Below are 72,089 nucleotides of genomic sequence, written 5' to 3' on the forward strand. Positions count from 1 at the left end.
CAGTCCAACTGACCTGATACAAAGCATTGCCACCAGAGGGTGCTGTCGTCCGTTCTGTGACGTAGCCCAAGATGGTTGCCTGGAGGGGAAAATGACTCAGCCTATGCTGGGCTGCTGGAGACACGAAGGAGTGTACTTATTTATTTTGGAATAATTTATTTAGGGATGGATTTTAGATAGTATATTTATCACACTAATACAAAACACATGCTCTGACATGCTTGGGGTCACACCACACCGCCTACAGACCTGTAAACTACTCGTAAATTACCGAAATCATGCTTTGCAGACATGCAAACAATTCCTAAATTACAAAAAATAATTTCAGTGCACAGCACACATACATGCAGACTGCTCCTAAATAATGCAGTACACTTATGTGCAGACACGAAAACAAGTCGTAAACTGTCCAAATAATGCAATGCACAGCCTACACACTTGCTCGCAAAATAATGCAACAGAATCGCAAACAACGTGCAGAGACCCCGCCCACCGCCCCCCTTCCCTCTGGAGTGCACAGGAGGCTACTGCACATGCTCCCAGAAGTCGGGATGCGCTGACAGCCCCCGAAAAGTGATGTAGCAACCCGCTGCCAGGCCACGCACAGGTGCCTGTTTGGGTCCCTCAAGCATGAGGCACTGGCATCCTTTTCATACTTGACACCTGAGAAATACCTCTCGAAAGACCTATTTCCAGAGCACAGATGCTCCAAGGGCACGTGTGCATCGATGCTGCCAGTGTGAGCCATCGCTCTCACGCTACTGCTGCCTACTGTGAGCAGGTGAATTTGGGTCTATTTTTTGGTTATGCAGTTACAGTGCTTTGAGTGTTATGTCACAGAACTCCAAGGCGCACTCACGCTGGTCCCATATGCGAGACGCCTCTGGGCAGCATGTGTGTTTACCACTGGTGATGCGATACCTATGGATTCTTCCTAACGATCCTAACGGAATATGCGAGCTGTGTCTAGCTACGAATGTGTACCCAGCGGGGCTGATGCATCATGTGAAATGTTTGTCCTGCTATCAATATAAGTCTCAGAATCGTTAAAGGTTCCCATCGCTAAAAATCTGTACATGCTCGTGAAAACACGGTTAATCATAAAAGCATTCTTGTTGTTTGGAAAGAGAGCATGCTCTAAGCACAGATGGGGGAAATCAGAACAATTATGCTAACAGAATTCGGAGCAGTCTCACAGAAGAGAAAAAAATGGCTGGAAATTTCGGTATCCTACAGCTACAGGTCTGGAGATGTCCTAAAGCCATAATGGCGGATGAGTGACTGCATCCCTGCCAGAGATGGATGGACTGTTTCAGCTTGTCTTTGAACACTTGCTGTCGCAGAACTTTCCATACATACCTTGCCTCCATCTTGTTCGAATTAGTTTGTAGACGCTCCTAAGTCCATGCGCAAAGGATGTCTCATGAATGAACAGAGCGTTATGATTGTATTCTGTACAGATAACCATACTGCACCAACAATTAAACCCTGCAAAGTTGCCTACAGCTCGTCAAATAATGAAAGACTCTTACTCAATTACACTGCTCTCCCACTGAGGACAGGAGCAAAGCAGATCTCCAGTATATCACTGCGTACTGTGTCGATGTAGTAAACATACAATTCGTATCCTGCACCACGCAAAATCATTTACTGTGAAGACAGACAGCACTGTATACACTCCTCGCAGCACTAGGTACTTCCCTGCCAGGTCGACGGTCATCCACGGCCGACGAGTGACCAGACCACTCTCAGCGGACCAGAGTCACGCTCAGAACTGTTCTACAAATTCGGGCTCGTTCCCCCTCAGCAAAACTGTGTTACTGTTTCTGGTTCGGACCTGCTTGCTTGCGTGCTTTTCTACACCCATATACAGACTCTGGGATTACAACGACAATTGTATTTTTGCACGGTTTGCCATAGTATACCATTTTCGCGGTACTTCTCTATATCACACACACAGCAGGAGCCTACTTATCACTCGTGCAACATAATTCCGAAGATATAGACTGGAAATATTTCTCTACAAACCCAAAACTTTGCCTAGGTGGGGAGTGCTGTAAACCACTGAGTAACTAGAAACTTGTCACACCTGCGAAGACCATTACGCTGAAACTCGAAAAAATAGAGAAAACTGATATTTCCACTCATGAATACCGTTGTCATTGATGCAGCAGATTCCAAATAATCCCTATAATTTACAAGATCAACTAAGGTGTTTCTCATGTCTAGAGAACCGGAAAATGTGTCTTCTTCATGCTAGATGCGCACACCACAACCGATCTTCTCTCAGCTAAATAAAGAGGCGAAATGTGCAGAAGCAGTCAACCGAATAATTTACATTGGCGGGAATAGCGGTCCAGTGCAAATACACGTCCATATTGAATATTCTCAAATTTCCATGTGATCACCAAAGCTGTCCAACATATACTAAGTATTAGTCCGCTATTCGTACATTCCAGAAGGTCTCTCCATTTGGATAGTTCCTACAGTTAACGGGAAACGTGAATCATCCCTGCACAGGTCGCCGTCGCTGCACACTGAGCACGCACAGGTAGAATCATCATCCTAAGAAATAGATCTCATGTACGTTTTATCCCTGGCGTTACAACTAAATGCCAAGATCGCGGTCGCAGTTCAATGACATTTGACAATGAGCGAAGTATCGGAAATACGCCCTGTTGACGGCTGTGGCTCTGGAAATAGAAATATCAGTATCATTCTTATGACTTGACATACTCTTCCCTCACAGTACTCCACGTTAAATCCATACCTTCCTTACAAATGGGCATAGTCATTTCCTTTGCACATGTTGGAACACAAACACGTGCTTTATAAACCTGATGCTCAAGGCGAACCTATCACGCACCCCCTACTACTATGTATAGTACTTCGTACATAACTGATCGCTGGCGATAAGAAATAATACTGACCAAAAATTAACTATGGGTTTTTCTTGCGAGTGCCACCACCGTGACTTATAAAGAGATGTTTAATCGTCTTACAAACCGCCAGATGTTAAAAAACCCGATTCCAACAACTACCATATGTTACTGTCACAAGCGGTCTTGTTTCTACAAGTGCTCACAAGTACCAATTTTGAAAGCTATCCTGGCTTTATAAATCTACATATGACATTACCTACGAATCACATGGTTTTGCCAGACAAATACTGAGACGGTGATCGTAGGAGTGTGTATTATCAGACCAGCAGTCCAGTTACGTGAAGCCCGTGATGCAACATCGTCATAAAATCGCTGGATTTTGAAAGTGATTCGGTTGAGGAAGGTGGTATGAAACCGCTATTTGCAACCCCCTACCGCAGTCGCCACTAGATATTTCTCCAGTATTTGTAACATATTCTGTCTCGATATCATGTCAGAGGTTGTGCGATGTATCCACTGAGCTATAGGCGATGACTGATTGACAAGGATCACAAACAGTAGTAGATGGTGTGCGGATTGAAGTCGTAAGAAATGTGCACTAGCTTTGCAGATCTCTAGTGCTACGCTATCTGCTAGAAATGATGTCTATTATTTGGAATCGGGTCATTACATTCACACACATACATGCATTGGATAATATGAAGTCCTCTAATGATTAGTCACTACAGAATCATACTTCTGACTCATATCCCGATATGAGCCACCTTTCTCGATCCTATTTGCTACAATATAATTCCATAGGTAGCCCCTATGCATCTTGCAACTACCCCTCAGACTCTGCACTACCGTCCGTGCAGCTCTGTGCATGTGATTGTTCCAATGTAAGTTGGAACTGAGAAGTCGGAGAAATCTATGTCTACCACCTTCTGCAACCCATGTAGAAACAGGCAGAGCTGAGTTACTGTGACAGAACTGTGTTTTGACCATTCGACAGAAACAAAGCCTGCTCCTGTAACACGAGGTAGTATAAAAGACAGTACTGTAATTGGGGGAAGTATGTGGATTTTGTTACTGCGTTGTGGTGCCTCTCCAAACTACAAGCAGGTACTACAGATTCACATCCCTCGGGGCACATTCACTTCTATCACCCCAACACTCTATTATCATTGTTCTATCCACCAGAGAAAAATTACGAACTATAAAAGCTCCACTAACTGCATCCGATAGAGAACTCGATAAGATTTTTACCGAACCTCCCTCCTCCCATACATCGAAAACAAATACCGCTTCCGTGCCGGCTTCGAGCACATGTGACGATCCTATTGAATATACAGGTATTGATCCACTGCACAGACCAGTTTAAAGTTTCATCACATATACTTTTGGAGGATGACCATATCCCACAGACTATACTGTAAGTCACAAGTGACGCTCCCTCTGACCCTGTGCCGTTGTTTGAAACATTGTTTTTGTTTTTCTGCTGTATCACGCTTTGTACACTGCCACACATTCTGTTGTTCCGCCACGACTTCGAGGGCTGTGTCAGGTTCTTAGCTGACATTGACACGTTCTGATCCTTTGCCTCTCACAGAAAACAGGATATCACATGGCGTAAATCATTCTGTTACTGTGCCTGCTATAACACACCGCACACATAGGGTTATTTTAAATAAAAGACAGTTGCAGCATAAGGAAACTGGAAGAGTTTGGCAGCGTTATGGAGGATTTCCAAACTGCACATTTCAACTCATCTGTCTCAGTCACGGTATAGCTGATGGCTCCACATTCCATTTCGACTGATTCCTCATATTGCAGTCATGTACGCGGTCACTGTTTCGGTACTATGCGCCCCTAGAAGGTGTTAAACCATACTGTTATTACCAATGTGACAAAAAGCGAAATATATTGTAGATTCGCTTGAATTGCACTCATAGCTTCAGCACCGAGAGGAAAGGGGCGTTAAAAATTTTGTCGACGTGTGCTTTCGCTTGCCAGACGTCGTAGTAGCTAGTCTCGCGTTGTACGTCAAGACTATGGTGGCAATCAAGAGTGATGTTCTCAGACTATAGTAAAAACTCCCTCCGAGAAGTGCCACAGTCTACAATGTTGCCAGATCGAGCATATTACTGGACACAGAATTCAGAGGGAAGCACGACTGTATTGTCCCCCTTACGTGAACGACTCGGCGGTCAAGTTTTTTTGTCTAAGACTGTATCTACAACACATATTGCAAACTGAAAACCCAGAAGAATTAAAAAAAAAACAAAATTAGTTTATGAGAGCAACGTTAACTATAGCGTTCGAAGTATTCATTGTATTGCCGCGCAGGATTAGCCGAGCGGCCTAAGGCGCTGCAGTCATGGACTGTGCGCCTGGTCCAAGCGGAGGTTCGTGTTCTCCCTCGGGCATGGGTGTGTGTGTTTGTCCTCAGGATAATTTAGGTTAAGTAGTGTGTAAGCTTAGGGACTCATAACCTTAGCAGTTAAGTCTCATAAGATTTGACACACACAATTTTGTATTCATTGTATTGTATACGTGTGTGTAAACACCTTCCATTGCCCACTCAAGGAAGACAAAGATACACAGTCTAGCTTCAATATTATAAATACGCCTCAGTTTGTGGATGAACTCAGGTTGATAATCATTTTGAATATTTAGCAGTACTGTACGCATTGGTGTTAAACTCCATTTCAACCAATGATTGCCACAGCCACAGGAACACTACCTGTGATACCTCTTAGACAAAATACTTACGCAGTGCTATTAGACGAAAAGATCAACCTGATACAAACTGTGGGAAGTTTGTTTTATAACCTTCGTACCTGGATAAAGAGCTTTTCCTATTTGAGATATTTGTGAACGTTGCTGCATAAGACGATTTAAGAAGACACTAAATTCGTTCAGCTGCGACAATGTTTAAAGAAATCGTCTTAACGGCAGTAAATCGTGATTTGTGAATCTTTTACCGGCCGTACTTTGCCGCATTTCGCTGGTTGGAAGGCAAAAACCGTGCTCACAAATTTCACAGAAAGAAAAGGGACAGTGCAAAGTTATGTTGTTTTGTTTAAATGATTAGAAAATCAGATAAAACGAACAATGAGGTTGTCAGTATAAGCACATTACTGTTGTCAGTATGATGTTGCACTGCCCATAGCCTGTAATGACAAAGGGCCCGTTTAGGTCAAGTATATACACAAGAGGAAAAAAAATGGTTCAAATGGGTCTGAGCACTATGGGACTCAACTGCTGTGGTCATCAGTCCCCTAGAACTTAGAACTACTTAAACCTAACTAACCTAAGGACATCACACACATCCATGCACGAGGCAGGATTCGAACCTGCGACCGTAGCAGCAGCGAGGCTCCGGACTGGAGCGCCTAGAACCGCACGGCCACCGCAGCCGGCTACAAGTGGAAAAGAGAGCACCACTAAATTCTACAATCCGTATGCATTGCATTGTTGTTGTTGTTGTCTTCAGTCCTGAGACTGGTTTGATGCAGCTCTCCATGCTACTCTATCCTGTGCAAGCTGCTTCATCTCCCAGTACCTACTGCAATCTACATCCTTCTGAATCTGCTTAGTGTACTTATCTCTCGGTCTCCCTCTACGATTTTTACCCTCCACGCTGCCCTCCAACGCTAAATTTGTGATCCCTTGATGCCTCAAAACATGTCCTACCAACCGATCCCTTCTTCTAGTCAAGTTGTGCCACAAACTTCTCTTCTCCCCAATCCTATTCAATACCTGCTCATTAGTTACGTGATCTATCCACCTTATCTTCAGTATTCTTCTGTAGCACCACATTTCGAAAGCTTCTATTCTCTTCTTGTCCAAACTAGTTATTGTCCATGTTTCACTTCCATACATGGCTACACTCCAAACAAATACTTTCAGAAACGACTTCCTGATACATAAATCTATATTCGATGTTAACAAATGTCTCTTCTTCAGAAACGCTTTCCTTGCCATTGCTAGTCTACATTTTATATCCTCTCTACTTCGACCATCATCAGTTATTTTACTTCCTAAATAGAAAAACTCCTTTACTACTTGAAGTGTCTCATTTCCTAATCTAATTCCCTCAGCATCACCCGATTTAATTTGACTACATTCCATTATCCTCGTTTTGCTTTTGTTGATGTTCATCTTATATCCTCCTTTCAAGACACTGTCCATTCCGTTCAACTGCTCTTCCAAGTCCTTTGCCGTCTCTGACAGAATTACAATGTCATCGGCGAACCTCAAAGTTTTTACTTCGTCTCCATGAATTTTAATACCTACTCCAAATTTTTCTTTTGTTTCCTTTACTGCTTGCTCAATATACAGATTGAATAACATCGGGGAGAGGCTACAACCCTGTCTCACTCCTTTCCCAACCACTGCTTCCCTTTCATGCCCCTCGACTTTTATGACTGCCATCTGGTTTCTGTACAAATTGTAAATAGCCTTTCGCTCCCTGTATTTTACCCCTGCCACCTTTAGAATTTGAAAAAGAGTATGCATTGCATACACACAGAAATTACTGTTACAGTGTACTTATGGAGCCCAATGAGTGAATTCCGCATTTTCCGGTTTGAAAGAGCACTGGCAAACAGTCTTCGCAACATTTAGTTTACTTAAACTGGCGTCACTCTGAGCTAGATTTTATGGTCAGCGACTAAGTATAAAGTCAATGAGTCGGATGAGAGTTTTGCAACTGTGAAATACTTTCCTACATTATAGATGCGAATATTCAATTTGAACTAATGTAGCGAAAATTTTGAACTTGAGTAACTTAGAATGAAAATCTTTATGTTTATTGCAAAGGAAAACAAATGATTTTCTAAAACAGTCTCTGTCATACACAACAGGTTACGTCGACCAAATCATATGGAGGAACTGACAGCGACGTATATCGGAAGGCAGTAAAATGCCTTGGCTTTTGGTTTGGCAGTATTCGACAGCCATTTCTGGGCGCAAGTAAATGAAGAAAGACAGCGCGTTTTTGTTATCAATTACTTCGGTTTAAATGTAATCTACGAGTAATTGCTGATATTTGATATAAACACGAAAAGAATTCTGTAGACAGGGAAAGAACCTGTTCTTAGGAAACTACTTCTATAATGATCAAAAGGCATTAAATGGTGTTCAAGCACATGTGTTCCAGCAGCGGTATGAAGAAAATGATAGTAATAATGACGGTAATAATCGAATTATCCGGTAACTTCACTCTTCACAGTGGATTTTCTCGAACTAAGAAATTAGTGAAAATTTCAAAATGGCTTCACATCGAGGCTATGATGCCTGGAAGAGTCTTTACATCCTGCTGACATGAGAACAGCATAATCTCCGCGTCAAAAGCTTGCTTCTACTTAACCATTTAATAGACTCGCATGTTTTCCACCGTGACTAATTTTGTAGGGAAAGCATATTATCCGTTACAGCACACTCCTGGGGCTGGGAAATGTGGCCACAATGGTCTGGTGCAACGAACTATCACAGGTGCAATGCGTGGGTTCAGGTATTTACTTTTTAGAGGCACAAACAGATTTACTTTACCTCTGGTAACCTCAAAAGAAAGACGTTATAATCCAGAATCGGCATTAAACATCACGTTCATTCATTACCAACTGGGCAGAGCCAGTTTGCTTTGGGAAATGGCATAGGCGGAAGTTGTTGTGAACAGAAATACTGTCGCCAGTAAACTTACTTAATTTAGAAAATTTTATTTTATTTGATGAACCGATAGCCATTTAAAGGAACAGAGCTCTATTTTTACTTGATTGAACGAGAAACGTTGAAAAATTTGCTGCTGGACTGTGATTCGAATTCGTATCTCCTCTTTCAAGGATCTGAATCTCTGGGCACAGTATAGTCCAACAATTTTGTTCCTTTTCCCAAGACTGCAATCTTCTCTAGGGCTCCTCTAAGAGTAAGTACGTGGGTCCGAATCTTAATCCGGTACAAAAATATTCATAATTTCATTTCAAGCCCTATCACGTGCACACCGGCCTGCTAGTCAAAACTAAAGTGCATTTTTGATGTCTGTTCATGTGTTGCCAATAATCGCAATAGGTCAAACACGCACACATCTTATTGTTGGTGAGTAAGCAATTGATACTTAAGCTATATTCGTGGATGATAAAGAAGGATGGTACGTGTGCGGTTCGATTGACGCTCAGGCACAAAAATTTGTATCCTTATTTTAGATTCAAACACCTAGCAGCTGGTAAGCAAAACTGATACGTAACATTTGATTTTACTTAATTAGCAATCCGATTACGTGTTAGGTTCGTATCTCCATCCAAGAACTTCACATCATGCGCTTCATCTTTAAATGCATGCACAGTTTGTTACTTCTGAATGGAGGTGTATGAGATATCTTTCATAGATAGTTAACAGGAACGGAAGTATCTTGATAGGTGTCCCGGTTTATTACAAAAATTGTCGTCTTTTATTTTCAAGTTCAGATTTGATTGCTGATATTGGCGAAAATTTCATGACTCATCATGACTAGTCAGCAATATGATTAGATTAGATACTTGTTGCATAGATCACGAATACTGCATTTTGTAATGATGTGGAACGTGTCATGTTAATGAAAGATTTCTTTACATACCAAGATTCAATTTCTTTACAAAAGTCCCTAAACCTAGTTACAGAAATGCGAATCAGACGCATTACGTTATTTTATAGTTATGGCCATAGTAGCTTGCTGTAGGATCACTTCGGTTCGTCTTCTTCCTGCTGGTTCTGTAACTGAGATTTGGCAACAAGGTAAGGTATGTTACGCGATCGACGAGTTACTTGGTGTGCACGGAATTAAGCCTCAAAGTTCACTTGATTTTTCATGTCATTTCCATTGAATAGTCTAAATTATTAACACTTGAGGTGTATCAAAAGATTGTAAATTTATGGCTTTCAGCCCAGGAAAGTCGTTGCACGTGGAAATCGCAACTACTCTCGTCCTTTAAATAGCAGCCACCATTGCATTCCTCAGAGGTAGCCAAGACGCACACCTCTTCGCTCTCTCTGTGGTAACGTGCTGAGCTGTGAAAAAGCGTCTGTTATGGTTCGAAGTTTGCGTCCCGCTGACTGTTACTTTTTTGTCCATTCTGTGAAAGAGCTACAGGCAGTCAGATCAAAAATCGATAAGGAAATCGGAAGAAAATACTTTCGGCTGACAGTGCAATGGTGAAAAACTTACGGTGCTGCACAACAGGTAACGCCTTTTTCCGCTTGAACCGTAAAATTACTACTGGTTCGCCAAGGGTTACTAATCTCAACCAAAACTCATGAGTCATGCACACGGGGTGGGGGGACATTCACAGTTAATAACATTAACATTTCTAAAATATATAAAAACAAATTTTACAAATTTTTGGCAGTTAACTTACGGCAAACACACATTCTCGCCAGGTAGGACTTGCGAACTTTTACAACATTCTCCTTTCCAGGCAAAAATTTCTACCCGTAATGAAATGGCAAACTTTTGCATGGCAAGAAAACACACTAATAACCAACTACCTGTATAACCAACTAATCTACTACAAAATCATGTTGAGTAAAAGCCTGCAAAGGTATTGAATTGGAAAAACACACAACAGTTTTTGCTGACTAGAAACAATATAAAAAATCCACTACAGCGTACGTAAGTTACAGCTTCCAGATGAGCAGGAATTCGTTATGCAATTGACTAGTTTTTACCACGATTCAAAAGGAATTTTTCTTCTTTCTTAGAGCATCTTTTACACGTGAGTCTACACTCCTGGAAATGGAAAAAAGAACACATTGACACCGGTGTGTCAGACCCACCATACTTGCTCCGGACACTGCGAGATGGCCGTACAAGCAATGATCACACGCACGGCACAGCGGACGCACCAGGAACCGCGGTGTTGGCCGTCGAATGGCGCTAGCTGCGCAGCGTTTGTGCACCGCCGCCGTCAGTGTCAGCCAGTTTGCCGTGCCATACGGAGCTCCATCGCAGTCTTTAACACTGGTAGCATGCCGCGACAGCGTGGACGTAAACCGTATGTGCAGTTGACGGACTTTGAGCGAGGGCGTATAGTGGGCATGCAGGAGGCCGGGTGGACGTACCGCCGAATTGCTCAACTCGTGGGGCGTGAGGTCTCCACAGTACATCGATGTTGTCGCAAGTGGTCGGCGGAAGGTGCACGTGCCCGTCGACGTGGGACCGGACCGCAGCGACGCTCGGATGCACGCCAAGACCGTAGGATCCTACGCAGTGCCGTAGGGGACCGCACCGCCACTTCCCAGCAAATTAGGGACACTGTTGCTCCTGGGGTATCGGCGAGGACCATTCGCAACCGTCTCCATGAAGCTGGGCTACGGTCCCGCACACCGTTAGGCCGTCTTCCGCTCACGCCCCAACATCGTGCAGCCCGCCTCCAGTGGTGTCGCGACAGGCGTGAATGGAGGGACGAATGGAGACGTGTCGTCTTCAGCGGTGAGAGTCGCTTCTGCCTTGGTGCCAATGATGGTCGTCTGCGTGTTTGGAGCCGTGCAGATGAGCGCCACAATCAGGACTGCATACGTCCCAGGCACACAGGGCCAACATCCGACATCATGGTGTGGGGAGCGATCTCCTACACTGGCCGTACACCTCTGGTGATCGTCGAGGGGACACTGAATAGTGCACGGTACATCCAAACCGTCATCGAACCCATCATTCTACCTTTCCTAGACCGGCAAGGGAACTTGCTGTTCCAACAGGACAATGCACGTCCGCGTGTATCCCGTGCCACCCAACGTGCTCTAGAAGGTGTAAGTCAACTACCCTGGCCAGCAAGATCTCCGGATGTGTCCCCCATTGAGCATGTTTGGGACTGGATGAAGCGTCGTCTCACGCGGTCTGCACGTCCAGCACGAACGCTGGTCCAACTGAGGCGCCAGGTGGAAATGGCATGGCAAGCCGTTCCACAGGACTACATCCAGCATCTCTACGATCGTCTCCATGGGAGAATAGCAGCCTGCATTGCTGCGAAAGGTGGATATACACTGTACTAGTGCCGACATTGTGCATGTCCTGTTGCCTGTGTCTATGTGCCTGTGGTTCTGTCAGTGTGATCATGTGATGTATCTGACCCCAGGAATGTGTCAATAAAGTTTTCCCTTCCTGGGACAATGAATTCACGGTGTTCTTATTTCAATTCCCAGGAGTGTAGTAATATAGTTATGGCAGGCTAGAGAATGGATCAGATATTAGTGCCTTTTATTCTAAACAGTACAGCCGTTGGTGCCTTAGACTTTCACAGACATGGCAGAAGCTAACAGTCGACTAAACCCGTAGGTAAGTTGGGAGGGGAAAGAAGCAATCCGAACCACAGATTTACTCTGGCTCCCCACTTTCGTCCTAAAAAGTGGACAAACGGACCGCCCTCTCTAATATTTTCGTAAGGTTTCTTTTAGTGTTGTTAAAACAATAGTAAACATGAGAGAGAAATTAGTCATCAACGATATATGCGAATTCTCTGATGTTATCTATAACAGTCAGACAATGCACATGCAGTTTATTGATTATATGCATGTAGAAAACTTGTTCTGGGTTAATGCTGTCAAACTAAGTATGAAGAATAATGAAATGCCAATACCACACAACAGCTAATGTAAAAAATATTTTTCTAACGTATATTGACACGATGTGCTCTCCCCTTACCTAATACAAACGTTTAGAGATTCATTTGCTGCCTGGACGTCTATTAAACCTGAAAGGAACAAAATGTCACAGAAGTTACCCCATTTTCCACATGCAACTGTTTTCGGTTGTGAAGTGAAGGGAATTATGTTCAAAGTTCTGCTGAAGTTTCAGCAGACAGCACAATTGCGTTTTAAGAAATGTAACAGTAAATGCACTCGAACTCTCGACATCTTATCTTGTTTTGCACTGCACGACGTTTTCAACAAACAGGTAGCACAACAGAGCAGCTCAAGAGGAGAGGAACAGTTCTCATTTAAATTTTTGCGTCCTACACTGTTGGCAGTTCTGTGTAGGTGGCAGTTACGTGATTTTATTTCGGTGATAACAAACTAGAGTGGAATGTATGCACTGGGTAGCCAAGGTAGCTAGTTGATGGCGATTGGGTCAACCAAGTAAATGAACGTACTGAACATGCTGCAAACCATTAGAGGTAGCCTGTGAGTCAGAATTCTCATCCAGAGTTACAGAGTAGAGGATTTTGGTAGTCTTTTGGATTGATGATAGGTTCATATACTTATGGTCTGGGTTCTATTCCAACTTATGCCACGATCTTTGATAGGGAGAGACAGATCCTATTCTCTCCTGGCAACGCCACGTGAAGAAGGTATAATGGCATTGTGGTCTGAAATTCACATTAAACATGATATTCCTTCTCTACCAAGTAGACGTTAGGTTGAACCACAATAAAGTCAGGAGAGGCGACATGTAGAAACTATCATCAGTAATCTTTCTTATACTAGTTGTTTATTTCTGCCTGTGACTGGGTTCGAATCCTAACCTGGCACTGAAGTTTTCATTATGTATTATCAAGATCTAGCATGATAACACCTGTCTGCTGGTGGATAATAATTTTAATTTTTAATGTATTTTCATTCGTTGTCAACACTAACGATATCTTACTTTTTGATTCCCAGTGAGAGACAGAACTATTTGCGAGATGTTCAGAGATGTTATTCCGAGCTGCTGGTGGAGAAAAATTCAGGAGCTGACGTCTCTTTGTGTGTAGTCAACAACGATACGTGTGAACTCTTCGTCATATTATTTCTAGTTCAAACAGGCTTACATGTCGCGACTGGTGTAACTAACCTATATTTAACGTTCGTTCGATAGGTGCCGGGTTGGAGTCCTGGGAAGGAAAAAATTAATGTTTGATCTCGTCATTTCAGTTGAAACATCTAGCTACAGCCGAAAAAATCCGATATGTCAGAGTTGATTGTGCTTCGATATCAATCCGATTAGGTTCTGGGTTCGAGTCCCTGTCGAACACAAAGCTTTACCTCACGGCATTTCAAGTAAGTTACTTGTGAAGAAGCAGCATTTGACATCTCTCGGAGTACGTTAACAGGGACAATAGATGCTGGGTAGGAATTCCCGTCCATTAAAAATGTTTGCATTATGTAATTTAAAGTTGATATTTGCTAACTGATACTGTCTAAAATCGAGGTATATCATTCTCTGTATGCCTAGTCAGGAATGACTGTTAATTTCCGTCAGTTACGAAATCTTTCTTAGTCTGCATGACCTGGGTTTGAATCCATTTGCAGAGACGAGACGGTTAATCGTTTCATTTGAAGTTCATACGTATTCTCAACTAGCTGCACGTGAATAAGTTAAAGTTTTAATGTCATTTTGTGTTAAATAATAAGCACGGTATGTTACTTTGAAGAGGAAATCATGAATACGACGAACTTAACTGCGTGCATTACCTATCTAACGTAATAATGAGAGTGGTAACATTTCAGGTATGTCATTCATTGTAATTAATGTGAGCTTACAAGCGTTAAGGACAGTCTTATCTGTGATAAGCTGTTCCCTGATATTTGTAGTATCGTGGTATAACTTTACATCTTGAGTTATTGCGATACAGAGCGGTGTTTTCTAGTGGTGACTTCTTGGAACCATTTTCGATAGTCAAACGACTGTACTGAGGAGCGATTAGAGGACCTGCTAGACAGCTGTGTTATGCGGGTTGCATGAGAATCAGGCGAAATGCAATCCAGGTCGTTCGGATTCTTTTGAGCACGACTGTACATATAGCTCGAATTAATGATCTACTGATAACTGATACAAATTGACACTTGACAATATCGTCTTCTACATTAAAGTAAATGCAATACAACGCCCAGCTTCATTACAATATTCAGATTCCAGTCCAACCATTTAAATTTAGACAAAAAAGGAAATATTCAATTTGCTTCTCCCAATTCGAGCTTTTATTTAGATTTTGCTGACTGTGGACTGGGCGTTAAACCAAAACCTTCCTTCTAGATTTCCTTTCTTTACACATGTTTTCCTTGACAACCGAACATCTGTCCAGATTTGTCATTTTTTTCATTACGTACAGCGTCCTGTTAATTCACCAACTCAAAGGGAAAAAATGTTCGTGAAGTATGTCCTTTCTTGAAACATCTTGAGAGATTAATTCTGTTAGCCGGAGCGGGATTCTAACACGGAAATTCACCTACCGCGGTCAGCGCCCTTAGCGATCTTTTTTTTATGTTTTTGATAGTGCCCCCTTCCTCCTCTTATAGCCCAGCCTTCTCGGACCGGTTTATTCTCCTTAAAAAAATTACAACTCCTGAAGATTTAATAAAACTGTTTCTTCTGCAGCAAAGTGAAATTGTACTCCTCGTTAGCTTGTGTTTTCTGAAAGAGCTACCTCAAAAACTTAAAATTTTCGAGAACGCATTAAACTAAAAATGCCGAACAAAAATTAAAAACTTTTTAAGTAAAGCAAAAAATGTTCCCTCACCCTGCGACATTTATATGGAGGAATGACCAGAAATAAAATGATTGAAATGGAAAATAAAAATTACGGCTTTGCAATTTATACTTATATTATTTAATTTTGTACCTATATTAATAAATACCCATATTATTTTCACTAAAACATGTGGATTGGTTTTTAATCTTCTTATGTGTCCTTTCTGCTTATTCGCTGGCATTACAATATTCTCTGTTTCAATACGTGTCATTCGTATGAGGAATGACGTTCAGGGTTCTATTGGCGGCTCGGTGGCTACAGCAGCAGCGTATGGCCCCACAAAGTCTCCACTGTACGTCACCCCCACCAACTTTCCGCTACTTGCTTCCTGCACCTCTATACTGTGCTTCTTAGCAACAGATTCTGGCGCTATGTATTTCTCATCCCACAACTTCCTTTTTTGAAGAGATTGTTCAGCACAGTCCTAAATTGCGCTTTATAATCTTTCAGTGCGTAGGCTCTGTAGTATTCTTTTTCAATATTATTTCAATATGCGCTCGGGACTCCTGTCCTTTTTTGTTAGTAGTGTAGTTTACGTAAATCGCATAAACCCACTCAGTGGGTATGAATATTTTATGTTATGAGGAATGAATAATTCCGAGATTTCCATCTGTTTACTGTCAGTTCTTTTAACATAAGTTTTTTTTCTCTTTGGACGTCTTTCCATGTTAATGCTCAGGCATCACCTGTGAATCTGTGAAATAGCGTGTCTACTAGGAAGCATTTTTGGCGTAAGTTTGTGTTACATAAACCAACTGATTTAAATATGCCATTTGAGATTGTAACATTGTTAATCACTCTGTACCGGATTCTTTTATTTCGCGTCACAAGATATTTATGTTTAGCTTTCTCCAGATCATTTCTGCTACGTTACGTTTCGTTTCACGTTCTGCATTATCTTATCCACGCTGGAAAGATTGTACGCATCTGATTCTTCGTCTGATTCTGATGTAACCAAGTTCATTGTGAAATCGCTTTACATGTTTTAGTTCAGCACTGATCGGTCAACATTACTCCATGGATCGAGGCTATTATACTGTGCCGCTTTGGTTCAAATGGCTCTGAGCACTATGGGACTCAACTGCTGAGGTCGTTAGTCCCCTAGAACTTAGAACTAGTTAAACCTAACTAACCTAAGGACATCACACACATCCATGCCTGAGGCAGCATTCGAACCTGCGACCGTGGCGGTCTCGTGGTTCCAGGCTGCAGCGCCTAGAACCGCACGGCCACTTCGGCCGGCTGTGTCGCTTTCACTAAGGCTACAGTGGCATTGTACAGCACTCTAGACATCTCTTTTATGTCTTTTCCTCTGGATATTTATCGAACTTGGACCTCCCTCTTTCATCTCTAGTCCTAAAGCGCTGTATGTAACTAGGAATATACGCTCTTGTCATATAGAACTGCATCCTTCGGTCATTACTGATTTCGCTATTCCTTTAGGGAATGTCAAAAATTGACCTTAGTAAAGTGTTTTTGCCACAATAGCAGCGTAAAGTAATTTAACCTTCTGTAAGACGTTTATCTCTTTGCGTTTGTTTTAACGTATTGAGAATCTAGTAATATTTAGCATTGGTTTCCAGTTTGTGGCATTCATTTCCAGCGGACACATGAGAACGACGATGTCGAGGGATTTGTGTTTTTGTTCATTCTAGTTTTACTAGTCCTAACTATCTTAAGTTGAACAAAGAACTTTTAGTCTCTCTGACGTTGCCGCCCGAGGCCTGGCAGCCCTGTTCCACTGCACTTTGCAAGTTTCTCAGGTCTGACCTAGCCCCGGCGGTCTGCCTGTCACTTCACTTCGCCATCTTCCCGGACTTGGACGCGATTCTGAAAGCTGATCCATGTGCGGCTGCAACAAAAGGGGTGTAAAACATACACTCTGAGCACGCGCAATGATTAATAGGCCCTTACAGAAATGTTCTCGTGTAACTGCGTCGTGTTTCAAGATTTTTTTAAAAAAAATCGTAACGGATCATAATTGATTGAAGTTATAGATTCTAGTATTTCCATGAAATTCTTATTACGCCGCAAATCGCATAGTTACTTTCACTTCAAAATAACACTGTCCAACTTCAGTTAATGTTCAGTTACAGAGAGACATGAATTCTGTAATGTAAGCTACAAACTGCAAAGTCACAGCTGCTGTAGCAGAATTTACTTACATTGTCCGCAAAATAATAAGTACGGAAGTTGCGCTGCTTTAGCCCCTTCACAACCTCAAGTACTTTTGAATAATGCAAATTCAATGTTAATTCAATGCTGTCTTCACCTGGCTCTTAAATCTTTTCGGTATACAATCCAAACAAGAAACTGAACATTAATCTGTCAGAAACGGAGGAGACAAAAGTCGTCAGGTAGCAATATACACGTATGTAGATGGCGCAAAGTACACTACTGGCCATTAAAATTGCTACACCATGAAGATGACGTGCTACAGACGCGAAATTTAACCGACAGGAAGAAGATGCTGTGATATACACTCCTGGAAATTGAAATAAGAACACCGTGAATTCATTGTCCCAGGAAGGGGAAACTTTATTGACACATTCCTGGGATCAGATACATCACATGATCACACTGACAGAACCACAGGCACATAGACACAGGCAACAGGACATGCACAATGTCGGCACTAGTACAGTGTATATCCACCTTTCGCAGCAATGCAGGCTGCTATTCTCCCATGGAGACGATCGTAGAGATGCTGGATGTAGTCCTGTGGAAAGGCTTGCCATGCCATTTCCACCTGGCGCCTCAGTTGGACCAGCGTTCGTGCTGGACGTGCAGACCGCGTGAGACGACGCTTCATCCAGTCCCAAACATGCTCAATGGGGGACACATCCGGAGATCTTGCTGGCCAGGGTAGTTGACTTACACCTTCTAGAGCACGTTGGGTGGCACGGGATACACGCGGACGTGCATTGTCCTGTTGGAACAGCAAGTTCCCTTACCGGTCTAGGAATGGTAGAACGATGGGTTCGATGACGGTTTGGATGTACCGTGTGCACTATTCAGTGTCCCCTCTACGATCACCAGAGGTGTACGGCCAGTGTAGGAGATCGCTCCCCACACCATGATGCCGGGTGTTGGCCCTGTGTGCCTCGGTCGTATGCATTCCTGATTGTGGCGCTCACCTTTGCGGCGCCAAACACGCATACGACCATCATTGGCACCAAGGCAGAAGCGACTCTCATCGCTGAAGACGACACGTCTCCATTCGTCCCTCCATTCACGCCTGTCGCGACACCACTGGAGGCGGGCTGCACGATGTTGGGGCGTGAGCGGAAGACGGCCTAACGGTGTGCGGGACCGTAGCCCAGCTTCATGGAGACGGTTGCGAATGGTCCTCGCCGATACCCCAGGAGCAACAGTGTCCCTAATTTGCTGGGAAGTGGCGGTGCGGTCCCCTACGGCACTGCGTAGGATCCTACGGTCTTGGCGTGCATCCGTGCGTCGCTGCGGTCCGGTCCCAGGTCGACGGGCACGTGCACCTTCCGCCGACCACTGGCGACAACATCGATGTACTGTGGAGACCTCACGCCCCACGTGTTGAGCAATTTGGCGGTACGTCCACCCGGCCTCCCGCATGCCCACTATACGCCTTCGCTCAAAGTCCGTCAACTGCACATACGGTTCACGTCCACGCTGTCGCGGCATGCTACCAGTGTTAAAGACTGCGATGGAGCTCCGTATGCCACGGCAAACTGGCTGACACTGACGGTGGCGGTGCACAAATGCTGCGCAGCTAGCGCCATTCGACGGCCAACACCGCGGTTCCTGGTGTGTCCGCTGTGCCGTGCGTGTGATCATTGCTTGTACAGCCCTCTCGCAGTGTCCGGTGCAAGTATGGTGGGTCTGACACAACGGTGTCAATGTGTTCTTTTTTCCATTTCCAGGAGTGTACAAGTGATTAGCTTTTCGGAGCATTCACACTAGGTTGGCGCCGGTGGCGACACCTATAACGTTCTGACATGAGGAAAGTTTCCAACCGATTTCTCACACACAAACAGCAGTTGACCGGCGTTGCCTGGTGAATCGTTGTTGTGATGCCTCGTGTTAGGAGGAGAAATGCGTACCATCACTTTTCCGACTTTGATGAAGGTCGGATTGTAGCCTATCGCGATTGAGGTTTATCGTATCGCGGCATTACTGCTCGCGTTGGTCAAGATCCAATGACTGTTAGCAGAATATGGAATCGGTGGGTTCAGGAGGGTAATACGGAACGCCATGCTGGATCCCAACGGCCTCGTATCACTAGCAGTCGAGATGACAGCCATCTTATCCGCATGGCTGTAACGGACCGTGCAGTCACGTCTCGATCCCCGTTTCAACAGATGGGGACGTTTTTAAGACAACAACCATCTGCATGAACAGTTCGACGACGTTTGAAGCAGCATGAACTATCAGCTCGGAGACCATGGCTGCGGTTACCCTTGACGCTGCATCACAGACAGCAGCGCCTGCGATGGTGTTCTCAACGACGAACCTTTGTGCACGAATAGCAAAACGTCATTTTTTCGGATGAATCCAGATTCTGTTTACAGCATCATGATGGTCGCATCCGTGTTTGGCGACATAGCGGTGAACGCACATTGGAAGCGTGTATTCGTCATAGTCATACTGGCGTATCAACCGGCGTGATGGTAGGGGTGCCACTGGTTACACGTCTCCGTCACCTCTTGTTCGCATTGACGGCACTTTGAACAGTGGACGTTACATTTCAGATGTGTTACGACCCACGGCTCTACCCTTCATTCGATCCCTGCGAAACCCTACATTTCAGCAGGCTAATGCACGACAGCATGTTGCAGGTCCTGTACGGGCCTTTCTGGATACAAGAAAATGTTCTACTGCTGTCCTGGCCAGCACATTCTCCAGATCTCTCACCAATTGAAAACGTCTAGTCAATGGTGGCCGAGCAACTGGCTCGTCACAATAAGCCACTCACTACTCTTGATGAACTGTGGTATCGTGTTGAAGCTGGATGTGCAGCTGTACCTGTACACGCCATCCAAGCTCTGTTTGACTAAATGCCCAGGCGTATCAAGACCGTTATTACGGCGAGAGGTGGTTTTTCTGGGTACTGATTTCTCAGAATCACATGTTATTTCTAGTATAGTATATTTGTCCAATAAATACCCGTTTATCATCTGCATTTCTTGTAGGTGTAGCAATTTTAATGGCCAGTAGTGTATAAAACGGCAGAGCATCGGCGGAGCTGTCAGGTGATTCACGTGGACAGCTTTCCGACGCTACTGCGGCCGCACGGCGGGTGTTGGCAGACATTGGACGCAGGATGGTACTTGGAACTTGACGCATGGAAATCGTTAGGGAATTCAACACTCCGCGTTCCACAGTGTCAAGTGTGTGCCGAGAACACCACATTTCAGGCGTGACGTCTCATCACGGACAACGCAGTGGCCGGCGGCCTTAACGACCGAGAAGTGTGACGTATACGAAGAGTTGTCAGTGCTAGCAGACGAGCAACACTGTGTGCAGTAACATCGTAAACCAACGTACGATGAACGGTGGACGTACCTACCAGGACAGTGCGGCGAAATGGCCGGCAGCGGTTCGACACTAGACGACTGCGAAACTGTGGCCTTGCCAGAAGAGCCCCGAATGCAGCTGGTAAGAGCTGATTGCAGGGTTAGACTGTGTCGCAGTCCCAACGCACCCGTGGACGTAAGCTGTCAACAAGGCACTCTGGGAGTTCATTGTCGCTGCATAGTGGTAAGAGCTGTGTTTAAATGGAACTGAACCCATCATTGTCAGGCAATATTTACGTTCCGCTACTTGGACCCCATTTGCAGCCATGGTCATGTTCTCAAACAACGATACAATTTTGTTTATGGCAATATACCATGCTACCCGGCCACAATTGCTCGCGATTCACTTGAAGAACATTGTGGGCATTTCGAGCAAATGATCTGGCTGCCCAGATAGCCCGACACGAATCCCACTGAATATTTATGGGACATGATCGAGAGGTCAGTTCGCGCACGTAATCTTCCAACGGCAACACTTCTGTACGGGGATGCTGCACTACGCCGGAAAAACGGAGATCCGACACAATATTAGCTGGTATGCCATGACTTGTGTCACCATCGTGTACCGTGGTTCACTATAAGACGTTATGAAAATGCAACCTCGAAAACTACACTGAAGAGTTAAAGAAACTGGTATAGGCATGCGTATTCAAACAGAGTGATAAGCAAACAGTCGGAATATCGCGCTGCGTTCACGAACCCCTGCATAAGACATCAAGTGTCTGGAGGAGTTGTTAGATCGGTTACTCCTGCTACAACGGCAGGTTATAAGGTTTAAGTGAGTTTGACCGTGGTGTTATAGTCGGCGAACGAGCTATGGGATACACCATTTCCGAGGTAGCGATGAAGTGGGGATTTTCCGGTACGACCATTTCACGAATGTACCGTGAGTATCAGGAATCCGGTAAAGTATCATATCTCCGATATCACTGCGTCCGAAAGAAGATCCTGCAAGAACGGGACTAACGACGACTGAAGAGAATCGTCCAACGTGAGAGAAGTGGAATCCTCCTGCAAACTGCTACGAATTTCAATGTTGGGCCATTAACAAGTGTCAGCGTGCGAACCGTTCAACGAAACATCATCGATATGGGCTTTCGGAGCCGAACGCCCTCTCATGTACCCTTGGGGACTGCACAACACGAAGCTTTATGCCTCACATGGGCGCGTAGAGACCGACAATGTTGATGACTGGAAACATGTTGCCTGGTCGGACGAGTGTCGTTTCAAATTGTATCGAGCGGATGGACGTGTACGGGTATGGAGAGAACATCATGAATTCATGGAGTCTACATGCCCGAAGGGGACTGTTCAAGCTGGTGGAGGCTCTGTAATGGTGGTGGGTGTGTGCAATTGGAATGATATTCGGCACCTGATACGTCTAGATACGACCCTAAAGGTGACACATACGTAAGCATCCTGTCTGATCACCTGCGTCCATTCTTGTCCATTGTGCATTCCGGCGGGCTTAGGTAGTTCCAGCAAGACAATGTGACACCCGACACGTCCAGCATTGCTACAGAGTGGTTCCAGGAGCACTGTTCTGAGTTTACATTTGGTGGCCGTGAAAGTCACCACACACTGGGATGCGTTGCAAGGTGCTGTTCAGCAGAGACATCAACACTCCCGTTATGGACAGTTCTGCAGGGTTCATGGTGTCACTTCCCTCCAGCACTACTTCAGACATTAGTCGAGTCCGTGCTAGGTCATGCTGCAGCACTTCTGTCTGCTCGCGGGGCCCTGCACTATATTAGGCAAGTGTGCCAATTTCTTTGGCTCTTCAGTGTAGCTTCATTAAAGTAATATACTTCAGAGTTTACACGACAGGCCTGTTTCGGCTTATTGCCATTATCAAGTGACCTGTGAAAATAACATTGGTAAGATTATATATACGGAAATCGTGGTTGGTTCATGTTTATATTTGTGTTGTTACTTACGTTACGTGGAGAACAATATATACATTGACGGACGGTTTAATTCAAAGGAAAATAAAAGCAACCCAATGTAACATTATGTATGGTAAGCTGTATATACTTTGTAAACAATAGCATCGTAATAAAGAACTGTCAAAATATCGAGCTGTCAAAATGTCTGTCAAAAAAGTATTTTTTACGTTTTATAAATTGAAAAATACTAATCTTACCACGACTTGGAAGAAATAATTTACTGCTGATGCAATACGTTCGTTACTTCCAATTAGACGTAAGTACCGAAGTAAATGAAAACATAAAATAGCCAAAATATACATATTCATAATCTTTCCAACGTTATTTTCACAGTGCACCTGATAATGGCATTATACCCGAAACAGGTGTGTAAAATATAACTATATTACCTCATTGCAGCTAGTTTTGGAAATTTCATTTTCATCATGTCTAATAATGACGTATACTATGCTGCGGGCCCAGAGAAACGTAGAGTACTGTGTTTGGTTTTCTGCGGCGGAGGCCGAGGCTGGGCGCCCCCTGGCGGGACGCAGCCCCGCCGTCGCGTCTCGCGCTGCTGGGTGCCGGCGGCTGTGCTCGTCCCACCGGCACCGCCGGAAACCGCGGAGCTCGTCCAGGTTCAGAACTTCTGCAACGCTCTTATTCCAACCACTTGTACAAGTAAATCCTCACGTGTAGCACGCTTGCCTGACCAGAAGTGATTATGTACAGTACCGAGCGAGATGGCGCAGTGGTTAGCACACTGGACTCGCATTCGGGAGGACGACGGTTCAATGCCGCGTCCGACCGTCCTGATTTAGGTTTTCCGTGATTTCCCTAAATCGCTTCAGGCAAATGCCGACATGGTACCTTTGAAAGGGCACGGCCAACTTCCTTCCCCATCCTTCCCTAATCCAATGAGGCCGATGACTTCGCTGTTTGGTCTCTTCCCCAAACAACCCAACTCCCAACCCAAACCAGTACTAAATCTCCAGGAATATCACACTATAGTGTCGCGGAATAGTAAAGAGTTGGAAACGTGGAATATTGTCAAAGTCTCGTGGCCTATGCCGAGAGCGAGAGGCAGTAAATTAGGCAAGAGCTAAGAGGACTGCACATATATCGGAATGCGTCGCCTCGCAGGGGCAATGGCCTGGTTACACACAACAGGCGAGAGAGAATTGCTTAGCACGCGGGTTTGTGTTAGACACATACTTTCGTAGAGTGTAAGACAGAGGTATAGCGTCAGCTGTGCTGCATTACACAACTTCGCGTAAGGCTGCAGCAACAACACGTAACTCTGTCGCAAGAACACCTAAGGGGCGAGCACGACAGATAAGTCATCACTGTAAGTGGAACGAAGGCGTTCATTACAAACGAGCATGACGTCAGGACGTCGCTCGTGCTTCCTTTAAATACTCCAGCTTTGATAGCAACAAGGCACTCGCAGTCAGACTTGCAGTTAGATGTGTACTGGGTCGCTGCGTAGCGCTCAGCTCGGTGACCGACATGTTAATCTACACTCCTGAAAATTGAAATAAGAACACCGTGAATTCATTGTCCCAGGAAGGGGAAACTTTATTGACACATTCCTGGGGTCAGATACATCACATGATCACACTGACAGAACCACAGGCACATAGACACAGGCAACAGGACATGCACAATGTCGGCACTAGTACAGTGTATATCCACCTTTCGCAGCAATGCAGGCTGCTATTCTCCCATGGAGACGATCGTAGAGATGCTGGATGTAGTCCTGTGGAACGGCTTGCCATGCCATTTCCACCTGGCGCCTCAGTTGGACCAGCGTTCGTGCTGGACGTGCAGACCGCGTGAGACGACGCTTCATCCAGTCCCAAACATGCTCAATGGGGGACAGATCCGGAGATCTTGCTGGCCAGGGTAGTTGACTTACACCTTCTAGAGCACGTTGGGTGGCACGGGATACACGCGGACGTGCATTGTCCTGTTGGAACAGCAAGTTCCCTTACCGGTCTAGGAATGGTAGAACGATGGGTTCGATGACGGTTTGGATGTACCGTGTGCACTATTCAGTGTCCCCTCTACGATCACCAGAGGTGTACGGCCAGTGTAGGAGATCGCTCCCCACACCATGATGCCGGGTGTTGGCCCTGTGTGCCTCGGTCGTATGCATTCCTGATTGTGGCGCTCACCTTTGCGGCGCCAAACACGCATACGACCATCATTGGCACCAAGGCAGAAGCGACTCTCATCGCTGAAGACGACACGTCTCCATTCGTCCCTCCATTCACGCCTGTCGCGACACCACTGGAGGCGGGCTGCACGATGTTGGTGCGTGAGCGGAAGACGGCCTAACGGTGTGCGGGACCGTAGCTCAGCTTCATGGAGACGGTTGCGAATGGTCCTTGCCGATACCCCAGGAGCAACAGTGTCCCTAATTTGCTGGGAAGTGGCGGTGCGGTCCCCTACGGCACTGCGTAGGATCCTACGGTCTTGGCGTGCATCTGTGCGTCGCTGCGGTCCGGTCCCAGGTCGACGGGCACGTGCACCCTCCGCCGACCACTGACGACAACATCGATGTACTGTGGAGACCTCACGCCCCACGTGTTGAGCAATTCGGCGGTACGTCCACCCGGCCTCCCGCATGCCCACTATACGCGCTCGCTCAAAGTCCGTCAACTGCACATACGGTTCACGTCCATGCTGTCGCGGCATGCTACTAGTGTTAAAGACTGCGATGGAGCTCCGTATGCCACGGCAAACTTGCTGACACTGACGGCGGCGGTGCACAAATGCTGCGGAGCTAGCGCCATTCGACGGCCAACACCGCGGTTCCTGGTGTGTCCGCTGTGCCGTGCGTGTGATCATTGCTTGTACAGACCTCTCGCAGTGTCCGGAGCAAGTATGGTGGGTCTGACACACCGGTGTCAATGCGTTCTTTTTTCCATTTCCAGGACTGTATATTAAGGCGATGTTGCAGTAAGGGCGGCCCATCCAGCAGCAGACGTGAGGGGGCAGTACCAGCTCTGGCCTTATTTACAGCCGCTGTCAATCATCACCCCAGGATTAGCAGACATCGCGGCAGACTCGCTCGCCGCCAATGCTGACCACATCAGTGAGCCGTCGTCGAGATCGTGCGGGGCCTAGGCCCTGAGAATCCGCCGTCACAACCGGGTGAGCGGACGAGCCACCAGGAGGAGCAGGGAAGAAGACGGGGTGGGATAGAGTACACTCCGCACTACGAGAACGCCTCTCGTGCCGACAGCGTCGGGACTCCAACCCGGAGCCACTCTACGCGCAGTGGCCTGCTGTGCGCTGCCGAGCCGCTGTCCACCCAGCTGGGCGTCGCCAGCCACGCGCGGCCGAATTAAGGGCGTTCCACCGCTACGTCACAGCACGCGGCGCTGGTGTCATCGCTACGAGTCAGCGAGGACTCAGGGTAGGTCATTGATATCACCAAGCCACATTGTACTCGGCAGGAATAAAGTTGTTATGAATTAATAATGTTTCTTTGACGTCTCTGACGCGCCCACAGTCATTTCCTAGCTTCCTGACAACGCCTGTCGGCCATCCAGTCCACCGTAGGCGACCGGGGCCACCGGGTCGCCGACAACACACACAAGATTACGTACAGTAACCTCCTATAGTTACGATATATTTTGAATATTAAAAATGAATGTTGACCTTTGATATAGGCGATCCGCTCACACTCGTCACTGTCACAACTAAGACGTCCGAATAACCATCTGTGATTATCTTACTACCCAATATGTTGATTCCTCATGTCTCAGATTGCGCGGCCCCTCCCACCGGAGGCTCGAGTCCTCCCCTGGGCATAGGTGTGTATGTTGTGCTTAGCATAAGGTAGGTAAGTTAGTTTAAATAGTGTCCAAGTCTAGGGATAGATGACCTCAGCAGTTTCGTCCCTTAGGAATTCACACACATTTGAACATTTGTTGATCCTCCCAAGGCATTGCTTACCATACTTAACAAAGAATCTGTCGTGATAACAGACGGACGGTGTGCTTCCCTGAGAGGTACGTCTTGTGACAAACACGACCAGTGCTGGGAGAAATGCCTCATCTGCAAACAAACGCCCATAAGGTTCTTCGTCCAGTTTTTACCCTCTTGTCATCTAGTGGACAGTGGTCAACCACATTTCTAAGCGCAGACTGAAAAGTGTAGGAGACAGACATCAACCTTATCTCACTCCTTTGTGCTACAACTTCCTTGCACTCTGTGAACACAGGAGCGAGAAACAGATGCCGCTCACGACTTCAGATATTAATTTATTCTACAGTTAACATCGAACAGTAAAGATAATGCATTACCTTGTTGCTGCACCTGCAGTGTCAGGTGGTAACAGTAGGTTGGAATGCAGAAATTTATACATATACAAAAGACTTGTAAATCTTTCTTCAATACATCTACATCTACATCCATATTCCGCAAGCCACCTGACAGTGTGTGGCGGAGGGTACCTTGAGTACCTCTATAGGTTCTCCCTTCTATTCTAGTCTCGTATTGTTCGTGGAAAGAAGGATTGTCGGTATGTCTCTGTGTGGGCTCTAATCTCTCTGATTTTATCTTCATGGTTTCCTCGCGAGATATACATAGGAGGGAGCAGTATACTGCTTGACTCCTCGGTGAACGTATGTTCTCGGAACTTCAGCAAACGTCCTTACCGAGCTACTGAGCAGAGTCTTCCAGTGGAGTTTATCTGTCATCTCCGTAACGCTTTCACGATTACTATGTGATCCTGTAACGAAGCGCGCTGCTCTCCGTTGGATCTTCTCTCTCTCTTCTATCAACGCTATCTGGTACGGATCCCACACTGCAGAGCTGTATTCAAGCAGTGGGCGAACAACCGTACTGTAACCTACTTCCTTTGGATTTCGATAGGATTCTTCCAATGAATCTCAGTCTGGCATCTGCTTTACCGACGATCAACTTTATATGATCTTTCCATTTTATTCCCAGATAATTTATGGAATTAACTGCTTCCAATTGCTGACCTCCTATATTGTAGCTAAATGATGAGGGATGTTTCTTTCTACGTATTCGCACCACATTACACTTGTCTTCATTGAGATTCAATTGCCATTGCCTGCACCATTCGTCAATTCGCTGCAGATCGTCCTGCATTTCAGTACAATTTTCCATTGTTACAACCGCTCGATATACCACAGCATCATCCGCAAAAAGCCTCAGTGAACTTCCGATGTTACCCATAAGGTCATTTATGTATGTTGTGAATAGCAACGGTCCTATGGCATTCCCCTGCGGCACACCTGAAATCAGTCTTACTTCGGAAGATTTCTCTCCATTGAGAATGACATGCTGCGTTCTGTTATCTAGGAACTCTTCAAGCCAATCACACAATTGGTCTTATAGTCCACATGCTCTTACTTTGTTCATTAAACGACTGTGGGGAACTGTATCGAACGCCTCTGTTCGGAACATGCCGAGCTGTGGCCGCTGTGAAAGTCTGTAAATGTTGTTCGACAGGCAAACACACAAAATGGGCGGCTCCGCTCTCGAGCACTATCTAGTCGCTGTCGATCGGTTTCGGTAGATCGAGAAGACTGGAGTGCAAATTAGCTGCCATCTTACTTGGAACGTGTACTGGACTCCGTCAGTTTGGAATCAGACGTGTACAGCAAACACACGAGAGGAGTCCGACAACGTCTCACGAATATGCACGCCCTGGCGGCGGTTGGCAACGACAGGCTCTCGCATCCCGTTCTACCAGCGGTCCACCCACTGCTCGTCAGCGCACTCGTGCTAAGCAACGCGCTCACACGGCCACCGCTATGTTTCTCGTCTCCATTGCTCTCAAGCCTCTCTAACTATGTGTTATTCCCTTCTTTATGATTTTCTCTCAATACCTGGACTAATATTCCCTAAGGACTGAAACGAACTCTCACCGCTATTTGCTTGTGTAATATACTCTGAAGACCCAAAGAAACTGGTACACCTGTCTCATGTCGTGTAGCACCCCCGCGGGCACCCAGACGTACTGCAACACGACTTGGCATAGATTCCACTAATGTCTGAAGCTGTGCTGGACGGAATTGACACCACATCTCCTACACGGTTGACCGTAAATCCGTAAGAGTACGACCGGGTCCAAAATATCTTCTGAAGAGCACGGTGCAAGGCATCTCAACAATATTCATGTATGGGGAGCGTGGTGGACAGCGGAAGTGTTTAAACTCAGAAGAGTGTTCCTGGAGCCACTCTGTAGCGATTCTGGACGTGTGGGGTGTCTTACAGTCCTGCTGGAACTGCTCAAGTCCGTCGGAATGCACAGTGGACAAGAATGGATGCAGGTGATCAGACATGATTCTTACGTACGTGTCAGCTGTCAGAGCCTTATCTAGACATATCACGGGTCCCATATCACTCTACTGCACACGCCCCACGTCATTACAGAAGCTTCACCACTTTCAACAGTCCCCTGGTGACATGCAGGGTCCATGGAGTCATTAGATTTTCTCCATACCCGTTCACGTCTATCCGCTCGGTACAATCTGAAACGAGACTCGTCTTGACCAAGCAACATGTTTCCAGTCATCAACAGTCGAATGTCAGTCTTGAAGGGCGCAGGAAAGACGTAAAGCTTTCTTTTCTGCAGTCGTTAAGGGCACACGAGTGGGCCTTCGGCTCCGAAAGCCCATATCGATGATGTTTCGTTGAAACACTTGTTGATGCGGGAGCATTGAAATCTGCAGCAATCTGCAGAAGGGCTGCACTTCTGTCACGTTGAACGATTCTATTCAGTCGTCATTGTCCCGTTCTTGCGAAGTCTTTTTATAGCCGCAGCGATGTTTGAGATTAGACGTTTTACCGGATTAATTGTGTGTGCGTCCTGTGTAAGGGCGATGCTCTGTCGTAACTTATGTGTGTGTGTAAGAAGGTATGATACATCTTTTGAGTGTCCGGGTATTATTAATTTGTTAATGCTATTTTACTATACTACTTTGGTGGGTGATAATGAGTGAATATGTTGCTTCGTTTATATGGTACTGTTTTTTTGAAGGCTAGAGGGGTTGTTACTTGTCTAACACTGGGTTGTTGATGGTTGTTTGACCTAAAAACAAAAAAGACAACTGTTGTGTAAATTTGCAGAATCTGTATTCAGGGAAGACTGTGTCACAAATTTGCAGTCACTGTAATGTATCTCTCATTGCGATGGTCAGAATAAGGTTGGACAGATTGGGGCAGCTACAGATTCATGGAGACAGTAATTTTCCCTCGCTCAATACGCTAGTGGAATAGCAAAGAAAATCTATAATATCGGTACGCCGTCCCCTTCGACATGTACCCCACAGTGGTGTGCGCATTATACATGTAGATGTATAACAACTTTTTTTCCCCCTCTAGCAGACTGTAGAAAGAATGGGAATCATCTGGAGGGATTGGAGCACTGAGCAGTAGGTTCCTCCATAGGTAAGACGTGGCGAAGTCGCCGCGTCACAAATGGGTCCGGCCCGTCCATCAGCGAAGACCTTCGAAAGTGGTTGTTAAACCGAAGTGGGGGTGGAAGACGGGAAGACGCGTAGGAGCGGCGTGTGTAATATCAGCCGGCAGGAAGCTCCCTCGCGCTGGAAAAATATCCGGTCTTCGCGCGCCTCGCCGCGCCGCGCCGCGCCGCTTCGGCGGCTCCTGCTAGGAGGGGCTGCCTCTCTCTTCAGTTTGGACCTGAGTGTGAGCTGACCTGGCGCTTCCCACACAACGTGACCTTCCTAACAACGACCTTCCTGTCATCGGTCGTGTGATTACTCTGATGCAGCCCGTCACAGTATTTTCTCCTGCACTAACCACATCTTTCTCATAGTAGCATTTAGAACCACAAGTGCTCAGTTATTTACTGTGCGTGTTTCAGTGCCTGTCCACACCTAGAACTTATCCCTTCCACGGCTGCCTCTACATCTACATCTACTTAAATACTCCACAATCCACCATACGGTGCGTGGCGGAGGGTACCTCGTATGACAACTAGCATCTTCTCTCCCTGTTCCACTCACAAACAGAACGAGGGAAAAATGACTGCCTATATGCCTCTGTACGAGCCCTAATCTCTATTATCTTATTTTTGTGGTCTTTTCTCGAAATATAAGTTGGCGGCAGTTAAATTGTACTGCAGTCAGCCTCAAATGCTGGTTCTCTAAATTTACTCAGTAGCGAATCACGAAAAGAACGCCTCCTTTCCTCTAGAGCCTCCCAGCCGAGTTTCTGAATCATTTCCGTAACACTTGCGTGATGATCAAACCTACCAGTAACAAATCTAGCAGCCCGCCTCTGAATTGCTTCTGTGTCCTCCCTCAATCCGACCTGATAGGGATCCCAAACGCTCGAGCAGTGCTTAAGAATAGGTCGTATTAGTGTTTTATAAGCGGTCTCCTTTAACAGATGAACCACATCTTCCTAAAATTCTACCAATGAACCGAAGACGACTATCTGCCTTCCCCACAACTGCCATTACATGCTTGTCCCACTTCGTATCGCTCTGCAATTTTACGCCCAAGTATTTAATGGACGTGACTGTGTCAAGCGCTACACTACTAATGGAGTATTCAAACATTACGGGATTCTTTTTCCTATTCATGTGCGTTAATTTACATTTATCTATATTTAAAGTTAGCTGCCATTCTTTACACCAATCACAAATGCTGTCCAAGTCATCTTTTATCCTCCTACAGTCACTCAACGACGACACCTCCCCGTACACCTCAGGATCATCAGCAAACAGCCGCACATTGCTATCCACCCTATTAAAAAGTTCATTTAGGTAGATAGAAAACAACAGCGGACCTACCACTCTTCCCTGGTTCAAAATGGTTCAAGTGGATCTGAGCACTATGGGACTTAACAGCTATGGTCATCTGTCCCCTAGAACTTAGAACCACTTAAACCTAACTAACCTAAGGACATAACACAACACCCAGTCATCATGAGGCAGATAAAATCCCTGAACCCGCCGGGAATCGAACCGGGGAACCAAGGCGCGGGAAGCACTCTTCCCTGTTGCACTCCAAATGATACCCTCACCTCCCATGAACACTCACCATCAAGGAGAACGTACTGGCTTCTATTGCTTAATAAGTCTTTGAGCCAATCACATATTTGGGAACCAATCCCATATGCTCGTACCTTAGTTAGGAGTCTGCAGTGGGGCACCGAATCAAACGCTTTTCGGAAGTCAAGGAATATGGCACCGTCTGATACCCTTCATCCATGGTTCGCAAGATATCATGTGAAAAAAAAGGCGAGTTGCGTTTCGCAGGAGCGATGGTTTCTAAAGCCGTGCTGATGCATGGACAGCATCTTCTCTGTCTCAAGGAAATTCATTATATTCGAACTGAGAATATGTTCGAGAATCCTGAAACAAACCGATGTTACGGTTATTGGTATGTAATTTTGAGGATCCGTCCTTCTACCCTTCTTATATACAGGCGTCAACTGCGCTTTTTTCCATTCGCTCGGGACTTTACGTTGGGCAAGGGATTCGCGATAAATGCAAGCTAAGTAAGGAGCCCATGCAGTAGAGTACTCTCTGTAAAACCGGATTTGAATCCCATCAGGACGTAGAAGGGTGGACGTTCCCTGACGCCCTGGCAGACCTCCTGGCATCCCGTCCCTTCTTCTAGTTACTGTTCTCCACAAACCCCTCTTTCTCACCGAGTCTGAGGAGGACCGCTTCATTCCTTACGTTTTTCATACTCGTACATATTTACTGGGTGGAGCGCGGTCAATTACTGTTTTCGGAATGAAATTAAAAAAATGAACACTTATAAACTTACATTTTTATTTTTCGCACATTGGACAATAGTGGAAGTTTCTAATTAAGTGATTTAAGGGGGTAGAACGTCAAACGGGTCGACTTGGAGCAGGAGAGGCACCACACGACATTTTAATTTCCACTGCCTATACTTTTACAAATAAGTTCATAAAACTTTGTCCGCATGACCAGGAAGGATTCAGAATTCACACTCATTGCAGTGGAAGTTCGAAAACATAACAAAATGATTTTTGTTACATGTGAAATTTCATCATTTTTTCACTTATTTGTAAAAGTATAGACACTGGAAATTAAAATGTCGTGTGATGCCTCTCCTGCTCCAAGTCGACCCTTAAACAGTGTCTAACTTCGCAATCCACACACTGCCGCAGTCGTTTTATGAAATTCTCGTGCATTCTTTCAAGCATTTCTTCTGGTATTCTTGCAGTTTCAGCCTCAATATTGTTCTGGAGGTCCTCCAGGGTGTTGGGACGCTTGCAATACACCTTTGACTTCAGGTAACCTCAAAGAAAGAAATCGCATGGACATGTGTCCGGTGATCGTGCGGGCCAGTTGAGATCCCCCATCCAAGAGGTAATCATTCCAGAAAACGTTTGTCTCAAAAAGTACATGCTAATGCCCGCTGTGTGTGCAGTGGAACTGTGTTGTTGAAACCAGATCCTGTAATTGCGTTGCTTCGAAAGCCGATTGGAAAAAAAAAATTTGCAGCATAGTTAAACAATGATCCGAATTCATAGTTCAAAAAATGGTTCAAATGCCTCTGAGCACTATAGGACTTAACTGCTGTGGTCATAAGTCCCCTAGAACTTAGAACTAACCTAAGGACAGCACACACATCCATGACCGAGGCAGGATTCGAACCTGCGACTGTAGCGCCTAAGACGGCTCGGCCACTATGGATGGCAATTCACAGTTACAGCAGGACGATGTTGCTGGGAAAAGTGAGGGCCAATGGTGCCTGCTCGTGATGTGGTACACCACACAGTGACGCGGTATGAGTGAAGGGTTCTTGTACCGGATATTCTGTTTGTTTACACATCCACTGAGCTGAAAATGCGCATCAGAAAAGAACACATTTGCATCACGGGGTACGGTTGCAAATATGTCTTCACAAGGCGTTCCTCGTGTTACATAATCCCTTTATGACGATTGGTGGACCACGCACATTTTGTACGAGTGATAATTCAGTTCATTGTGAAGAATCCACTGAAGAAACGTCTTGAAATACTAAGTGCAGGTGCGTGTTTCCGACTGTAGCGTTTCGCAGATTGCAGTACTGCTGCTCTAACTCGTTCGACATTTTGTCGTGTTGTAACACTTCTCTCAGGTCCAGTCCACACCATACACCCCTGCATACCATACCGTTGATCAGCCTCCTCTGGCACAGTTATTTCATAACCGGCAACGTGCGACGCAGCCCTATGGGATTCGCGCACAGGATTGCCTCGCTGCGATGCTATGGCTGGTCTTCGTGTTTTGCGTCACGGTTGGACCAGATCTCCACCTTGGCTCCTCCGGAGACCCAAACTTATTTTAGATTTGACTAATTTTAAGAAAGATCGCACACCAGATTTTACATTCCAATCTCTGTTTTTTTAACATTTTAGATGTGCATCACGGTTTCACTGTCGTTTACACTGATGGCTCCAAACAAGAGAATTTCCTTGGCTGTTCTGTAGTGTTCCCTGATCAAGTTACCCGGATTCGCCTCCCTGCTGAATATACCGTTTTCGCAGCGGAGCTCCACGCGATCCTGAAGGCACTGGAGCAGATGAATAGTGTTCGGGGCGATCGATTTCTTCTCTGCTCCGATTCTCTTGGTGCCTTACAGTCACTGCAGAACCTGTACCCGACTGAGGAGATGGTCCAGCTGATACATGACCAACTGTACTTGCTCCAACGGCGGGGTACAGAAGTATCCTTCTGCTGGGTGCGTGGTCATGTTGGCATATGGGGCAATGAACAGGCCGATCGGGCTGCCAAGGAGGCCTGCAGAGAGCAGGATGTGGTCCAGTGTCCTATTCCCTTGCAGTCAGTCATCGCTGCACTCCACAGGAAGTGCATGGAGTTGTGGGAGGACGAATGGCTGGCGGTGACGGCCAATAAACTGCGGTCGGTAAAGTCAACCACTCGGCCGTGGCGTTCCTCCTGCCGGTAGCTCAGGCGGGAGGAGGTGGCCCTCACACGTCTTCGGATAGGGCACTGTCCTCTCACACAGAGCTTGTTATTACGGCGGGAGGATCCTCCGTTTTGTGATGCTTGTGGTGTGCACATCTCTGTCCGGCACATTTTAACAGACTGCATTTTATACCGTGATGCACGGGCAGAAGAACAAGTTGATGGGGATCTGCCTTCTGTTTTAGCTAATGATGAGACGTGTGTGTCTAGGGTTTTTAAGTTTTGTGATGTGTCTGGACTCTGGCCTAAACTTTCAGGCTGGAGGTTTTACTGTATTGCAGAGTGGCTGACTCCTCCCCTTTTTTCCTTGCGGTCAGCCAGCCACTTCCATCTGCTACATTGTTTTAGCTCCCTCTAACATTTTCTTCCTGTGTTGTCCATGTTTTACTGCTGACGCTCTGCTTCATCCCACGCTTTGGTGTGGGTGAGCACGTTTTTCAACGATTGTTACCCATGTTTTCTGTTCCATTTTATACTCCTGTTCTGGGATTTTTCTTGACACCCGTCTCACTAAGTTACTGAACGGGCGCTGAAGACCTCGCTGTCGTGCGCCCAAAACCCCTCTACAACTACTACTACTACTACTACTACTACTACTACTACTCTTCATACAGTTGACACACCCCCTGTAGTTCTGAATGATTAAAATTGATTGCCATCCGGGAACATGACCGCGTGGGGCTACTGCAAAACGAAAAGCACGCTGCGCTGCAATGCTCGAGAAACACACTTCAACGCAAAATGGGGGCTCCTCACGTGTTCACTACACTATCGCAACTGAACAACAATTAAATACAAACTTCCCGTCGGTCACTATAAACCACGCCCACTCTCCCCTCTATTCGACCAACAGTGCCGCCACAACGTAAATTCTAGAAAAGCAATTTACCGCGCTCTACCCAGTATGAATAAACAATAGCAATACAACGGCACAAAGTGTCGGTGTTACGCCTTCTCAAATGGCCTCATCTTCCTCTGGCCCATGGAGAGCATATGGTTGGCGATGAAATGGACCGTGTCAGAAGACTGGCTCACGCGACGCCAAGAACTTACAATAATGTTTGGAATGTCTCCATATCTGACTGGGAGCAGATGACACAAAACGAGACACTTCCTTCTGAAAAGAAGCATGCAGACGGTCATTGAACTGGGAGGCATTTCGAGGAGGTGAGTGAGTTGTAAAGGAGCAAAGGGGTGTTCCCTTCGGAGAGCAGAAAAATTCTAAGAACCGTGAGCTGTTCGTTCGGTTAATTTCGTGTTTTCTATAGATTAAACAAGTAAACGCAGTAAATCGAAAACAAAAACAATGCCAAAAGTCGAGTTCGTCCCTAGTACTACCAGCTTTTAGTTGCTTATCATTACATCGACTCTCCAATCCAACTGTGAAATCACTACATTAAGTGCTGCAATATTCAGGAATTTCTCTGTGGCGTTCCGGCCATGATACACTTCAGTAAAAAAAAGAAGGAAGATTAGCTGTTTAACGGCAGCTCACGATTTTGAGCTTCTTTTCCACGTCTGAAGTCCAAGAAATGGCACGGAGCAGATTTCCTCGCGCGATTACAGATCGTGCGTACTCGCTGCTGTCAATAAAACTCCAATCCCTCAAATACGCTCACAGCTACAAGTGTCCTTCACCTTTGTGAGCAGCATTGTATACACTATAATGTGATTTGTTCCTGCGTAACATGGCAGACAGTTCAAATTTCAGCCACCGCCAATTCTCGCTCTGTCATTTGATTCCACTAAGACGAAAAAATAAATTATTCGACCCATCTCAATAATCCGAGCGAGGTGGCGCAGTGGTTAGACACTGGACTCGCATTCGGGAGGACGACGGTTCAATCCCGCGTCCGGCCATCCTGATTTAGGTTTTCCGTGATTTCTCTAAATCACTCCAGGCAAATGCCGGGATGGTTCCTTTCAAAGGGCACGGTCGACTTCCTTCCCCGTCCTTCCCTAATCCGATGAGACCAATGACCTCGCTGTCTGGTCTTCTTCCCCGAAACAACCAACCAACCATCTCAATAAAGTTACAGAAAGACTATGCTAAAACATACCTCGAGTTGGAGCTATAATTTCTAAATTACCATGGCTGCCAGTGAAATTGTGTAGTGCTACAATTTTTATTTCCATTGTTTGATCCGGCGCAAGTGTGTAACCTGAGTTGTTGAATTATTAACGCAGGAAAACAGACCTGGAATGTAGGTTACCGAAATATGCTTCCAAGATTAACAAGAGTATTTGGTACAACACCAGAAGTAGTTCTCGGAATGTGTCCTACTGATATAATCGTCATATACAAAGGTGCACGCACTCCACTGGGAAAACGAACGTTGACATGGTGACACAGATCACTGGGGAGCAAAAAATTCTAAGTAAATCCAGAAAATCCAGTACGTGCCAAAGGAACTAGGACAATAAGGCCACAGGCCGTCATCTTTACGAACCGTTCCCGGCTTTTTCCAAAGCTGTTTCACAGAGGAAGACTGCACTGCAGTTCCTTCTCTAGATTGTCGCACAGATGACAAAATGGTATATATCGAAATAAATGACAGAAGGATAGAGAAACAATTAAAATCGCTCAAAAGAAGAAAGGCCGCTGGACCTGATGGGATACCGGTTCGATTTTGCACAGAGTACGCGAAGGAACTTGCCGCCCCCCCCCCCCCCCCCTCCCTTTCCTTCTTGCAGCGCTGTACCGTAGGTCTCTAGAAGAGCGCAGCGTTCCAAAGGATTGGAAAAGGGCACAGGTCATCCCCGTTTTCAAGAAGGGATGTCGAACACATGCCGTGTTTCTTGACTTCCGCAAGGCGTTCGATGCAGTTCCCCACAATCGTTTAATGAACAAAGTAAGAGCACATGGACTATCAGACCAACTGTGTGATTGGATTGAAGAGTTCCTAGATAACAGATCTCAGCATGTCATTCTCAATGGAGAGAAGCCTTCCGAAGTTAGAGTGATTTCAGGTGTGCCGCAGGGGAGTGTCGTAGGACCGCTGCTATTCACAATGTACATAAATGACTTTGTGGTTAACATCGGAAGTTCACTGATGCTTTTTGCGGATGATGCTGTGGTATATCGAGAGGCTGTAACAATGGAAAATTGTACTGAAATGCAGGAGGATCTGCAGCGAATTGACGCATGGTGCAGGGAATGGCAATTGAATCTCAATGTAGACAAGTGTAATGTGCTGCGAATACATAGAAAGAAAGATCCCTCATCATTTAGCTACAATATAGCAGGTCAGCAACTGGAAGCAGGTAATTCTATAAATTATCTGGGAGTATGCATTAGGAGTGATTTAAAATGGAATGATCATATAAAGTTGATCGCCGGTAAAGCAGATGCCAGACTGAGATTCATTGGAAGAATCCTAAGGAAATGCAATCCGAAAACAAAGGAAATAGGTTACAGTACTCTTGTTCGTCCACTGCTTGAATACTGCTCAGCAGTGTGGCATCCGTACCAGACAGGGTTGATAGAAGAGATAGAGAAGATCCAACGGAGAGTAGCGCGCTTCGTTACAGGATCATTCAGTAATCGCGAAAGCGTTACGGAGATGACTCTGCAAGAGAGGCGCTCAGTAGCTCGGTACTGGATTTTGTTGAAGTTTCGAGAACATACCTTCACCGTGGAGTCAGGCAGTATATTGCTCCCTCCTACGTATATCTCGTGAAGAGACCATGAGGATAAAATAAGAGAGATTAGAGCCCACACAGAGGCATACCGACATTCCTTCTTTCCACGAACAATACGAGACTGGAATAGAACCGACAGAGGTACTCAAGGTACCCTCCGCCACACACCGTCAGGTGGCTTGCGGAGTATGGATGTAGATGTAGATATAGATGTAGATGTAGAAAGAAACGGCATGGTACGAACTTAAGGAGAGGCGTGAGCCATTTCATAGAAGCGCGCGGACCACCCAGCACACACAGATGCGAAATGGAGATGTGCGTTGTACACAAGATTCTCTTTTCTTACAGAGATTTCCAAACATCCATATTAAGATCAGCATCGCTGTCAATGTAGAGCTTCTACTTACGTTAAGAAAACCTGATTCATGGGCAATTTTAAATAGCACCACTAAACAAATGTGTCCCCCAGCTCTGGAACTTGTTGCGGTTGCGTGTCCCAATGATACAGACAGTCTCACCCAAGGTGTAACCACATCGGAGGGGTATATGCTGAGAGACCATGCCAACCACCATGGATTCCGAAAACACTCATCATGGGAAATCCATCTCGCACTTTCTCACATGACATCCCGAAGGCCACGGGTCAAGGTAATAAGGCAGATGCAGTATTTGTCGATGTCCAAAAAATGTTTGATCATTACCACACCTACGCTAATGATCGAAAGTACGATCTTACGACAATCCAGCAAAATTTGTGACTGAACTGGCGATTACTTGGATGATGGGTCATCGACAGTCGTGGATGTAACTTCAGGTGTGCCCCAAGGAAGTATGTTGCCACACTTGCTGCTCATGCTGTAAGTTAGTGATCTTGCTGACTATATTGTTAATAACCTCAGCCTTTTCACAGCCGATGCAGCTATCTTTAATGAAATACTGTCTGAAAACTGTACAACTATCCAGTCGGATGTTGATGAAATTTCAAAGTGGTGCAGTGATTAGCGACTTGCTTTAAATGCTCAGAAATGTTAAGTTGTGCGCGTCATAAAATGAAAGAAACGAAATACCCAGTGACGACAATATCAGTGAGTGGCAACTGGAATTGGTCAACTCACACAAATACCAGAGTGTAGCAAGTTGTAGGGATATGAAGTCGCATGATAAAATTGGCCCAGTCGTAGTTGAAGCAGGTGGCAGACTTCGATTCGTTGGTAGAATGGTAGGGTTGGCAGGTATACAGTACAGTCCCATACCTGTCGTTCTCATGGGGGGCTATGAAGACGAGAATGGACTAATCACAGCGCACAGAGGCGTTTAAACAGCCAGTTCTCCTGAGCTCTGTACTTGAAAGAAACAAGAAGAAACCCTGATAACTGGTACAGTAGGACGTACCATCTGCCATTCAGTTCTCACTGCTTTGCAGAGTACGGATGTAAATGTAGATGTAGACTGTTTCGGAAATGGAAATCAGTCATTGCAGTAATTGCAGGGACAACAGACTGGATGGTTAACTGATCTGGTCTGGTAATATTAGCAAACACGGCTTTGTTATGTTGCTACTGCTAACAGCTGCAGGTGAGAGAAACTACGGCTGTTATATTTAACGAGGACGTGAAGCTCTTCTGTATAACATTATAATTAATGCTTACCTCCAATTTGGAGCTGAGGGCGAGGACTACTCAAGAGGCTGCTAACATCAGAAAACCAGACCTGACGCTCTTCGGGTCGGGGCTTGGAATGTGAGATCACGAAATCTGGTACGTAAGTTAGAGGACTTTAAACAAGTATTGGATAAGTTGCAGTTAGATGTAATAGGATTTTGGGATGGTAATACTGTACTCACCGGACCAGAAAACCTATTCATCCTGCCATCACAAAATCAGATAGAGAAACACAGGATAGGTGTAGTAATATATAATAAAACAAGAATGCAAATAAACTATTACCAACATTGTAGCCCAGATAATCACAGAGCCAAGGCCCATTACCATAGAACAAGTAAAAGTGCCTATCAACTACTTTGATGATGAACACATTGAAAGAAAGTATGAGGAGATAAATTATTTAATCGTTAAGGGACACGAAAATTGAACCGTGATGGAGGACTAGATGTCAACATCAGAAAATAAGAGAAGGGAAAAATCGTAAGAGAACATAGAGGACAGGAACCATAAACTAGAGAACAGGAACCACAGGGAAGCCAACTGATAGAATTTCGCTCAGAGAAAAATTTAATCATTGCAAGGTTTGTAAGAATTATGAAACAAGGTTGTATAAATGGAGAGACTTTGAGACACCACAAGGTTTTGATAGACAGCAGCGGATGAAATAGGCAAAAAGATAAGAACCAACCGACATCTTTGAGTAACAAACCAATACTGAATTTTACAGGCGAAAAGATAATGTAGATAAATTCACAGAATGACTCAGACAATAGGTAATAGAGAAAGGAGAGGTGAGTAGACGAAGACGAGATGGGAGATAGGTCACTGCGGAAAGAATTTAACTAAGCACTGAAAGACCCACTGCGTCGACGCTGCCTGTTGCCTATAAAAATGTTCCACCCACTTTTCGCTGATTTCTTCTGCAGCACACATCTTACCTAAGTCAACGGGTAGAGTTCCTCAGCTACAGAAGGCTTTGCAGAAACAAGTCGCACTAAACAACAGGATATATAACATATTTGAGGTTCGGGTTTGGCCAGCCAGCAAATGATGTAGAGTGAAAGCTCTGGTGTGTTGTTACCGTTCATTATACATTTAGCAATCAGGTCAATGCTTTAACACAGTTTATAAGTCGGTATTCACTCGCACAATACAGTCACTCTTTGTAGTCAGCTTACATTTCCAGTAGTGACCTCTTACCAAAAATTTCACACGCTCCTGTCTGTGGATCGAATGCTGACTCAGTTCCCCGGAATTTTCACACTCGTCGTTTACATTCTTTCTGTAGTTCTTGACCGACAGTCCACGATCTTTTTAGTCTCGCGGTTACTCGAAATTAAAACACTTTTTCAGACTGCAGTTCTTACACATCTGACCGTCACTAAAGCTGGGCAATGAGTCCTCTAGACTACCGATAGCACTCGTGCATGGCGTACTAAAGTGGAAGGTGCCACCCTCAGATATGATGCATCGAATTTCAACCATTCATCTTAATTAACGATAAGCAAAGTACAGTGCCTCTCAAAATTCTTCACAATTTTTTAAACGTTAAACCAAAGCGCAAAATACATTATACATTCAAAAATTAAGAAACTATTTACAGAATTTTCCACATCATTCTCTTTCATTCTTACTATATCAAACATTCAGATTACTTCTGTGTCCATTCGAGGTTACTATCGATATTCCTGAAGTCACCGTCTTTTTTACGAATATCATCCTACTTTCATCATTACGAATTCAAAACACTTTCTTACTGCACCATTATGTCTTTTACTTCAAAAATTTGGTTGTTCCATCGAATTCTCGTCATCATGGGTTCTCATAACATCTCCCATCAGTTCACGGTATAATTCTCGCATTTCGTCGACCTATAGATTGTATTTACTTGTCGCTTCTCATCCCACACACATTCGTTAATACTTACTCACTACCTCAAGACCCACTACTTTTCCACCTCAAAACAGTACACCTCTCCTCATCAATTAATGTCATTCCATATTTATTGTTTAGTGTTCAATAACTTATTTTCCATAAAAATCCATTAATATTTACTTCCACTGTTTACACATCCTTCAAACTTCCCGTCGACCTATCTCCGATAGCGAAGAATGTTAAAGACGATAGATACAGTTCAGAATGACAGATGAGGAAGGTTGACAACACAAGCTAGTAAAGTAGTATTGCTAATGGTTTAAGACCTGGTGATTGTCAGTCACCTAGCACTGCAAAGAGTGTAGTGCCCTCTGAGGTTTTTTAGCCCCCCCCCCCCCTCCTCCTTCCCTACCGTCTCTGGACCTATCATATCCATGAATTCTCTTCACGTCATCGGCTCCGCTCTTGTATCCTGGACTACCAGTAATACCTGTGGATCCATTTCTTCACCATATTCCTTGCGAACCTCAACCTCTTCCTTCTTTCTTCAGTATCTTATGGGGCTATCAGCAATTTCTTTTTCCCTGAAAAGATACAGTTGATTTCCTCATATTTAGTTCCAAAACCACAGGAGCATCATTAAAATCCAGTTTTCATGTATTTTTATCGAAAGAAATCTACACCCATGAACTTGTAAACGCTCAAATTCAGAATTATTAGAAAATTGTGATACAACTAGATAGTATTAATTTTTATTGCTGACATTCTTCATATTTAGCAGATTCATGTAATTTTCCTGTAGCAAAAATTATTTGAATACAAGCAGTAAGTATTGTTACCAATGCTTCCCTCTCAGATAAATTATCTAACCACTTCTAACAGCACAAAGATCGTTGGTACTGCTAGCTGAACACTGCATTTCACACTCTACTAACAAATTAATCACCAGTTGTCCAGTCTTTTTCCCACTATTATTAACTTCAGATTCTTTCAGTAGATCGAACACAATTTCTCTTCTCTCAAAACCTTCGCCGTATCTAGAGATTACACATATATTTGTAGGACTGCTTTCGCTGTTCTTCCTCTTCACGTTAATCAATCTGTCAACTAATGAAAAATCAACATATATCACTAAATCCGACATGTCCCTCTGAACCTTCACATATTCGCCTTCAGCGTAGTTCTTCTCCATCTGGCTACAAATAAATTCTCCTTAATTACCTGCCTCATCTCTTCCAGTTTCTTCTCCTCTAGATCCTGCAATCCTTCATTATCTGTACTTTCCCCTTCTTCCTGACAAAATTCCTCAATAGTTTTACAGTGCACACTTTCCAGTTTATCTGATTCTTTATTACTATCCAAACAATTATTTAACCAGTTACCTGTACTGCAGTGTGTACTTCGCCAATTTCTTTTAACAAATTCCTCTAAGCCACCGTTAAACACACATATCCTAATTTTACTATTTTAATTCACTTATTTCCAGATTCCGTTCGTTTGTTATTATTAGTTTTGGAACATGTAGCTAGTAGATTCAAATTTCTGTCCCCTATTCTGCAAACACCAGCAGTTTCAGAAACGGGATGTAGTTTCCTGTATTCTGTGATTCTGCTCGGATCCCACCTTGTACCCACACCTGCTGTATGGTATGTGAAAGGTTAGCGTGAAGCATTGGTGAACGCATATCTCCCGTCTTCATATACTCGTATCTCCTGTTACCTATTGCCCGAGTCATTTCAGGCATTTCTGTAAAAATGTATTATTTTGTCTGATAAGTGAAGCACTGCTTCAGCTTCTCGTCCGCCTAACACAGTTGTTCCGAAGACATCCGTTCCGTTTAAATTATCATTTGCCTGTTTTCTGCATTGCACTGGGGCCTAAAATTCCTGTTTCCTTGCTGCCTCTTCCCGCATTAAGTTTCCCCATCTTTACACGTAATTAATAAGCTTACTAATGGCATTTCTGGGAGCGGCAATAACTTTATTTCCCCAGTTCGTTGGCAGCTTTCCGTCCAAAACATGTTTCGCCTCCAATTTATTTGTTAAATCAAATTGTAGCCCATTCCAGAACAAACCTCTTTATACTTTATTTTCTAGGATTAAACTTTTCTCCAGTCCATAAACTATTTTTCAGTGCCATATGCTTCTGTCTCCTGCAACATTCTCGTAAACAAGCGTCCTTAAATTTTTCTGAAGTATCGTACTATTCAGCGGCAGGTATACCTCATGTCCTAGCATGTCCAAAAAATCTTGACGTAATGAAACGGAATTCTGACAGTCCTTAATCTAAATAAGAACACTGCATCGCAATAAGGAGATACACCAGAAAGGGGGAGGAGGAAACGAAATGAAATTTCACTGTGTGAGAGGATGCGTGAAGTTATCTGAGTGATTACAAAATCGAGTCAAATTTACAAAGAACTTGGTAATGAGCCCACTTAACAGTGTGACGTTATAGCTGCTCTGGTGTGGACGCTTGCCTCATATGGTCGAGAGGGGTGTCGTCTCACGACACAGAGTATCTCAGCATAGTGCAGACAATTCACAGAAACACTTGTCAAGTGTGGATGAGTGTTGTCCTGCCGAAAAGTGCCAACACGATACCGTCGAAAGCCGACCGGAATGGCGGAACGGTTCTAGGCGCTACAGTCTGGAACCGCGCGATCGCTACGGTCGCAGGTTCGAATCGTGCTCTGGCATGGATGTGTGTGATGTCCTTAGGTTAGTTAGATTTAAGTAGTTCTGAGTTCTAGGGGACTGATGACCTCAGAAGTTAAGTCCCAAAGTGCTCAGAGCCAGTCATACCATCAAAAGAGAGGTAGTGCAAGAAAACACACGACGTCCGAGTCGACAGTGCTCTCTCAGTGACTACCTGCTGTGACGTAAGTCGTACCCACGGCTCCCCACACCAGGACGCCACTGTGCCATTCCAAAACGTTGGAAGAACGGGACCTCTTCCGATCACTGACTGATAGTGCGGGCTGACACAGAATGTGGCTGAGAGTGTATTACTTGTTCTCAGGTGGAGGATAGCACACGCAGACATGAAGGGGCTCAGATGTGCTCGGTGCACGATAAGGTGATCCCCCTTGTGGTAGTCACATGTTGTCGACCTGAAACTTGACAAAGTGTATGCTTGCCCTCACGTTCCCATTCAGTCCAGCATCAGATCACTGTCAAATGTGAATGCCCAACAAACCTACATGCGAGTGGTAACACCGGTTCCCGTCAGATCACCGAAGTTAAGCGCTGTCGCGCTGGTGTAGCACTTGGATGGGTGACCATTCGGTTTGCCGACCGCTGTTGGCAAGCGGGTTGCACCCAGCCCCTGGGCGGCAAACTGAGGTGCTACCTGATTGAGAAGTAGCGGCTCTGGTCTCGTAAACTGACATACGACCGGTATGATCACATGCCCGTCCATATCCGTATCCAGTGACGCCTGCGCGCTAAGGATGACACGGTGGCCGGTCGGTACCGTTGGGCCTTCATGACCTGTTCGGATGGAGTTTAGTTTAGTTTAGGCCAACCTGCATATTACAGGATTGGACCAAACGACCACATGGAGACCCACTGTAAGGCTTCGTTTAAAGTTTGCCAGGTGCTGGTAACGCTGCCTCGCAGAAGTGCACGACGTGCCTGTGCTGTACACAGCTGTCAACGTATGACGCTGTTCACACTTCTTACCCATATCCACCCTGCTGGTCGTGGCAACAACGCTACACAAACAACAGTAATCACCCTAGTGGTCGTGCTGACCTGTCACACATAATTGCAAGTCTAATGATTTACACACCGCCGACAGGACTTTAATTGGAAAATTATAACTTCCGGCACTAATTTAATCCTTCAAAATTTCCCAGACAGGCTCGAAGAGATATTCATCTCCAGCCATTTTTCTTTTACGACAAAATACTTCCTATGTTGATCGCCTACCAATGCGAACCAGGATTTCACGTATGACAGTGGGTCGAATTCAGAAAGAGGAGGATGAACGTAAAATCAGACACATCATCTATCAAAAGAGCTTTTCTTAAAGAGGGGTTTAAACCTCATTCATGTAGCTAAATGAGCGTTCGCACTGAGCTGTCGATATAGCAATAATGTCTGAAGCACGAAGCAGTTTCAGCAGGTTACGTGGCTTCCTTTCAATATTCCTGTTTTCCTGGTCTTCTTTGGAAACTGTTTGCAGAGATGAACTGTAATTTGTTTTCCATACATTATATCTAGTTTCTCGGGCCATTCAGAGGAACTTAACACTGTTAGATGACGGATGAGATCATTGTAGCTACTACTATTTTACACATATTGATTCATTCCACTATAAAGGAACTCAGTATTTAATAATCTTGATTCTAAATTGGTAGGGAGACACCTGTAATAGTGCCTGCATAAATGATCTGCATTTTATTGGATTTTGCAGAGGTATAGATTTGAATGTACTTACTTTAGCCCCACCGTTAGCTAGTTTAACGTAATGACCGGGATTTTGCTGCAATGACTGAAATACTCTAACAATTATTTTTATCACTTTAGCTGCTTTTGGCAGCGTCATTTTCCTCTTTTGAAGATCAGCTGAATCTATCAAACCATCCAGAACTATTCCTAAATTTTCTACGAATTTCACACTTCCTGAATATTTCTGTAAATCAGAATAATTGGCTCTTTCCTTCTGATTTCCTGTAACGCCTGTCTAAGCCATCTCTAAATGGAGATATGAACCGTCAGACGTTCCCCATACAGTTTGCAGAGTTCTTTTAGCTGATGAAACCCACCAAATTGCGAACATTTTACTTATATGTAACACTAGTTGTCGGAAAGCTTATGCCCAACCTTTTAGTGCCCATTCGTTTGGATATTGACTATATTGGGCATAGAGTTATACTACAAATATCTGAAAGTAATTTATTCCACGGACTTTTCTGATGAAACCTCCTCAAACTCTGTTGTTGAGGTTTTTTACCACTTTCATAGCAATCTGCTTGCGCGGGAATAAAATTTGCTTCTGAACATATCTTACATGCTACGTTGCCTTTCAGCGCTGAAGTAAGTCCATTGACCTGAGGTCCCCCAAGGAGGCAAAGTAGTGGTGTCATTCAGTGAGTCCGTTCAGAATTTATTGCAGAGCTTCCAGAGGTACGTAGTGCAGTTTCCACTGCGGCGGGTCTCTTCAATGGACTTTCAGCACTATCACTATCTTCATTCGAAATTTTTGCAATATTATACTCACCTTCAGCGGATTCAGCACATTTATTTTTGATTTAACCACTGCAGCAAACTCATTTTGCTTCTTATTTCATTACCACACAAATAACATTTAATTCCTAACAAGTCACAGAACTTAGTGCTATTGCACTAGAGATTTGTTTCAATGTAACCTAATTCTGGATAATCTCTTAAAGAAATGTCTTCCTTTAATATTATCTTCTCACCCATTAATAAGTGTATCGTATGAGATTATTTTCTATTAGCTGACCGACACAGTAAATTTATAGAAATTTTTAAAGAACTATAGTAGTGGTAATTTGGGAGCTGTTGCACACCGCCATAGATCTGCAGGTTACGGTACCCTATTCGGACAGTTCTGTTACTGTCGGTACTGAGTGCCGGTGAGTAGCGGTCAAACTGAAGCCGTACCTGCCGATGATGTGTATATGTACAATGCTATACTGACGTCCACTCCGTCTTGTAAATGTTATTCGGCGCTTGTGCAAAGGCCTCATAAATCTCATCCTACGCGATACGTTCAGCAGTTCAGTTCTTCAAATGGAATTATTCGGTAATATCACGGAATTCAGTTTCGTCTTCGTTCACTAGGAGCTGTTGCAGCGAGCTCTACATACGCCTGTTGACATTTAACTGCACCCCGGAACTGTATCATACTTTGCTTTGCGGTCAGCTTAATAGAAACCATTACTACGACGACTCTGTTTGTTGACATTGCCGTCCACATCAGAGAAATCCACCTGGGATATAAAGCGAACACCTTGATAAAAAACAAAACTGTTAGTTAGTAAAGTAGACCATTTCGCACAACATTATTTAGAAAAAAATAAAAAGTGCGTTTTCAACGAAGAGTTCCGAAGATGCCTTGCCCTCGCTAAATGCGTGTGCGTGCTTTAGATTAGATTAGTTTTTCGTTCCATAGATCCGTGTGCTGAGGAGATCCTCGTGGATGAAGAACATGTCAATTTTTTTCCTTCTTTTTTAAGCTGAAATAACAATACTAATAGTATGAATATATACAATACATCATTTGTTTCTATTAAAAAATTAGTCAATGGAGTGGGAGTTGGCCACTAGTAAGTCTTTCAGGCTCCTTTTAAACTGATATTTATTTGTAACTAATTTTTTTTATGTTTGCTGGCAAATTATTGAAGATGAGTGTTCCTGAGTAGAGGACCCCTTTTTGAACTAAATTAAGTGCTTTTAAGTCCTTGTGCAGATCATTTTTGTTCCTGGTATTGTATTTATGAACTGAGCTGTTTGTTGGAAAAAGAGATATATTATTTAGGACAATATTCATTAAGGAGTAAATATACTGAGAGGCAGTAGTTAGTATACCCAGTTCTTTGAAGAGGTTTCTACAGGAAGTCCGTGAATTTACGCCACAAATAATACGCTTTTGGACTCTGAAAACTTTTGTTTGACTTCAAGAGTTACCCCTAAATATTATACCATATGACATTATGGAATTAAAGTAGCCGAAGTATGCAAGCTTTTTCATTTTTATGTCACCTATGTCTGCTAACACTCGAATTGCAAATCCAGATTTGTTAAGGCGTTTCTGCAGTTCTGTGGTGTGCTCTTCCCAACAATTTATTATCCAGTTGTAATCCCAGGAATTTAAGACTGTCAACCTCTTCTAGCTGCTCTTCTTCATACTTTATGCATATGCTGGGTGGAAACCTCTTACAGGTTCTGAATTGCATATAGTGAGTTTTTTCGAAGTTTAATGTCAGTGAGTTGGCTTTAAACCACTTATTAATATCCATGAAAATATCATTAGCAGATCTTTCTAGAACTACACTCGACATACTATTTATTGCAATATTTGTGTCATCTGCAAACAAAACGAACTCTGCTTCTGTCAGTGTAACTGATGAGAGATCATTAATGTACACAAGAAAAAGCAATGACCCTAAGATGGATCCTTGTGGGACACCACATGTAATTTCTTCCCATTCTGATGATGACTGATGACTTAATTCACTAGTCCCTTGCACTGACACGCTTTGTTTCCTGTTAGTGAGGTATGACTTGAACCATTTTGCAGCACTGCCCGTGACACCATAGAATTCTAAGTTATTTAAAAGGATGTTGTGGTTCACGCGTACGATTGCCTTTGACAAATCACAGAAAATACCTGCTGCTTGTAACTTGTTATTTAAGAAATTAAGTACATTTTCACTGTAGGCGTAAATAGCCTTCTAGATATCATAACCCTTCAGAAATCCAAATTGTATTTTTGATAATATGTTATTTCTGGTCAGATGGTTGAGCAGCTGCCTGTACATTACTTTTTCTAAAATTTTTGAGAATGCTGGCAAAAGTGAAATTGGTCTGTACTTTGATGGTATCTCTTTATCCCCTTCCTTAAATAGAGGCTTAACATCTGCATATTTTAGCCCATGAGGATATGTCCCAGTTATAATTGACTGGTTACACAAGTAGCTTAGAATTGTACTAAACTCACTAGAACATGTCTTAATTAACTTTGTTGATATTCCATCGTAACTACTAGAATGCTTTGTTTTTAAAGATTTTATTGTGGACGTTATTTCTTTTGGTGAAGTGAGTGATATATTCATGTACCCGAAGATATTTGTAAAAGCTCGTTTCAGATATTCAAGGGCATTATTTACTGATCCTGACAGTCCCATTCTATCAGTAGCGGATATAAAGTACTTGTTAAATAGATTTGCCACACTATTCCCATCGGTTACTAATGTGTCATCTACCCTTAGTGCTATTTGCTCCGGTTTCTTTCTGATTCTACCAGCCTCCTCTTTCACTATATCCCATATTGTGTTCATGTATGTGTTTGTGTATGTTTAGCAAGTGTTGGTGTGTATTTCTGTGTATCGGTGTCAGACACGTTTAAAGGACAAGTCCTGACACGATGAACGATCTACTAGAGTCGCATCCGATCCTTTGGTGCTTGCTTTGAACTCGAATGCTGATAGAAATTTTAATCGAAAGTATTTAATCATAAGAGTTTAGCTGACAAGGGATGTGGCAGCGTTCATTATGTGGAACCGGTCTCGGCGTCAGGGTCCTGGGTCACTTTCCAAATAATTCCGAAGTGTTTCAAGAAATACGGCCGCCTCACATCGAGATGATCCGCCCTGCAGATGACGCTAGCCTCAGTGCCCCCCCCCCCCCCCCTCGCTCCACCGGTAGTGTGCCTGCATCGCGTTCCATCCTCTTATCTTCCGCAATTCTTTGCAACACAATATTCAGGTACTGAATAATGGCTAGGCGTAGATACGAAAACGCAGGATGATTCAAACACAAACAACAGATTTCCATTCCTCATTACAAACTATGAACACAGTCCACATGTAACTGGATATATCGGCTGATGAAAAAGTCAGAATAAATTTCAAAACTGAATAAATCACGGAATAGTGTAGATAGAGAGGTACAAAATGACACACGTGCTTGGAATGACCTGGTGTTTTATTAGAACCAAAAAATACAAAAGTTCAAAAAATGTCCGACAGATGGCGCTTTACCTGACCACAATAGCAATTCTTAGCATAACAAAGTAAGACAAAATAAAAATGATGTTCTTTACAGGAAATGCTCAATATGTCCACCATCATTCCTCAACAACAGCTGAAGTCAAGGAATAATGTCGTGAACAGCACTGTAAAGCATGACCGGAGTGATGGGGAGGCATTGGCGTTGGGTGTAGTCTTTCAGCATCGCTAGAGATGTCGGTCGATCACGATGCACGTGCAACTTCAGGTAACCCCAAAGCCAATAATCGCACGGACTGAGGTCTGGGGACCTGGGAGGCCAAGCATAACGAAAGTGGCGGCTGAGCACACGATCATCACCAAACGACGCGCGCAAGAGATCTTTCACGCGTCTAGCAATATGGGGTGGAGCGCCATCTTGCATAAACATCTTACGTTGCAGCAGGTGTTTATCAGCCAGACTTGGGATGATGCGATTCTGTAACATATGTGCGTACCTCTCACCCATCACGGTAGCAGTTACAAAACCAGAATCAGAAAAAAGGCCACATAACGGTAGATGTGGTAAACCCAACCCATACCGTGGCCTTCAAAGGAGTTTCCACGACAGTTCTAGGATTTCCGGTAGCCCACATTCTGCAGATGTGGGCGTTGACAGACCCTCGGACGTGAAATGAGCTTCGTCGGTCTACAACACGTTAACCAATCGTCATCTTCCGCCATCTTTTGAAGCGCCCACACCGCAAATGCCCTCCGCTTCACTAAATCGACAGGTAACAGTTCATGACTCCGATGGATTTTGTACGGGTAGCAGCGGAGGGTACGCCTCAGTGCCAACCAAACAGTAGTGTGTGGAATGCCGGTGCGACGTGCTTCCCCGTGCATAGACGAACCTGCACAGTCTCCATTTGTTCCTGAACTGTCTCAGCAGCATTACGCCTTGTGCTCGGTCGGCCACTACGGGGCTATCGTCTAAACAACCCGTGGCTTCTCGCCACAGCTGCATTTTTCAGCTGACCATTACCTGTTCGAATCCCCTTCCTGTGGCGATAGGATCGTAACGCTGAACTAGCACATTCCCCATTCTGATAATCCATCTTCAGTAAAAGCGCCTTTTCAGGTAACGTCAACATGCTGCCACTGCTGTCGTATCTGATTCTCTCTCTCATTACAGGTCCTTTTATACACGATTGTCATGCGCAGTCACCGACGTTTTGCTGTCCAGCGCCATCTGTCGGATATTTTGTGAACTTTTTCTTTGTTCTAATAAAACCCCATGTCATTCCACGCATGTGTGTCAATTTTTACCTCTCTATCTACGTCATTCCGTGCTTTATTAAGTTTTTAAATTTACACTGACTTTTTGATCACCCAGTATACTATATACTTAACATGAGCACCATGGGTTGCTTGAGAAAAATCGAAAGTGTTAGTCCTTTTCGTTGCACACATGAATCAAGAGGTCCCTGTTTTCTACATCGACAGCTTCAGTAACTGGATTTCTCAATACCTGAAGAGCAGCTGCTTAGGGCCCTCATACCAGCGGGCAAGGTGTGGTGGGCTAGCTCCAAAGTAAATGAAAAAAAGTGTAAGGTGTTTTTCTTTCGAGAAAATTATTTAGAAGTCGGTATTACGCGCGTTCTTAACAGAATAAGAACTGGAACTTCTTTTTATGGCTACTTACAAGACGCCGTTCGGCTTCCAAACGATCAAAAATTCTGCAGCACCCAATGCCTCACCACCTCCCCACCCCCATTAACCCACCCCCTCCCAACCTTGCGAACCATGGATGATGGGTATCAGACGGATGCCCCACTGCAGACTCCTAACTAAGGTACGAGCATATGGGATTTGTTCCGAAATTAGTGAGTGGCTCGACGACTTGTTAAGTAACAGAACCCAGTACGTTGTCCTCGATGGTGAGTGTTCATCGGAGGTGAGGGTATCATCTGGAGTGCCCCAGGGAAGTGTGGTAGGTCCGCTGTTGTTTTCTATCTGCATAAATGATCTTTTGGATAGGGTGGACACAAGATGACTTGGACAGGATTTGTGATTGGTGTAAAGAATGGCAGCTAACTCTAAATGTAGATAAATGTAAATTAATGCAGATGAATAGGAAAAAGAATCCCGTAATGTTTGAATACTCCATTAGTAGTGTAGCGCTTGACACAGTCACGTCGATTAAATACTTGGGCGTAACATTACAGAGCGATATGAAGTGGGACAAGCATGTAATGGCAGATGTGGGGAAGGCAGTCGTCTTCGGTTCATTGGTAGAATTTTGGGAAGATGTGGTTCATCTGTTAAAGGAGACCGCTTATAAAACACTAATACGACCTATTCTTGAGTACTGCTCGAGCGTTTGGGATCCCTATCAAGTCGGTTTGAGGGAGACCATAGAAGCAATTCAGAGGCGGGCTGCTAGATTTGTTACTGGTAGGTTTGATCATCACGCGAGTGTTACTGAAATGCTTCAGGTACTTGGGTGGGAGTCTCTAGAGGAAAGGGGGCGTTCTTTTCGTGAATCGCTACTGAGTAAATTTAGAGAACCAGCATTTGAGGCTGACTGCACTACAATTTTACTGTCGCCAACTTATATTTCGCGGAAAGACCACAAAGATAAGATAAGAGAGACTAGGGCTCGTACAGAGGCATATAGGCAGTCATTTTTCCCTCGTTCTGTTTGGCAGTGGAATAGGAAGAGAAGCTGCTAGTTGTAGTACGAGATACCCTCCGCACGCACCGTATGGTGGATTGCGGAGTATGTATGTAGATGTAGAAGCCGCACAAACCATCGTATGAGAGCTCTTGGTAGCTGGCATAGGTGGGACAAAGACTCTGTCTTTACGTACAGCCCCCCCCCCCCCCCAGAAAAAATTGCTAGGTATGAGGTCTTTGCGACCCCCAAATTATAATATTACAGCGGTTTACTTTACCCGATAGAGCAAACGTCGATTCGTGCAAAAAGATGTGTCGTTCGGAGAGAAGAGTCGTCTGACATATCCCGGACAACCGAAACGCACCTTGCGTTATGGTCGTCGGAATGGAATTATTGCAGTAACTGCAACTCCTAAGGCTTCATATGCAAGCGTCGTTTCAGAACACTGCTGAGGCCTGTCCGTCTTGTAGACTACCTAGGGTACCGTGAGAGAGGTTCTCGGATACGCTCGACATTTGCACCAGACATGCGTGTCCGACCAATGCTTTTCCCTTTGCTTACGCAACCGACGCCTAAGAATTTAACGCCAGTCATGGATCTGCTTGTCCAGAGACGGCTTCTTGCAGAATGGACGGCGGACTGCACATTGTACTTCAACACTGTACTGACCTGGCGCAAATTCGAACACACAAAATGATTCTCTTGTGGTGTAGTCGCCACTTTGCTACAAACAAACAAAAGCGCAGCTGCGTCGAAACTCTGAAGCTTCCTCTAGTCAGTGACATGCGCAATGTGTTCCAAGCTCTTCTACAGCGTGAAAAAATTTAAAGCTGCAAACTCTGGGAGGTTGTAGGGGACATCGAAACAAATATTTTCCCTAATGTCCTTTTTTCCTATGATGAGTATTTAAACCGGTAGAGGTAGATTTCTCTGGCGGCAAATTAATTAAAGCAACAAACACTTTTTCATTTTTTTATGACCAAGAGACAACACATTAACACAACCGATTTCACTTACAGTACATTTTCAAAAATGCCACCACTGACACGTAAAAAAAGATAACACATTCGGATCATGTTCTTTCTGACACGGGCAAAAACCCCAGGAGTATCCTGAATTGGCCGGCTGCGGTGGTCTCGCGGTTCTAGGCGCGCAGTCCGGAACCGTGCGACTGCTACGGTCGCAGGTTCGAATCGTGCCTCGGGCATGGATGTGTGTGATGTCCTTAGGTTAGTTAGGTTTAAGTAGTTCTAAGTTCTAGGGAACTGATGACCACAGCAATTGCGTCCCATAGCGCTCGGAGCCCTTTGAACCATTTTTTTTGAGTATCCTGAATTGTTCCTGCTGCTGGTACTATACGAGCAACCAGATCCTTTTCTGACAAAACAGGAGTTGCGTAAACAAGGTTGCGCATCTCTCCCCACAGAAGAAAGTCCATAGGGGACATATCTGGGGATCGAGCAGGCCATGGCAAAGGACCATCTCTGCCAATCCACGTTTCTGGGAACGGTCGGTCCAGGAATCGACGCACACGACGACTGAAATGTGCCGGCTCCCAGTCACCTTGGAACCACATGTGTTGTCTTGTAGGGAGCGGGTCGTCTTCCAGCAATTCTGGCAATGCTCTGGCGAGAAAATTGTAATAGTGCCTACTATTTAATGGCCCAGGTAGCAGATACGGCCCAATTAAACAGTCCCCAACAACACTGACCCACCGATGGCCCACTTGATGATCGCTAGTGGCATGTTGGTTATCCTCAGTCAAAGCAAGTAAAATGTACATGTTGAAGACTCCATCACGCCCAAACGTTGCTTCATCGGTAAACAACACACGGGATGGAAATGTAGCATGCATTTCACACTGTTGCAGGTATCATTGCTCCACTGTGCTCTGGATGGATAATCAACTGCCTCCAGGTTGTGGACACGCTGTAAGTGAAATGGACGCAACAGTTGCTCTCGAAGGACTGTTCTTACATTCGTTTGATTCGTCCCCCTGTTACATACAGTTGCACGAGTGCTGATTGAAGGATCCCGCTCCACATGCTGCGAGACAGCTTCCTCAAACTGCAGCGTTCTTAACGTGCGACGGCGTCCCTGTCCAGATAATCTGCTAAATGACCCGGTCTCACGCATACGTTGATACACAGCAGCAAAGGTCGTATGACGCAGGATACCGCGATTAGGATATTGTTGTTGATAAGCCCGCTGTGCAGCTCGTCCGTTGTGGTGCGCTACGTAGTACGCACCAACCATATCAGTGTACTCACTCCATGTGTATCGCTCGATTAGTAAACAGAGGCAATGCACAACTACACTAGGGAACAGCAGTTGCCACAACTGAAGAGAGTAATACGGCCCCTAACAAGTGACTACCGTAGTACGGCCGCCACCGGTTTAAATAATCCTCTTAGGAAAAAATGACATTAGGGAAAAGTATTTGTTTTGATGTCCCCTACAACCTCCCAGAGTTTGTCGGTTTAAATACTTTTCACCCTGTAGTTTGTCTGTAATAAACAACTGATCACCCGGTATAAAGCACGAACAGCAACGAGCACTTGGTTATTTCGCTATTAATCACCCAAGCATTATGGCCACTGTCCACCGCTAGTCAAGACTATAACGCTGGTGCAGACACCAGTGTTTCGGAACAGACTGTTCAGCGCACACTGCTGAACATGTGGGTCGGCAGTAGGCGATCTCTACGTGTTTACACGGTGACACCAACGCTTTTGTCAAGTACCAATGCTCTGAGACTGGGCCGTGAATCAATACAGGCGTGTCGCCTGATCTTATGATTTACTTTTCTCGTCACAACAGGTACATCTCTATCCAGGCAAACGGTTGCTCGGAAAATGCACTTCGCCACGGAGGATGACGGCAGTATTACGCTACGGCCGACGTATAACTGGTCTCGTAAAGAGCTCGTGGTAATGATAAAAGGCGCGGTGTCAGCTGCGGACTACGTGAACAATATTGCGAACCACCTGTATTTCACGCTCGATGTCGCCCCCGACGGCGATGGCATCTTGTAGTGAGATACAGTTTCCGGACAGATATGTGGGAGACATCGCGAGAAACACACGCATGGAGACAGGTGCAGGTGGGAGCCGAGACTGCAGACTGCGCTGCTGTAGCTGACCACGGACGGCAGCAGCGCAGCGTCCTCGGTGCCACTGCAGATGTCACTCGTGGTCAGGGCAGCGTAGAGAGCCTGTATAGGGAGAGAACGGCCAACCGGACGATACGGCGGCCATTTTCTGCCAAACTGCCGGGACTTTTGAATGGCCAGTAGTGGAGTACACAGTCACCGAATCAAAAGCAAGAGACAATATGGCGAAATCATTCGTTAAATGCCTTTCTTTACAGCTATAATATACTCATAGTAGCCTACTGCGTACCGCACAGGAAAATTTGATACAGTGACTGTAAAAATTATTCGTTACTTGGATTTATCTCCCTTGTTTACTAGACATATTGCAATGAAAGTAACGTAAGTAGCCGGCCGAAGTGGCCGGGCGGTTGTAGGCGCTGCAGTCTGGAACCGCGAGACCGCTACGGTCGCAGGTTCGAATCCTCCCTCGGGCATGGATGTGTGTGTTGTCCTTAGGTTAGTTAAGTTTAACTAGTTCTAAGTTCTAGGAGACCAATGACCTCAGAAGTTGAGTCCCATAGTGCTCAGAGCCATTTAAACCATTTTTTAAACGTAAATAAAAAATATAGTGTGTAGCATTTGTTTTGTATCGGAAGTACATAACGCTAAAGATTTAACGTACCTGTATTACGTCGGATGAATGAAAGCCGTAAGCAGTTGTTTACTTGTGACATGCAAAAAGTGTGAGGCGTATTAGTACTTCTTGTCACGTCTTCAAACTTTTTGCATGTCACAATTCAACAACTGCTTACGACTTTCTTTCACATATATACTGAATACCTCTCGTAGATGACAAATGAAAAAGATTACCAAAAATCAGGTAATGTTAAATATAGGCTACTCTAATAACGACCAAGTATAACAAGAAAACTACCGTATTCCTCCTACCCCACAGTAAGTAGGCCTATTAAAAACCGTCTTCAAGACTACCTACAATTATTTAGTACGAATAATGTTTCAGCAACCACGACAACTGCGGAAAATGTGCTTACAACTTGCCAGTGTCAACAGTCAGGCAATAATACTGAAACCAAAATAATGCCTAGTGTTCTGATTCGGAACGAAATAACATTTGACGCTATAAAGTCGAATGAGCATGGCACAAGAATTACGGGAACTTTCCGTTTCCAGCAAGGACTGTCTGATATTGGCTTCAGAAAAGCTTGTGATGCTACCAGTATGCACGAACTGTTAAAGAATAAAGAGCCTAAAAATGCACTAAATTGTAATAGGCCTACCTGTTTTGCCTGACTACAAATATTTAAAAAAAAACTGCCCACTGCTTTCGTCTTTCTTCATTGCGTGGAAATGCTAACATGCGAAATCCACCTTCGCCTCTATTGGAACAACCAAGTGCAGCACAACCTGGCATAGTTTACGAACGTCTGCAGTACGAATTACAGATGTCAAAAAAAAAAAAATACTGTTTAATTACTAACGTGTTTACTTCAAACATGAAGGCCTACCGACTTCATCACAAAACGCTTCATTATTTCAACTGGTATTTAAGATCGCAAATGCTAAGTACGTACTAAAAACGATATACAACTAAATCGAACATGCATGTATAACGCATAACAAGTCTCTCAATAATTCAAATACCTTTTAATCGTTTCCAAAAGTCGAACATAAGAAGCACCAGAGACTTTTGGCAGAAAAATGGCGCCAAAGCTAATTAACCAATCACGGGCAACTTCACCTATGGCCACTCTATATACAGACTCTCTAGGGCAGCGTCCTGCTAATTAAGCAATCATGGGCAACTTCACCTATGGCCACTCTCTGTGTATACAGGCTCTCTAGGGCAGCGTCCTGCTAATTAACCAATCATGGGCAACTTCACCTATGGCCACTCTCTCTGTATACAGGCCCTCTAGGGCAGCGTCCTGCCGGAGCCAAGTGAACAAATTTTATGTAAGGAAGGTGGCTTAACCGCTTGTTGTTTCAAGAGGTATCGTGTTGGAGATTTAGACCGCGTGAAGCTATTTGTCTGGAATGTACATCTACATCTACATGGATACTATGCAGTAACATTTAAGTGCCTGGTAGAGTGCTCATCGAATCACCTTCACAATGATTCTCTATTATTCCAAGCTCGTACAGCGTGCGGCAAAAATTGACACCAGTCTCTTTCCGTGCGAGCTCTGATTTACCTTCTTTTATCATGATGATCGTTTCCCCTATGCAGGTCGGCGTCAACAAAATATTTTCGCATTCGGAAGAGAAAATTGGTGATTGAAATTTCGTAACAAGATTCTTCCGCAACGAAAAAGTCTTTGTTTTAATGATGTACACGCCAAATCCTGTATCATTTCAGTGACACTCTCTCCCCTATTTCGCCATAATACAAAACGTGCTGCCCTTCTTTGAACTTTCTCTATGTATTCCGTCAATCCTGTCTGCTAAGGATTCCACATCACGCACCACTATCCTAAAGGCGGAAGAACAAGCATAGTGTATGCACTCTCTTTAGTATATCTGCTACATTTCATAAGTGAACCTGCCAATAAAACATAGTCTTTGGTTACCCTTCCCACAACATTTTCTGTGTGTTTCTTCAATTTAACTAGTTCGTGATTGTAATACCTAGGCATTAACTAGAATTAACGGGCTTTGGTTCAAATGGCTCTGAGCACTATGGGACTTAACTTCTGAGGTCATCAGTCCCCTAGAACTGAGAACTACTTAAACCTAACTAACATAAGGACATCACACACATCCATGCTCGAGGCAGGATTCGAACCTGCGACCGTAGCGGTCGCGCGGTTTCAGACTGTAGCGCCTACAACCGCTCGGCCACACCGGCCAGCACGGGCTGTGGATTTGACTGATTTATTGTGTAACCGAAGTTTAACGGATTCCTTTTAGCCCTCATGTGGATGGCCTCACACTTTTAGTTATCTAGGGTCAATTGCCAATTTTTGCACCATCTTTTCTAAATTGTTTTGGAATTTGTTTTGATCTTCTGGTGACTTTACTAGTTGACAAAGGACAGCATCTTCTGCAAACATTCTAAACGCCTGTTCAGATTGTCTCCTAAATGGTTTATATAGATAAGGAACAGAAAAGGGCATATGACACTATCCTGGGGAACGTCAGAAGTTAATTCTGTTTTACTCGATCACTTTCCGTCAATTACTACGAACTGTGTCTTGTCTGACAGGAAATCACGAACCAGTCGCATAACTCAGACCATATTCCACAAGCACGCAATTTCACTAGAAGCCCCTTGTGTGGTACAGTGTCAAAAACCTTCTGGAAATCTAGAAATACGAATTCATTTGGAAATACCTTGTCAATAGGGCTCAACACCTCATTGAGTAAAGAGCTAGTTGTGTTTCAAAAGAACGATGTTTTCTAAATCCGTGTTGACTGTGTGTTAACAGTCTCTTCAAGGTACTTCATAATGTTCGAACACAATATGTGTTCAAAAATCCTAATGCATATAGACGTTAATAATAAAATAATATGGGCCTATAATTTACTGGATTACTCCTATTATCTTTCCTGAATATTGGTGTAACTTGTGCAACTTTCCAGTCTTTGGGTACGGATCTTTGGGTAAGGGAACGGTTGTATATGATTGTTAAGTGAGGAGCTATTGTATGTGTATATTTTGAAAGAAACCTTACTGGTTAGTCATGGTCCGGAAGACTTCCTTTTCTTAAGTAATTTGTTTCACTACTCCAAGGTTTTTCTGCTTCTACGTTACTCATATTGGCAGCTGTTCTTCATTCGAACTCCGCAATATTTACTTCATCTTCTTTCGTAAAGGAATTTCGAAACGCTGTGTTTAGTAACTCTGCTTTGGCAGTACTGTCGTCTATACAGGTAGCATTTCCATTGCTATCGCGCAGAGAAGGCATTGATTGTTTCTTGCCGATAGCATACTTCACATACGACCAGAATATCTTTGGATTTTCTGCCAGGTTTCATGGCAAAGTTTCGTTGTGGAAAGTATTATAAGCATCTCGCATTGAAGTCCACGCTAAATTTCGAGGTTCTGTAAAAGATCGCCAATCTTGGAGATTTTGTGTCCGTTTAAATTTGGTAAGCTTTTTTCGTTATTTCTGCGGCAGTGTTCTGACCCGTTTTGTGTACCAAGGAGGATCAGCCCAGTAGTTTCTTAATTTATTCGGTATAAATCTCTCAATTGCTGACGATACTATTTCTTTGAATTCAAGCCACATCTTTTCATCCTCCATGTTTCTAAACTGTTCATCCTCCATGTTTCACTTCCATACATGGCTACATGTAAGTGTAGACCAGAAGAGAATAGAAGCTTTTGATGCTGAAGATAAGATGGGTAGAGCACGTAACTGATGAGGAGGTACTGAATAAAATTGGGGATGAAAGAAATTTGTGGAACAACTTGACTAATATAAAGGATCGATTGTTAGGTCACATTCTGAGGCATGAAAGAATCACCAACTTAGTATTGGACGGATGTGTGACGGGAAAAAATCGCAGAGGGACTCTTAAGAGGTAACTACAGTAAGCAGATTCAGAAGGAAGTGGGTTGCAGTAGTTATTTGGAGATAGAGTAGCATCGAGAGCCGAACCAAACCAGTTTTCGGACTGAAGATCACAATAACAACAACAACAACATGAAAAGCTGAAAACCATCACTCAATAAGTCACAACGCTAACGAAAGTGTGCAACCAGTTTTCGTCGTTCAAGGGGACTGTGACGAAAAGTAAGAGGACGACAGCTACAAAAGTCACTACAGAACTGAATGTCGTGCTCGTGAATCCTGCCAGCACCGAAACAGGACAAAGGGAGCTCCATCAGGTGGAACGTGCAGGGCGAGCTGGGACTCCAAAACTACTCGTGCCTGATACGAATGCCCGTAACAGGGAAACGTGGCGAAGCCATGAGACCTGGGCTACGGAGCAATGAGAGAAAGTCACTTGGTCGGATGAGTCTTGCTTCACAGCGTTCCCAACTTATGGCCGACTTTACGGCACATGGGTAAAACATGGAGGAGGTTCGGTGATGATCTAGCCATATCGCGCTATCCCGTGGTTCTCATGGTTACTCTGCAAAGACGTTTTATTGCCAATTATGTAATCACATTCTCCGATAAGGTTCATCCCACTGTACAGTGCTCGATCCCCAGTGGCAATGCTGTGTTCCAAGGCGACAGGCTCCCTACTCACACAGCTGGCGTCCTCCAGGACTGGATATGTGAGCACGAGGTCTGTTGTCCATTTCCCCTGGCCACCAAAGTCACCAGATCACAATGTTATTGAGCCTCTGTGGTCTACCTTGGAGAGAGCGCTGTCTGATCGCTATCTACCTCCATCGTCGTTAACTGACTAGTCACTATTTTGCAGGAAGGCTGGTATAAGATTTCCCTGAAAACCGTACAGGATCTGTATTTATGACTTCAGAAACGAATGGGAGCTGTGGTGAATGCCAACGGGTTCCCTACGCCGTGTTAGGTATGGTAACGTCTTCTGTTTATGGCGTTTCCGTATTTTTGTGCAGCCCCTGCAACTGTCAGTCTCACAGAACCAGAATGGCGCAGCAGAGGTTTGAGGAGCGTGATAGTGGACTCACTTCAACGTCTTAGGCGCCTCCTCCCGATCTGAGCCCGACAGAACACACCTGGACCGCGTGATCTGCGCCTGGACATGTGGTGCCACGAACCAACAAGTCGTCGGATCCACGCCAAGCAGAGTGTCTGCTGTACTGCGTTCCAGATGGGGACCAGCGCGTTATTAACGCCTTGAGTCCCAGCAATATAAAAGCATAATAGTTTTAAAATTTTCACAAAATTAATCTCTGTAGTCCGACTAATCGACGAAGACAAAAAGAAATAGGCGAAAAGTAAACACTAATTTTAAAGTTGTGAATTCACTTTGGAACTACTGCGGCAGACAGTTTTCTACCATTCATCATTTCGTGAGATATACAGTATTTGAAAGCAATTGCTCATTTTCCTTCACACGCAGTCGCACATATCGAAAGTTACGTGAACTCATAATGCCTAAAACAAATTATTATCCTAAATGAAAGCGAAAATGGACCAGATTTAATAAATTTCATCGAAAGTGTATTCCGCTCCAGTGGTTTCCGAACCGCTCATCGCTCATAAAAGCAGTAGCACAAACTCAATTTCACGTTACACTAACTTCAGATATAGTTATTTTCACTGTCAGTGATCTCTTCAATGTGATCACTATAAAAAAGCAAGTGTCGCTGTCTCCTACAACCACATAGCACAATCCCCGCGCAGATTGTCCCTTTGAACGTTGTAAAATGTTTCTACGATCTATTACACCCGTAGAAGAAAAAATAAATAAAAGAAAAGTTCAAATGTGTGTGAAATCTTATGGGACTTAACTGCTAAGGGCATCAGTCCCTAAGCTTACACACTACTTAACCTAAATTATTCTAAGGACAAGCATACACACCCATGCCCGAGGGAGGAGTCGAATCTCCGCCGGGACCAGCCGCACAGTCCATGACTGCAGCGCCATAGACAGCTCGGCTAATCCCGCGCCCCGTAGAAGCATTTCAGTGTTTCGCAACAGCATCGGTGGTTTCATGTGATAGGTGGTGCTATTCAGAAACAAAAATAAATAATAATAAAATTGTCGTTTCAGGCCACTGGTATTCGAAGAGTTAAGCCGGTGCTTATGATGTAATAGCTGATCGTGAAAATTGGCCAAAGAAAGTTTTGCTTGACCCGAATAACTGAGAATGTGTGTGGGTGAGGTGTGCAAGGAAGTAACAGAACAAATATTATGAAACTAGAAGAATAACTGCAATGTGGAAGAAAAGCAAACCAATACCTAGAAACACTTGTTTGAAATCGCAGTCGTGTGGTGGGTAATATTTCAGACCGTAGAGCTCCACCGCACGCACTGCGACATGTTTGGCTCCCCCTCGGTGCGGCGTTCACGATGTGGTCTCAGCCTTGTTGCGCAAGCCCGTCCGCGCCACTCTTCTGCAGCGGGCGTCCGACGTCGGTGCAGTGTTTAAAGAGTGCGACTGCGACGACGCACTCCGTGTTTCCACGGGTCCCGAGAGTGCGAAACCGGACTCTCGTCATCGGGTACTGCGGATCACGCCGTACGGTCGACTTCTGCCCCCTAAGGCGAGATCTTCAAGACGGCGGTACTGTGTGCTCGTGCATTGTCGTGCTGAAAGAAAATCCATCGCCAAAGAGTAGGGTTGGAAGACAGGTTGGAGCCCCTTGTTTCGGTACTGCACTGCTCTCAGATAACCCTCCATAACTGATTCGTCTGACTTTGATATCTTTGATACACAATTCCAGTCCAAAACATTACTGAAGCATCTCCCTCCTGAACCGATGCTGCTCCATACCGGAGAGGTGACTGGTTTCTAGCCTCCACCACACTCTTCTGCAGCGACCGTCTGGCGTCAGATGAATGCTGCATGTAAACCTACAGTACAGCATTTCATGGTGAGGAGAGACTTATTCTCTTCGACGCTTTCCCTCGTCCTCTTCCTTCATGCACACGTTGCCACGGCTGAAACGCATCGGTTATCGGCGCCGGGCAGAGGGAGGGGGGAGGGCGGTGTTTGATGGGGGTTTCACGGTCGGGAGGTACGTAAATTTCTGTTACTGTGGTAGTCGATACCAGTGCTCAACTCAGCTATACGATACACTTCATTAAATCATTTACCACGTTACTTTTGACTACAATATCGGAGTGAACAGTGATCCACGTCTTACAAATATTTGCTATCAAAAGCAGTCTTGATCACAATTTATGTATTACGGTGATCGGTTTCGACCACTACTGTGATCATCTTCAGACCTACAAGTCGTATACAAAGCTTTAATTAGAGGGCTACATACATTAAAGAAAATACGTGAAGTTATAAAGCTGTAAAACGATGAATTGCCAATGAGTAAGAACCTCTTCCTGCTGGAGAATCACTACTGGAGAAACCAGTGCACGTCTTACTATATATATAATGGGGGCTCCACCCACTTCTGACGGAATGGTGTCATTACTAACCAATAGGTTATAGGTCGAATAACAATGTAAAATTTCTTAGTTAAAAGAAAATAAACACACACTAAACTTAGCCTATTTAACAGCTATTGTCAATTAAGAAGCGTTAAAAATATTTAAACATGTAGGATAAATGAACTTCGTTTTTGACAGTACATGGGTCGCCCTCTCAAGGCCTGTTAGTGAACCATTTGGAACCACTGGTTGCCATGGTGTAGTTGGACACCGTTCCAAAGATGTGGCAGCAGGCTTCTTTCCACTGAAGTTGTAAATTCGATAGTCAAACTAGTGGATCCCATGGTAAGGATAAACGCCAGTGCAAAGATGTGGCAGCAGGCTTCTTTCTAACGTACGCGTTCACAACAATTTCCTCTACCACGCAAAGATTGGAGTTACACTCGTCTGGTATGAGTCGTTCCCAAGCGAGGGGGGGTGGTCCACTGTGGGCTGTGGGCCAAACCGCACAATAACCCTGGGTTCGATGTAGGGAGGCGGTAGGGTGAGTGGACTGCTGTAGGCTGCCGCGGGGACGAAGCCTCTCCGTCGTTTCTAGGTCCCCAGTTCCATACAATACAATACAATACCTGACGAAGTAGGCACAGAAAAATACGGCTCGATATACATTGAACGTCAGATCAATCATCCTTTACATTGGAAATTACCTCTATTACTAAATCTGATACAGACTAAGTCATACTGGTCGAAGAAACGCAAACCCTCTACAACCAACACCGTATAGTGAAACGCGGCAGTCAATCATCCTTTCGCATAATTTCTTCATTTTATCAAGTTCCGCACTCTGCCTGAGTTTTTTTACATTTTTACCATGACAGGAAGAAAGCTCACGGTGACAACCAATCTGAGTGTGTTGTATCTCCATTTTATTACGTTTGATATTCAGCAGTCCACGTTCCTTTAGCCACGTTTCCTAAACATGCGTGATTGCTAGGTTTTATGAATGTGGGTGCATGCACTTTGGCGGATTTAGGTGGACTCTTTTGGTTCAGCTTTGTAGCAGAGGACTGGGAAGGGTCGTCGAGTTTAACTCTCAAAGCTGGTCGGATAAGCCCAGGCTTTCTTAAGGTACGGCTTCGCGACTGGTTCCTCCACATCAATGGACAAGGCGCATGTCGTTAAAATCATACCTGCTGAACCGATGGAAAACTTTGAGCGAGGGGAAAAGGTGTTCTTTCTGCTATAGTCTGACTGGAGGTTATTCATGGTGGCACTGAAGAATACTTTTGCCCATTGGTCAGTTCGGGCCCCTCCAAGTGTTTTCGGCCTCCAACGTAACTGGTGGGGTAGGTCGCGTATTGTAAGGAGTCAGTCAGGCACTGGTCAGATGAGTATGACGTGCTGCTTCTGTGTACACTTCGGTGATTTTAGATGGGAAGTAATTCAGATTTTCGTGTCAGGAGCCTACTTTAATCTAAATTCATTTGTTAGAAGCATTACGGGGTTCCCACGAGTTCTCCATCATTCGAACACGTGGCGAACTTGTTCTTTATCCAGTCACTTCATGCATCGTGATATTGATTAACTTCGGTGTTTCCACTACTGGTCAGAAGCCAGCTTTTGACGATTTTACTTTCGCTAGAAAAATGGTAAATCTCCCTTAGATCATCCTGTGATTGTCTGAGTCTTTTTGTGTAAGCACATGGGCGTTCATGTTGCATTCCTAAGTAATCTTCACTGAATAATGGCGATTAATATGTATAACGACAAACTGTTTACCCTTATGGATTCAAACTGTTATGATGTTACACGTGTATGGTGTCTACTTAAGTTAAGGACTACGCTCCATTTTATGAATAAATGTCCCATTCAGAATCAACTTAGTTCGTTAAGTTCTTCTCCAATGTGCACACAAGCACGCCATGCCATTTGCTGTCATCGTTAACATCACGTACGCTGGCAGAGAAAGATCCTTGGAAGCGTTTGATAAAGTTCTATCCCTGGTCGGTCGGTCTGAAGTTCTGTAGTTAGATACCCGTTGCGCGTTTTTTTTTTTTTTTTTTTTTTTTTTTGTAATAATACCTACGGCTAAATTCAGTTAATATTTCTCCAGCTTCAGACACCTTGGCATTCAGAGGAAGTCAGAGAATGATAAGCGCTGTTTTGTTCAGTAGGCAGCTGGCGGGTACAAAAATGTGCATATTACATTGCAAAAGTACATTCCACCAAAAAACCGATTACCAATAGTTACACGTTTTCGCAAAGTAATAAACAATGAGCGCCTTTTAGTAGCATGGCCACATTCTGGAACACCTGACAGCACAATCGATTACCAGTAGTTACACGTTTTCGGAAAGTAATAAACACTGAGCGCCTTTGAATAGCATGGCCACATTCTGGAACATCTGACAGCACAATGTTAACATCAGTTTTGCGGTGTCAATCAAACGATACTCTTCAAAAACTCACTTTGCTGTATCTGTTTATCATATAACATAAGTATCCGTACATCGAGTGAACTGAGAGCCTCTTTGCCATCGAAATCGAAAAATAACTGACGTGAATGATATAAACTGTTCACGGTTGGTTCCAGACTGTATGGCTCTGCCAGAAAAGCATTTTTTGATGACTAACCAGGGTGAGGACAACCCTCCTTGATCCCAACAGAAGCGTGGATATTAACAGCGGAGGTGTGCGTCATTAATCAAACTATTCTTTACACAGTCGACAAAATTCTAATATGCACTCACCCGACAAGTGCTCTGCAAATACGCAGCCGAAGGGAAATCCATATATCCCTTGGAAAACGATGTTCGGAGATGTCTCCGTCAAGCAGATGAACTGTGACAGCTGTTTCACCTATAAGGGATCCCAAGAAATGTTGGTATTGCGGGCAACGAACCTGCAGACTAACTGGTGAAATTGGTGCGGCATCTACTTCCCACCGATGAACACCTAGCATGCTGTGATTTTCGTAGTAGATTCCCCAGCCAAGCAAAAACGGAATTGACAGTATTAATGGACGCTCACTGTAACATCAAAGGCACATAAGATTGGCCCGTTAGTTTCTCAACTCGGCGCTTACACGATTATGAATTCTTACTATAAACAGGCCGCCATGAACCATAGACCTTGCCGTTGGTGGGATACAGATAGCCGTATCGTAAGTGCAACCACAACGGAGGGGTATCTGTTGTGAGGCCGGACAAACGGATGGTTTCTGAAGAGGGGCAGCAGCCTTTTCAGTAGTTGCTGGGGCAACAGTTGGATAATTGACTGATCTGGCCTTGTAACACTAACCAAAACGGCCTTTCTGTGCTGGTACTGTGAACGGCTGAAAGCAAGGGGAAACTACGACCGTCATTTTTCCCGAGGGCATGCAGCTTTACTGTATGGATAAATGATGATGGCGTCCTCTTGGGTAAAATATTCCGGAGGTAAAATAGTCCCCCATTCAGAACTCTGAGCGGGGACTACTCAGGAGGACGTCGTTATTAGGAGAAAGAAAACTGGCGTTCTACGGATCGGAGCGTGGAATGTCAGATCCCTTAATCGGGCAGGTAGGTTAGAAAATTTAAAAAGGGGAATGGATAGGTTAAAGTTCACTACAGTGGGGATTAGTGAAGCTCGGTGGCAGGAGGAACAAGACTTTTTTTGGTCAGGTGAATACAGGGTTTTAAATACAAAATCAAATAGGGGTAATGCAGGAATAGGTTTAATAATGAATAAAACAATAGGAATGTTGGTAAGCTACTACCAACAGCACAGCGAACGCATTGTTGTGGCCAAGAGAGACACGAAGCCCACGCCTGCGACAGTAGTACAAGTCTATATGCCAACTAGCTCTGCAGATGACAAAGAAATTGAAAAAATGTATGATTAGATAAAAGAAATTATTCAGATAGAGAAGGGAGACGAAAATTTGATAGCCATGGGTGACTGGAATTCGATAGTAGGAAAGGGAAGAGAAGGAATCGTAGTAGGTGAATATGGATTGGTGCTAAGAAATGAAAGAGGAAGCCGCCTGGTGGAATTTTGCACAGAGCACATCTTAATCATAGCTAACCCTTGTTTCAAGAATCATAAAAGAAGGTTGTATACATGGAAGAAGCCTGAAGATACTGACAGGTTTCAGATAAATTATATAATGGTAAGACAGAGATTTAGGAACCATGTTTTAAAGATATTTCCAGGGACAGATGTGGATTCTGACCACAATCTATTGGTTATGAACTGTAGATTAAAAGTGAGGAAACTTCAAAAAGGTGGGAATTTCAGGAAATGGGACCTGGATAAACTGACTAAACGAGAGGTTGTACAGAGTTTCAGGTAGAGCATAAGGGAACGATTAAAAATAATGGGGGAAAGAAATATAGTGGAAGAAGAATGGGCAGCTTTGAGAGATGAAGTAGTGAAGGCAGCAGAGGAACAAGTAGGTAAAAAGACCAGTGCTAGTAGAAAACCTTGGGTGACAGCAGAAATATTGAATTTAATTGACGAAAGGAGAAAATATAAAAATGCAGTAAATGAAGCAGACAAAAAGGAATACAAACGTCTCAGAAATGAGATCGACAGGAAGTGCAAAATGGATAACCAGGGATGGCTAGAGAACGAATGTAAGGATGTAGAGGCTTATCTCACTAGGGGTAAGATAGATACTGACTACAGGATCAAGCGCTCATATGGAAACCCAGTTCCAAGCAAAGAAGGGAAAGCAGAAAGGTGGAAGTAGTATATAGAGGGCCTACACAAGGGCGATGTACTTGAGGACAATATTATGGAAATAGAAGAGGATGTAGATGAAGACGAAATGGGAGATACGATACTGCGTGAAGAGTTTGACAGAGCACTGAAAGACCTGAGTCGAAACAAGGCCCCCGGAGTAGACAACATTCCATTAGAACTACTGACGGCCTTGGGAGAGCCAGTCATGACAAAACTCTACCATCTGGTGAGCAAGATGTATGAGACAGGCGAAATACCCTCAGACTTCAAGAAACACATAATTCCAATCCCAAAGAAAGCCGGTGTTGACAGATGTAAAAATTACCCAACTGTCAGTTTAGTAAGTCACGACTGCAAAATACTAACACGAATTCTTTACAGACGAATGGAAGAAACTGGTAGAAGCCGACCTCCGGGAAGTTCAGTTTGGATTCCGTAGAAATATGGGAACACGTGAGGCAATACTGACCCTACGACTTATTTTAGAAGCTAGATTAAGAAAAGGCAAACCTACGTTTCTAGCATTTGTAGACTTAGAGAAAGCTTTTGACAATGTTGACTGGAATATTCTCTTTCAAATTCTGGAGGTGGCAGGGGTAAAATACAGGAAGCGAAAGGCTATTTACAATTTGTACAGAAACCAGATGGCAGTTATAAGAGTCGAGGGACATGAAAGGGAAGCAGTGGTTGGGAAGGGAGTGAGACAGGGTTGTAGCCTCTCCCCGATGTTATTCAATCTGTATAGTAAGCAAGCAGTAAAAGAAACAAAAGAAAAGTTCGTAGTATGTACTAAAATCTATGGAGAAGAAATAAAAGCTTTAAGGTTCGCCGATGACATTGTAATTCTGTCTGATACAGGAAAGTACTTGGAAGAGCAGTTGAATGGAATGGACAGTGTCTTGAAAAGAGAATATAAGATGAACATCAACAAAAGCAAAACGAGGATAGTGGAATGTAGACGAGTTAACTCGGGTGATGCTGAGGGAATTAGGACATGTTCTGAGGCATCAAGGGATCACCAATTTAATATTGGAGAGCAGCGTGGAAGGTAAAAATCGTAGAGGGAGACCAAGAGGTGGATACACTAAGCAGATTCAGAAGGATGTAGGCTGCAGTAGGTACTGGGAGATGAAGAAGCTTGCACAGGATAGATTAGCATGGAGAGCTGCATTAAACTAGTCTCAGGATTGAAGACCACAACGACAGCAACAACAACAACTATTAACAGACTAAGAGCGGAACACTTAAATACAAACAAAATGCGACATTTTTTAAAAACACATCCCTCTCCATGATGTGATTTCTGCCTCACTGAAGTTTAGTTATCTCTTATAGTAACTGTTTCTAGTTCCATGAACAGGATTATTGCCAAATGTATTTGTCATTTTATCAACGTTTGTAAAGGATTACGTTAAATTTGAGGATGGTTTATCATGCTCTATATATATATACGTATTATGTGATCAAAAGTATCCGCACACCTGGTGGAAAAGGACTTACAAGTTTGTTGCGCCCTCCATCGGTAATGCTGGAATTCAACATGGTGCTGGCTTACCCTTAGCCTTGATGACACCTTCCACTTTCGCAGGCATACGTTCAATCAGGTGCTGGAAGGTTTATTGGGGAATGGCAGCCCGTTCTTCACAGAGTGCTGCACTGAGGAGAGGTGTCGATGTCGGCCTGTGAGGCATGGAACGAAGTAGTCTTTCCAAGACATCCCCAACGTTTTCCACATGATTCAGGTCAGGACTCTGCAGTCCAGTCCATTCAGGGATGTTATTGTCACGTAGCCACTCCGCTACAGGCCGTGCATTATGAACAGGTGCACGATCGTGTTGAAAGATGCAATCGCCATCTCCGAACTGCTCTTAAACAGTGGAAGCAACGAAAACCTTTAAACATCAATGTAGGCCTGTGCTGTGATAGTGCCACGGAAAGCACCAAGGGGTGGAACCCCCTCCATGAAAAACCCGACCACACCATAACACCACCGCCTAAGAATTCTTCTGTGGCACTACACACGCTGGCATATCGTCTACCGTGATTCGCCACTCCCCACAACGTTTTTCCTCTGTTCAGTCGTCCAATGTTTAGGGTCCTTACACCAAGCGAAGCCACCTTTGGCATTTACCGGCGTAATGTGTGGCTTATGAGCAGCCGCTCGACCACGAAATCCAAGTTTTCTCATCTCCTACCTAAATGTCATAGGACTTGCAGTGGATCCTGAAGCAGTTCGGAATTCCTGTGTGATGGTCTGGATAGATGTCTGCCTATTACACATTACGACGCTCTTCAACTGTCGGCGGTCTCCGTAAGTCAACAGGCGAGATTGGTGAAATGCCTGGGCTAGCAGGACAGAGTAGATTTTTTTTTTGTCATCAGTCTACTGACTGGTTTGATGCGGCCCGCCACTAATTCCTTTCCTGTGCTAACCTCTTCATCTCAGAGTAGCAACCTAAGTCCTCAATTATTTGCTTGACGTATTCCAATCTCTGTCTTCCTCTACACTTTTTGCCCTCTACCATGGAAGTCATTCCCTCATGTCTTAGCAGATGTCCTATCATCCTGTCTCTTTTTCTTATCAGTGTTTTCCACATATTCATTTCCTCTCCGATTCTGCGTAGAACCTCCTCATTCTTTACCTTATCAGTCCACCTAATTTTCAACATTCGTCTATAGCACCACATCTCAAATGCTTCGATTCTCTTCTGTTCCGGTTTTCCTACAGTCCATGTTTCACTACCATACAATGCTGTACTCCAGACGTACATCCTCAGAAATTTCTTCCTCAAATTAAGGCCGGTATTTGATATTAGTAGGCTTCTCTTGGCCAGAAATGCCTTTTTTGCCATAGCGAGTCTGCTTTTGATGTCCTCCTTGCTCCGTCCGTCATTGGTTATTTTACTGCCTAGGTAGCGGAATTCCTTA

Source organism: Schistocerca gregaria, chromosome 3 (genome assembly GCF_023897955.1).
Source record: "Schistocerca gregaria isolate iqSchGreg1 chromosome 3, iqSchGreg1.2, whole genome shotgun sequence".
Taxonomy (NCBI): Eukaryota; Metazoa; Arthropoda; class Insecta; order Orthoptera; family Acrididae; genus Schistocerca; species Schistocerca gregaria.